This window comes from Pseudophryne corroboree, unplaced genomic scaffold (genome assembly GCF_028390025.1).
Source record: "Pseudophryne corroboree isolate aPseCor3 unplaced genomic scaffold, aPseCor3.hap2 scaffold_1417, whole genome shotgun sequence".
Lineage (NCBI taxonomy): Eukaryota > Metazoa > Chordata > Amphibia > Anura > Myobatrachidae > Pseudophryne > Pseudophryne corroboree.
In genome coordinates this window covers 47,158-116,815 of record NW_026968043.1, presented here as the reverse complement: position 1 = coordinate 116,815, position 69,658 = coordinate 47,158, and the positions used below count along the sequence as shown (strand labels likewise).

At 41.1% G+C, this 69,658-nt stretch overlaps 1 protein-coding gene, 21 non-coding genes and 2 pseudogenes across 22 annotated transcripts; 13 read left to right on the top strand and 11 right to left on the bottom strand.

Moving 5' to 3' along the window:
* The first annotated feature begins 20,415 nt into the window (after window positions 1-20,415).
* LOC134995884 (U1 spliceosomal RNA) lies at window positions 20,416-20,578 on the top strand. Its single transcript, XR_010198613.1, has one exon. It is a non-coding gene; the product is annotated as a U1 spliceosomal RNA (small nuclear RNA).
* A 7,254-nt stretch (window positions 20,579-27,832) lies between these two features.
* On the bottom strand, window positions 27,833-29,021 carry LOC134995862 (uncharacterized). The gene is made up of 3 exons (XM_063951145.1): window positions 28,910-29,021; window positions 28,694-28,819; window positions 27,833-28,618 (listed from the first exon to the last, which is right to left on the bottom strand). The coding sequence occupies exon 3, from the start codon at window positions 28,608-28,610 to the stop codon at window positions 27,933-27,935; it is 678 nt and encodes a 225-aa protein (XP_063807215.1). The 5' UTR covers window positions 28,611-28,618; window positions 28,694-28,819; window positions 28,910-29,021; the 3' UTR covers window positions 27,833-27,932.
* A 6,442-nt stretch (window positions 29,022-35,463) lies between these two features.
* On the bottom strand, window positions 35,464-35,596 carry LOC134995871 (U1 spliceosomal RNA; annotated as a pseudogene).
* An 8,212-nt stretch (window positions 35,597-43,808) lies between these two features.
* On the top strand, window positions 43,809-43,882 carry TRNAN-AUU (transfer RNA asparagine (anticodon AUU)). The gene has a single exon. It is a non-coding gene; the product is annotated as a tRNA-Asn (tRNA).
* A 5,360-nt stretch (window positions 43,883-49,242) lies between these two features.
* On the bottom strand, window positions 49,243-49,358 carry LOC134995881 (U5 spliceosomal RNA). The gene has a single exon (XR_010198610.1). It is a non-coding gene; the product is annotated as a U5 spliceosomal RNA (small nuclear RNA).
* A 275-nt stretch (window positions 49,359-49,633) lies between these two features.
* Window positions 49,634-49,749, bottom strand: LOC134995880 (U5 spliceosomal RNA). The gene has a single exon (XR_010198609.1). It is a non-coding gene; the product is annotated as a U5 spliceosomal RNA (small nuclear RNA).
* Window positions 49,750-50,023: 274 nt separating this feature from the next.
* On the bottom strand, window positions 50,024-50,139 carry LOC134995877 (U5 spliceosomal RNA). The gene has a single exon (XR_010198606.1). It is a non-coding gene; the product is annotated as a U5 spliceosomal RNA (small nuclear RNA).
* A 286-nt stretch (window positions 50,140-50,425) lies between these two features.
* Window positions 50,426-50,541, bottom strand: LOC134995873 (U5 spliceosomal RNA). Its single transcript, XR_010198602.1, has one exon. It is a non-coding gene; the product is annotated as a U5 spliceosomal RNA (small nuclear RNA).
* A 270-nt stretch (window positions 50,542-50,811) lies between these two features.
* Window positions 50,812-50,927, bottom strand: LOC134995878 (U5 spliceosomal RNA). Its single transcript, XR_010198607.1, has one exon. It is a non-coding gene; the product is annotated as a U5 spliceosomal RNA (small nuclear RNA).
* Window positions 50,928-51,202: 275 nt separating this feature from the next.
* Window positions 51,203-51,318, bottom strand: LOC134995879 (U5 spliceosomal RNA). Its single transcript, XR_010198608.1, has one exon. It is a non-coding gene; the product is annotated as a U5 spliceosomal RNA (small nuclear RNA).
* A 274-nt stretch (window positions 51,319-51,592) lies between these two features.
* LOC134995876 (U5 spliceosomal RNA) lies at window positions 51,593-51,708 on the bottom strand. Its single transcript, XR_010198605.1, has one exon. It is a non-coding gene; the product is annotated as a U5 spliceosomal RNA (small nuclear RNA).
* A 286-nt stretch (window positions 51,709-51,994) lies between these two features.
* Window positions 51,995-52,110, bottom strand: LOC134995872 (U5 spliceosomal RNA). The gene has a single exon (XR_010198601.1). It is a non-coding gene; the product is annotated as a U5 spliceosomal RNA (small nuclear RNA).
* A 270-nt stretch (window positions 52,111-52,380) lies between these two features.
* LOC134995875 (U5 spliceosomal RNA) lies at window positions 52,381-52,496 on the bottom strand. The gene has a single exon (XR_010198604.1). It is a non-coding gene; the product is annotated as a U5 spliceosomal RNA (small nuclear RNA).
* Window positions 52,497-52,640: 144 nt separating this feature from the next.
* On the top strand, window positions 52,641-52,803 carry LOC134995865 (U1 spliceosomal RNA). The gene has a single exon (XR_010198596.1). It is a non-coding gene; the product is annotated as a U1 spliceosomal RNA (small nuclear RNA).
* Window positions 52,804-53,474: 671 nt separating this feature from the next.
* LOC134995874 (U1 spliceosomal RNA) lies at window positions 53,475-53,638 on the top strand. The gene has a single exon (XR_010198603.1). It is a non-coding gene; the product is annotated as a U1 spliceosomal RNA (small nuclear RNA).
* A 153-nt stretch (window positions 53,639-53,791) lies between these two features.
* LOC134995867 (U1 spliceosomal RNA) lies at window positions 53,792-53,954 on the top strand. The gene has a single exon (XR_010198598.1). It is a non-coding gene; the product is annotated as a U1 spliceosomal RNA (small nuclear RNA).
* Window positions 53,955-54,625: 671 nt separating this feature from the next.
* Window positions 54,626-54,789, top strand: LOC134995883 (U1 spliceosomal RNA). Its single transcript, XR_010198612.1, has one exon. It is a non-coding gene; the product is annotated as a U1 spliceosomal RNA (small nuclear RNA).
* A 152-nt stretch (window positions 54,790-54,941) lies between these two features.
* Window positions 54,942-55,104, top strand: LOC134995870 (U1 spliceosomal RNA). The gene has a single exon (XR_010198600.1). It is a non-coding gene; the product is annotated as a U1 spliceosomal RNA (small nuclear RNA).
* Window positions 55,105-55,775: 671 nt separating this feature from the next.
* Window positions 55,776-55,939, top strand: LOC134995882 (U1 spliceosomal RNA). The gene has a single exon (XR_010198611.1). It is a non-coding gene; the product is annotated as a U1 spliceosomal RNA (small nuclear RNA).
* Window positions 55,940-56,091: 152 nt separating this feature from the next.
* LOC134995869 (U1 spliceosomal RNA) lies at window positions 56,092-56,254 on the top strand. The gene has a single exon (XR_010198599.1). It is a non-coding gene; the product is annotated as a U1 spliceosomal RNA (small nuclear RNA).
* Window positions 56,255-56,925: 671 nt separating this feature from the next.
* Window positions 56,926-57,089, top strand: LOC134995864 (U1 spliceosomal RNA). The gene has a single exon (XR_010198595.1). It is a non-coding gene; the product is annotated as a U1 spliceosomal RNA (small nuclear RNA).
* Window positions 57,090-57,241: 152 nt separating this feature from the next.
* LOC134995866 (U1 spliceosomal RNA) lies at window positions 57,242-57,404 on the top strand. Its single transcript, XR_010198597.1, has one exon. It is a non-coding gene; the product is annotated as a U1 spliceosomal RNA (small nuclear RNA).
* A 615-nt stretch (window positions 57,405-58,019) lies between these two features.
* LOC134995863 (U1 spliceosomal RNA) lies at window positions 58,020-58,183 on the top strand. The gene has a single exon (XR_010198594.1). It is a non-coding gene; the product is annotated as a U1 spliceosomal RNA (small nuclear RNA).
* Window positions 58,184-58,335: 152 nt separating this feature from the next.
* LOC134995868 (U1 spliceosomal RNA) lies at window positions 58,336-58,477 on the top strand (annotated as a pseudogene).
* The last annotated feature ends 11,181 nt before the right edge of the window (window positions 58,478-69,658 follow it).

Here is a 69,658-nt window from a genome sequence, read left to right as displayed (position 1 = left end):
AAAACTAACTCTGATTACACCAGAGAAGGCCAGGTACCCTACACCATAACAGGGGGTTTGAAATTTTGACTTGTCTACTTAAAGATCACCGAAATCTGATAACAAGGTCAATTACGTCCCTGGGTGGGATTGAACAACCAACCTTTTGGTTAATAACCATACACACTAACTGATTGCGCCACAGCGACACTTTGCAAAAGTATATACTGACAAAGGCTAATAAGCATTCATCTAGAACGTTTCCTAGAAACATTTTAAAAAGTCAATAATGTGGAGAGTTTTTGTAAGATGTTTCTTCCATCAACCAATGAAGAAACACATTGGTACTTTCCCATGATAAGTGAGTGCTTCAGGACCTCTTGCACTTACATGTGCAGCAGAGTACTGTAATGGAAGCATGCTGGGTCCATAACCCAGAGGTAGGCAGATTGAAACTATCCTCTGCTATATGCATTTTTTTTTGTTAATTAAAGTAATCCAAAACTGGGATTGATATTTTTGCTCTTTTATTTTTACTTAAAGTACAATAACTTTTACCATTTTAATTTGTTTTAATAGTATATTGACAGTATTGTTTTCTTTCAAAAATCCAATTAATTTTCTTTACCCGATTATTAAAATGGTAATTGACAAAAGCAAACTACATTGTCACCAGAAGAGCAATACAAAATGTACAAGTGATATATTAAAATCATCTTTCCAGCTTGAATTTCAATGATGCATTGGGGCAACGATTTTGTGAGAAACATCTTCACCCTTAAATAAAGATTTTCTTAATTCCTTACCTGTGTGCTAATTAGATATCACCTTGTTTTCACATTAAACAGATTTCCACATGAGAAAGCAGCAAGGATGCAGTGGCGTTAATGTTTCCTGGTGTCAACCTGTATTATTTCAGTAGACATTGAAATGAAGATGCATCTTGCTGCCTTTCCAATGAAGCAAGTTTAATTTAGTAATAGGTGAAAAACCATCCCTACAAAGGTGTTAATCAGAGACTTGGCTTTGTGGACACTTTTCAGAGAACAAATTTGTTAGCATAAAAATAAAGCCAGAAAATGAAGAGCTGTTTAATCACTCAATTGGATTTTTTTACCAGCATATTTCTTTTTCTCTGCAACCCACTGCTAAATTGTGCTTCCTAGCTGTTTTTATAAAATCACTGAATCAAATCTAACTCTGATTACATCAGAGAAGGCCAGGTACCCTACACCATAACAGGGGGTTTGAAATTTTGACTTGTCTACTTAAAGATCACCAAAATCTGATAACAAGGTCAATTAAGTCCCTGGGTGGGATTGAACCACCAACCTTTTGGTTAACAGCCTTACACACTAACTGTTTGCGCCACAGCGACACTTTGCAGAAGTATTTACTGACAAAGGCTAATAAGCATTCATCTAGAACGATTCCTAGAAACATTTTAAAAAGTCAATAATGTGGAGAGTTTTTGTAAGATGTTTCTTCCATCAACCAATGAAGAAACACATTGGTACTTTCCCATGATGAGTGAGTGCTTCAGGATCTCTTGCAATTACATGTGCAGCAGAGTACTGTAATGGAAGCATGCTGGGTCCATAACTCAGAGGTAGGCAGATTGAAACTATCCTCTGCTATATGCATTTTTTTTTGTTAATTAAAGTAATCCAAAACTGGGATTGATATTTTTGCTCTTTTATTTTTACTTAAAGTACAATAACTTTTACCATTTTAATTTGTTTTAATAGTATATTGACAGTATTGTTTTCTTTCAAAAATCCAATTAATTTTCTTTACCCGATTATTAAAATGGTAATTGACAAAAGCAAACTACATTGTCACCAGAAGAGCAATACAAAATGTACAAGTGATATATTAAAATCATCTTTCCAGCTTGAATTTCAATGATGCATTGGGGCAACGATTTTGTGAGAAACATCTTCACCCTTAAATAAAGATTTTCTTAATTCCTTACCTGTGTGCTAATTAGATATCACCTTGTTTTCACATTAAACAGACTATTACATGCGAAAGCAGCAAGGATGCAGTGGCGTTAATGTTTCCTGGTGTCAACCTGTATTATTACAGTAGACATTGAAATGAAGATGCATCTTGCTGCCTTTCCAATGAAGCAAGTTTAATATAGTAATAGGTGAAAAACCATCCCTACAAAGGTGTTAATCAGAGACTTGGCTTTGTGGACACTTTTCAGAGAACAAATTTGTTAGCATAAAAATAAAACCAGAAAATGAAGAGCTGTTTAATCACTCAATTGGATTTTTTTGCCAGCATATTTCTTTTTCTCTGCAACCCACTGCTAAATTGTGCTTCCTAGCTGTTTTTATAAAATCACTTAATCAAATCTAACTCTGATTACATCAGAGAAGGCCAGGTACCCTACACCATAACAGGGGGTTTGAAATGTTGACTTGTCTACTTAAAGATCACCAAAATCTGATAACAAGGTCCATTAAGTCCCTGGGTGGGATTGAACCACCAACCTTTTGGTTAATAGCCTTACACACTAACTGATTGCGCCACAGCGACACTTTGCAAAAGTCCTTACTGACAAAGGCTAATAAGCATTCATCTAGAACGATTCCTAGAAACATTTTAAAAAGTCAATAATGTGGAGAGTTTTTGTAAGATGTTTCTTCCATCAACCAATGAAGAAACACACTGGTACTTTCCCATGATGAGTGAGTGCTTCGGGATCTCTGGCACTTACATGTGCAGCAGAGTACTGTAATGGAAGCATGCTGGGTCCATAACCCAGAGGTAGGCAGATTGAAACTATCCTCTGCTATATGCATTTTTTTTTGTTAATTAAAGTAATCCAAAACTGGGATTGATATTTTTGCTCTTTTATTTTTACTTAAAGTACAATAACTTTTACCATTTTAATTTGTTTTAATAGTATATTGACAGTATTGTTTTCTTTCAAAAATCCAATTAATTTTCTTTACCCGATTATTAAAATGGTAATTGACAAAAGCAAACTACATTGTCACCAGAAGAGCAATACAAAATGTACAAGTGATATATTAAAATCATCTTTCCAGCTTGAATTTCAATGATGCATTGGGGCAACGATTTTGTGAGAAACATCTTCACCCTTAAATAAAGATTTTCTTAATTCCTTACCTGTGTGCTAATTAGATATCACCTTGTTTTCACATTAAACAGACTTCTACATGAGAAAGCAGCAAGAATGCAGTGGCGTTAATGTTTCCTGGTGTCAACCTGTATTATTTCAGTAGATATTGAAATGAGGATGCATCTTGCTGCCTTTCCAATGAAGCAAGTTTAATTTAGTAATAGGTGAAAAACCATCCCTACAAAGATGTTAATCAGATACTTGGCTTTGTGGACACTTTTCAGAGAACAAATTTGTTAGCATAAAAATAAAGCCAGAAAATGAAGAGCTGTTTAATCACTCAATTGGATTTTTTTGCCAGCATATTTCTTTTTCTCTGCAACCCACTGCTAAATTGTGCTTCCTAGCTGTTTTTATAAAATCACTGAATCAAATCTAACTCTGATTACATCAGAGAAGGCCAGGTACCCTACACCATAACAGGGGTTTTCGAAATTTTGACTTGTCTACTTAAAGATCAACAAAATCTGATAACAAGGTCAATTACGTCCCTGGGTGGGATTGAACCACCAACCTTTTGGTTAATAGCCGTACACACTAACTGATTGCGCCACAGCGACACTTTGCAAAAGAACATACTGACAAAGGCTAATAAGCATTCATCTAGAACGTTTCCTATAAAAACTTTAAATAGTCAATAATCTGGAGAGTTTTTGTGAGATGTTTCTTCCATCAACCAATGAAGAAACACATTGGTACATTCCCATGATAAGTGAGTGCTTCAGGACCTCTTGCACTTACATGTGCAGCAGAGTACTGTAATGGAAGCATGCTGGGTCCATAACCCAGAGGTAGGCAGATTGAAACTATCCTCTGCTATATGCATTTTTTTTTGTTAATTAAAGTAATCCAAAACTGGGATTGATATTTTTGCTTTTATTTTTACTTAAAGTACAATAACTTTTACCATTTTAATTTGCTTTAATAGTATATTGACAGTATTGTTTTCTTTCAAAAATCCAATTAATTTTCTTTACCCGATTATTAAAATGGTAATTGACAAAAGCAAACTACATTGTCACCAGAAGAGCAATACAAAATGTACAAGTGATATATTAAAATCATCTTTCCAGCTTGAATTTCAATGATGCATTGGGGCAACGATTTTGTGAGAAACATCTTCACCCTTAAATAAAGATTTTCTTAATTCCTTACCTGTGTGCTAATTAGATATCACCTTGTTTTCACATTAAACAGATTTCCACATGAGAAAGCAGCAAGGATGCAGTGGCGTTAATGTTTCCTGGTGTCAACCTGTATTATTTCAGTAGACATTGAAATGAAGATGCATCTTGCTGCCTTTCCAATGAAGCAAGTTTAATTTAGTAATAGGTGAAAAACCATCCCTACAAAGGTGTTAATCAGAGACTTGGCTTTGTGGACACTTTTCAGAGAACAAATTTGTTAGCATAAAAATAAAGCCAGAAAATGAAGAGCTGTTTAATCACTCAATTGGATTTTTTTACCAGCATATTTCTTTTTCTCTGCAACCCACTGCTAAATTGTGCTTCCTAGCTGTTTTTATAAAATCACTGAATCAAATCTAACTCTGATTACATCAGAGAAGGCCAGGTACCCTACACCATAACAGGGGGTTTGAAATGTTGACTTGTCTACTTAAAGATCACCAAAATCTGATAACAAGGTCCATTAAGTCCCTGGGTGGGATTGAACCACCAACCTTTTGGTTAATAGCCTTACACACTAACTGATTGCGCCACAGCGACACTTTGCAAAAGTCCTTACTGACAAAGGCTAATAAGCATTCATCTAGAACGATTCCTAGAAACATTTTAAAAAGTCAATAATGTGGAGAGTTTTTGTAAGATGTTTCTTCCATCAACCAATGAAGAAACACACTGGTACTTTCCCATGATGAGTGAGTGCTTCGGGATCTCTGGCACTTACATGTGCAGCAGAGTACTGTAATGGAAGCATGCTGGGTCCATAACCCAGAGGTAGGCAGATTGAAACTATCCTCTGCTATATGCATTTTTTTTTGTTCATTAAAGTAATCCAAAACTGGGATTGATATTTTTGCTCTTTTATTTTTACTTAAAGTACAATAACTTTTACCATTTTAATTTGTTTTAATAGTATATTGACAGTATTGTTTTCTTTCAAAAATCCAATTAATTTTCTTTACCCGATTATTAAAATGGTAATTGACAAAAGCAAACTACATTGTCACCAGAAGAGCAATACAAAATGTACAAGTGATATATTAAAATCATCTTTCCAGCTTGAATTTCAATGATGCATTGGGGCAACGATTTTGTGAGAAACATCTTCACCCTTAAATAAAGATTTTCTTAATTCCTTACCTGTGTGCTAATTAGATATCACCTTGTTTTCACATTAAACAGACTTCTACATGAGAAAGCAGCAAGGATGCAGTGGCGTTAATGTTTCCTGGTGTCAACCTGTATTATTTCAGTAGATATTGAAATGAGGATGCATCTTGCTGCCTTTCCAATGAAGCAAGTTTAATTTAGTAATAGGTGAAAAACCATCCCTACAAAGATGTTAATCAGATACTTGGCTTTGTGGACACTTTTCAGAGAACAAATTTGTTAGCATAAAAATAAAGCCAGAAAATGAAGAGCTGTTTAATCACTCAATTGGATTTTTTTGCCAGCATATTTCTTTTTCTCTGCAACCCACTGCTAAATTGTGCTTCCTAGCTGTTTTTATAAAATCACTGAATCAAATCTAACTCAGATTACATCAGAGAAGGCCAGGTACCCTACACCATAACAGGGGTTTTCGAAATTTTGACTTGTCTACTTAAAGATCAACAAAATCTGATAACAAGGTCAATTACGTCCCTGGGTGGGATTGAACCACCAACCTTTTGGTTAATAGCCGTACACACTAACTGATTGCGCCACAGCGACACTTTGCAAAAGAACATACTGACAAAGGCTAATAAGCATTCATCTAGAACGTTTCCTATAAAAACTTTAAATAGTCAATAATCTGGAGAGTTTTTGTAAGATGTTTCTTCCATCAACCAATGAAGAAACACATTGGTACTTTCCCATGATAAGTGAGTGCTTCAGGACCTCTTGCACTTACATGTGCAGCAGAGTACTGTAATGGAAGCATGCTGGGTCCATAACCCAGAGGTAGGCAGATTGAAACTATCCTCTGCTATATGCATTTTTTTTTTGTTAATTAAAGTAATCCAAAACTGGGATTGATATTTTTGCTCTTTTATTTTTACTTAAAGTACAATAACTTTTACCATTTTAATTTGCTTTAATAGTATATTGACAGTATTGTTTTCTTTCAAAAATCCAATTAATTTTCTTTACCCGATTATTAAAATGGTAATTGACAAAAACAAACTACATTGTCACCAGAAGAGCAATACAAAATGTACAAGTGATATATTAAAATCATCTTTCCAGCTTGAATTTCAATGATGCATTGGGGCAACGATTTTGTGAGAAACATCTTCACCCTTAAATAAAGATTTTCTTAATTCCTTACCTGTGTGCTAATTAGATATCACCTTGTTTTCACATTAAACAAACTTCCACATGAGAAAGCAGCAAGGATGCAGTGGCGTTAATGTTTCCTGGTGTCAACCTGTATTATTTCTGTAGATATTGAAATGAGGATGCATCTTGCTGCCTTTCCAATGAAGCAAGTTTAATTTAGTAATAGGTGAAAAACCATCCCTACAAAGGTGTTAATCAGAGACTTGGCTTTGTGGACACTTTTCAGAGAACAAATTTGTTAGCGTAAAAATAAAGCCAGAAAATGAAGAGCTGTTTAATCACTCAATTGGATTTTTTTGCCAGCATATTTCTTTTTCTCTGCAACCCACTGCTAAATTGTGCTTCCTAGCTGTTTTTATAAAATCACTGAATCAAATCTAACTCTGATTACATCAGAGAAGGCCAGGTACCCTACACCATAAGAGGGGGTTTGAAATTTTGACTTGTCTACATAAAGATCACCAAAATCTGATAACAAGGTCAATTACGTCCCTCGGTGGGATTGAACCACCAACCTTTTGGTTAATAGCCTTACACACTAACTGATTGCGCCACAGCGACACTTTGCAAAAGCATATACTGAAAAACGCTAATAAGCATTCATCTAGAACGTTTCCTAGAAACATTTTAAAAAGTCAATAAAGTGGAGAGTTTTTGTAAGATGTTTCTTCCATCAACCAATGAAGAAACACATTGGTACTTTCCCATGATGAGTGAGTGCTTCAGGATCTCTTGCACTTACATGTGCAGCAGAGTACTGTAATGGAAGCATGCTGGGTCCATAACCCAGAGGTAGGCAGATTGAAACTATCCTCTGCTATATGCATTTTTTTTGTTAATTAAAGTAATCCAAAACTGGGATTGACATTTTTGCTCTTTTATTTTTACTTAAAGTACAATAACTTTTACCATTTTAATTTGTTTTACTAGTATATTGACAGTATTGTTTTCTTTCAAAAATCCACTTAATTTTCTTTACCCGATTATTAAAATGGTAATTGACAAAAACAAACTACATTGTCACCAGAAGAGCAATACAAAATGTACAAGTGATATATTAAAATCATCTTTCCAGCTTGAATTTCAATGATGCATTGGGGCAACGATTTTGTGAGAAACATCTTCACCCTTAAATAAAGATTTTCTTAATTCCTTACCTGTGTGCTAATTAGATATCACCTTGTTTTCACATTAAACAGACTTCCACATGACAAAGCAGCAAGGATGCAGTGGCGTTAATGTTTCCTGGTGTCAACCTGTATTATTTCAGTAGATATTGAAATGAGGATGCATCTTGCTGCCTTTCCAATGAAGCGAGTTTAATTTAGTAATAGGTGAAAAACCATCCAAGAGCTGTTTAATCACTCAATTGGATTTTTTTGCCAGCATATTTCTTTTTCTCTGCAACCCACTGCTAAATTGTGCTTCCTAGCTGTTTTTTTATAAAATCACTGATTCAAATCTAACTCTGATTACATCAGAGTAGGCCAGGTACCCTACACCATAAGAAGGGGGTTTGAAATTTTGACTTGTCTACTTAAAGATCACCAAAATCTGATAACAAGGTCAATTACATCCCCTGGTGGGATTGAACCACCAACCCTTTGATTAATAACCAAACACACTAACCGATTGCGCCACAGAGACACTTTGCAAACGTACATACTGACAAAGGCTAATAAGCATTCATCTAGAACGTTTCCTAGAAAAACTTTAAAAAGTCAATAATCTGGAGAGTTTTTGTAAGATGTTTCTTCCATCAACCAACGAAGAAACACATTGGTACTTTCCCATGATGAGTGAGTGCTTCAGGATCTCTTGCACTTACATGTGCAGCAGAGTACTGCAATGGAAACATGCTGGGCCCATAACCCAGAGGTAGGCAGATTGAAACTATCCTCTGCTATATGCATTTTTTTTTGTTAATTAAAGTAATCCAAAACTGGGATTGATATTTTTGCTCTTTTATTTTTACTTAAAGTACAATAACTTTTACCATTTTAATTTGTTTTAATAGTATATTGACAGTATTGTTTTCTTTCAAAAATCCACTTAATTTTCTTTACCCTATTATTAAAATGGTAATTGACAAAAACAAACACATTGTCACCAGAAGAGCAATACAAAATGTACAAGTGATATATTAAAATCATCTTTCCAGCTTGAATTTCAATGATGCATTGGGGCAACGATTTTGTGAGAAACACCTTCACCCTTAAATAAAGATTTTTTTAATTCCTTACCTGTGTGCTAATTAGATATCACCTTGTTTTCACATTAAACAGACTTCCACATGCGAAAGCAGCAAGGATGCAGTGGCGTTAATGTTTCCTGGTGTCAACCTGTATTATTTCAGTAGACATTGAAATGAGGATGCATCTTGCTGCCTTTCCAATGAAGCAAGTTTAATTTAGTAATAGGTGAAAAACCATCCCTACAAAGGTGTTAATCAGAGACTTGGCTTTGTGGACACTTTTCAGAGAACAAATTTGTTAGCATAAAAATAAAGCCAGAAAATGAAGAGCTGTTTAATCACTCAATTGGATTTTTTTGCCTGCATATTTCTTTTTCTCTGCAACCCACTGCTAAATTGTGCTTCCTAGCTGTTTTTATAAAATCACTGAATCAAATCTAACTCTGATTACATCAGAGAAGGCCAGGTACCCTACACCATAACAGGGGGTTTGAAATTTTGACTTGTCTACTTAAAGATCACCGAAATCTGATAACAAGGTCAATTACGTCCCTGGGTGGGATTGAACAACCAACCTTTTGGTTAATAACCATACACACTAACTGATTGCGCCACAGCGACACTTTGCAGAAGTACATACTGACAAAGGCTAATAAGCATTCATCTAGAACGTCTCCTAGAAACATTTTAAAAAGTCAATAATGTGGAGAGTTTTTGTAAGATGTTTCTTCCATCAACCAATGAAGAAACACATTGGTACTTTCCCATGATAAGTGAGTGCTTCAGGACCTCTTGCACTTACATGTGCAGCAGAGTACTGTAATGGAAGCATGCTGGGTCCATAACCCAGAGGTAGGCAGATTGAAACTATCCTCTGCTATATGCATTTTTTTTTGTTAATTAAAGTAATCCAAAACTGGGATTGATATTTTTGCTCTTTTATTTTTACTTAAAGTACAATAACTTTTACCATTTTAATTTGTTTTAATAGTATATTGACAGTATTGTTTTCTTTCAAAAATCCAATTAATTTTCTTTACCCGATTATTAAAATGGTAATTGACAAAAACAAACTACATTGTCACCAGAAGAGCAATGCAAAATGTACAAGTGATATATTAAAATCATCTTTCCAGCTTGAATTTCAATGATGCATTGGGGCAACGATTTTGTGAGAAACATCTTCACCCTTAAATAAAGATTTTTTTTAATTCCTTACCTGTGTGCTAATTAGATATCACCTTGTTTTCACATTAAACAGACTATTACATGCGAAAGCAGCAAGGATGCAGTGGCGTTAATGTTTCCTGGTGTCAACCTGTATTATTTCAGTAGACATTGAAATGAAGATGCATCTTGCTGCCTTTCCAATGAAGCAAGTTTAATTTAGTAATAGGTGAAAAACCATCCCTACAAAGGTGTTAATCAGAGACTTGGCTTTGTGGACACTTTTCAGAGAACAAATTTGTTAGCATAAAAATAAAGCCAGAAAATGAAGAGCTGTTTAATCACTCAATTGGATTTTTTTACCAGCATATTTCTTTTTCTCTGCAACCCACTGCTAAATTGTGCTTCCTAGCTGTTTTTATAAAATCACTGAATCAAATCTAACTCTGATTACATCAGAGAAGGCCAGGTACCCTACACCATAACAGGGGGTTTGAAATTTTGACTTGTCTACTTAAAGATCACCAAAATCTGATAACAAGGTCAATTAAGTCCCTGGGTGGGATTGAACCACCAACCTTTTGGTTAATAGCCTTACACACTAACTGATTGCGCCACAGCGACACTTTGCAGAAGTACTTACTGACAAAGGCTAATAAGCATTCATCTAGAACGATTCCTAGAAACATTTTAAAAAGTCAATAATGTGGAGAGTTTTTGTAAGATGTTTCTTCCATCAACCAATGAAGAAACACATTGGTACTTTCCCATGATGAGTGAGTGCTTCAGGATCTCTTGCACTTACATGTGCAGCAGAGTACTGTAATGGAAGCATGCTGGGTCCATAACCCAGAGGTAGGCAGATTGAAACTATTCTCTGCTATATGCATTTTTTTTTGTTAATTAAAGTAATCCAAAACTGGGATTGATATTTTTGCTCTTTTATTTTTACTTAAAGTACAATAACTTTTACCATTTTAATTTGTTTTAATAGTATATTGACAGTATTGTTTTCTTTCAAAAATCCAATTATTTTCTTTACCCGATTATTAAAATGGTAATTGACAAAAACAAACTACATTGTCACCAGAAGAGCAATACAAAATGTACAAGTGATATATTAAAATCATCTTTCCAGCTTGAATTTCAATGATGCATTGGGGCAACGATTTTGTGAGAAACATCTTCACCCTTAAATAAAGATTTTCTTAATTCCTTACCTGTGTGCTAATTCGATATCACCTTGTTTTCACATTAAACAGACTATTACATGCGAAAGCAGCAAGGATGCAGTGGCGTTAATGTTTCCTGGTGTCAACCTGTATTATTTCAGTAGACATTGAAATGAAGATGCATCTTGCTGCCTTTCCAATGAAGCAAGTTTAATTTAGTAATAGGTGAAAAACCATCCCTACAAAGGTGTTAATCAGAGACTTGGCTTTGTGGACACTTTTCAGAGAACAAATTTGTTAGCATAAAAATAAAGCCAGAAAATGAAGAGCTGTTTAATCACTCAATTGGATTTTTTTACCAGCATATTTCTTTTTCTCTGCAACCCACTGCTAAATTGTGCTTCCTAGCTGTTTTTCTAAAATCACTGAATCAAATCTAACTCTGATTACATCAGAGAAGGCCAGGTACCCTACACCATAACAGTGGGTTTGAAATTTTGACTTGTCTACTTAAAGATCACCAAAATCTGATAACAAGGTCAATTAAGTACCTGTGTGGGATTGAACCACCAACCTTTTGGTTAATAGCCTTACACACTAACTGATTGCGCCACAGCGACACTTTGCAAAAGTACTTACTGACAAAGGCTAATAAGCATTCATCTAGAACGATTCCTAGAAACATTTTAAAAAGTCAATAATGTGGAGAGTTTTTGTAAGATGTTTCTTCCATCAACCAATGAAGAAACACACTGGTACTTTCCCATGATGAGTGAGTGCTTCGGGATCTCTGGCACTTACATGTGCAGCAGAGTACTGTAATGGAAGCATGCTGGGTCCATAACCCAGAGGTAGGCAGATTGAAACTATCCTCTGCTATATGCATTTTTTTTTGTTAATTAAAGTAATCCAAAACTGGGATTGATATTTTTGCTCTTTTATTTTTACTTAAAGTACAATAACTTTTACCATTTTAATTTGTTTTAATAGTATATTGACAGTATTGTTTTCTTTCAAAAATCCAATTAATTTTCTTTACCCGATTATTAAAATGGTAATTGACAAAAGCAAACTACATTGTCACCAGAAGAGCAATACAAAATGTACAAGTGATATATTAAAATCATCTTTCCAGCTTGAATTTCAATGATGCATTGGGGCAACGATTTTGTGAGAAACATCTTCACCCTTAAATAAAGATTTTCTTAATTCCTTACCTGTGTGCTAATTAGATATCACCTTGTTTTCACATTAAACAGACTTCCACATGAGAAAGCAGCAAGGATGCAGTGGCGTTAATGTTTCCTGGTGTCAACCTGTATTATTTCAGTAGATATTGAAATGAGGATGCATCTTGCTGCCTTTCCAATGAAGCAAGTTTAATTTAGTAATAGGTGAAAAACCATCCCTACAAAGATGTTAATCAGATACTTGGCTTTGTGGACACTTTTCAGAGAACAAATTTGTTAGCATAAAAATAAAGCCAGAAAATGAAGAGCTGTTTAATCACTCAATTGGATTTTTTTGCCAGCATATTTCTTTTTCTCTGCAACCCACTGCTAAATTGTGCTTCCTAGCTGTTTTTATAAAATCACTGAATCAAATCTAACTCTGATTACATCAGAGAAGGCCAGGTACCCTACACCATAAGAGGGGGTTTGAAATTTTGACTTGTCTACATAAAGATCACCAAAATCTGATAACAAGGTCAATTACGTCCCTAGGTGGGATTGAACCACCAACCTTTTGGTTAATAGCCTTACACACTAACTGATTGCGCCACAGCGACACTTTGCAAAATCATATACTGAAAAACGCTAATAAGCATTCATCTAGAACGTTTCCTAGAAACATTTTAAAAAGTCAATAAAGTGGAGAGTTTTTGTAAGATGTTTCTTCCATCAACCAATGAAGAAACACATTGGTACTTTCCCATGATGAGTGAGTGCTTCAGGATCTCTTGCACTTACATGTGCAGCAGAGTACTGTAATGGAAGCATGCTGGGTCCATAACCCAGAGGTAGGCAGATTGAAACTATCCTCTGCTATATGCATTTTTTTTTGTTAATTAAAGTAATCCAAAACTGGGATTGACATTTTTGCTCTTTTATTTTTACTTAAAGTACAATAACTTTTACCATTTTAATTTGTTTTACTAGTATATTGACAGTATTGTTTTCTTTCAAAAATCCACTTAATTTTCTTTACCCGATTATTAAAATGGTAATTGACAAAAACAAACTACATTGTCACCAGAAGAGCAATACAAAATGTACAAGTGATATATTAAAATCATCTTTCCAGCTTGAATTTCAATGATGCATTGGGGCAACGATTTTGTGAGAAACATCTTCACCCTTAAATAAAGATTTTCTTAATTCCTTACCTGTGTGCTAATTAGATATCACCTTGTTTTCACATTAAACAGACTTCCACATGAGAAAGCAGCAAGGATGCAGTGGCGTTAATGTTTCCTGGTGTCAACCTGTATTATTTCAGTAGATATTGAAATGAGGATGCATCTTGCTGCCTTTCCAATGAAGCGAGTTTAATTTAGTAATAGGTGAAAAACCATCCAAGAGCTGTTTAATCACTCAATTGGATTTTTTGCCAGCATATTTCTTTTTCTCTGCAACCCACTGCTAAATTGTGCTTCCTAGCTGTTTTTATAAAATCACTGAATCAAATCTAACTCTGATTACATCAGAGAAGGCCAGGTACCCTACACCATAACAGGGGTTTTTCGAAATTTTGACTTGTCTACTTAAAGATCAACAAAATCTGATAACAAGGTCAATTACGTCCCTGGGTGGGATTGAACCACCAACCTTTTGGTTAATAGCCGTACACACTAACTGATTGCGCCACAGCGACACTTTGCAAAAGTACATACTGACAAAGGCTAATAAGCATTCATCTAGAACGTTTCCTATAAAAACTTTAAAAAGTCAATAATCTGGAGAGTTTTTGTAAGATGTTTCTTCCAGCAACCAATGAAGAAACACATTGGTACTTTCCCATGATAAGTGAGTGCTTCAGGTTCTCTTGCACTTACATGTGCAGCAGAGTACTGTAATGGAAGCATGCTGGGTCCATAACCCAGAGGTAGGCAGATTGAAACTATCCTCTGCTATATGCATTTTTTTTTGTTAATTAAAGTAATCCAAAACTGGGATTGACATTTTTGCTCTTTTATTTTTACTTAAAGTACAATAACTTTTACCATTTTAATTTGTTTTACTAGTATATTGACAGTATTGTTTTCTTTCAAAAATCCACTTAATTTTCTTTACCCGATTATTAAAATGGTAATTGACAAAAACAAACTACATTGTCACCAGAAGAGCAATACAAAATGTACAAGTGATATATTAAAATCATCTTTCCAGCTTGAATTTCAATGATGCATTGGGGCAACGATTTTGTGAGAAACATCTTCACCCTTAAATAAAGATTTTCTTAATTCCTTACCTGTGTGCTAATTAGATATCACCTTGTTTTCACATTAAACAGACTATTACATGCGAAAGCAGCAAGGATGCAGTGGCGTTAATGTTTCCTGGTGTCAACCTGTATTATTTCAGTAGACATTGAAATGAAGATGCATCTTGCTGCCTTTCCAATGAAGCAAGTTTAATTTAGTAATAGGTGAAAAACCATCCCTACAAAGGTGTTAATCAGAGACTTGGCTTTGTGGATACTTTTCAGAGAACAAATTTGTTAGCATAAAAATAAAGCCAGAAAATGAAGAGCTGTTTAATCACTCAATTGGATTTTTTTACCAGCATATTTCTTTTTCTCTGCAACCCACTGCTAAATTGTGCTTCCTAGCTGTTTTTATAAAATCACTGAATCAAATCTAACTCTGATTACATCAGAGAAGGCCTGGTACCCTACACCATAACAGGGGGTTTGAAATTTTGACTTGTCTACTTAAAGATCACCAAAATCTGATAACAAGGTCAATTAAGTCCCTGGGTGGGATTGAACCACCAACCTTTTGGTTAATAGCCTTACACACTAACTGATTGCGCCACAGCGACACTTTGCAGAAGTACTTACTGACAAAGGCTAATAAGCATTCATCTAGAACGATTCCTAGAAACATTTTAAAAAGTCAATAATGTGGAGAGTTTTTGTAAGATGTTTCTTCCATCAACCAATGAAGAAACACATTGGTACTTTCCCATGATGAGTGAGTGCTTCAGGATCTCTTGCACTTACATGTGCAGCAGAGTACTGTAATGGAAGCATGCTGGGTCCATAACCCAGAGGTAGGCAGATTGAAACTATCCTCTGCTATATGCATTTTTTTTTGTTAATTAAAGTAATCCAAAACTGAAATTGATATTTTTGCTCTTTTATTTTTACTTAAAGTACAATAACTTTTACCATTTTAATTTGTTTTAATAGTATATTGACAGTATTGTTTTCTTTCAAAAATCCAATTATTTTCTTTACCCGATTATTAAAATGGTAATTGACAAAAACAAACTACATTGTCACCAGAAGAGCAATACAAAATGTACAAGTGATATATTAAAATCATCTTTCCAGCTTGAATTTCAATGATGCATTGGGGCAACGATTTTGTGAGAAACATCTTCACCCTTAAATAAAGATTTTCTTAATTCCTTACCTGTGTGCTAATTAGATATCACCTTGTTTTCACATTAAACAGACTATTACATGCGAAAGCAGCAAGGATGCAGTGGCGTTAATGTTTCCTGGTGTCAACCTGTATTATTTCAGTAGACATTGAAATGAAGATGCATCTTGCTGCCTTTCCAATGAAGCAAGTTTAATTTAGTAATAGGTGAAAAACCATCCCTACAAAGGTGTTAATCAGAGACTTGGCTTTGTGGACACTTTTCAGAGAACAAATTTGTTAGCATAAAAATAAAGCCAGAAAATGAAGAGCTGTTTAATCACTCAATTGGATTTTTTTACCAGCATATTTCTTTTTCTCTGCAACCCACTGCTAAATTGTGCTTCCTAGCTGTTTTTCTAAAATCACTGAATCAAATCTAACTCTGATTACATCAGAGAAGGCCAGGTACCCTACACCATAACAGTGGGTTTGAAATTTTGACTTGTCTACTTAAAGATCACCAAAATCTGATAACAAGGTCAATTAAGTCCCTGTGTGGGATTGAACCACCAACCTTTTGGTTAATAGCCTTACACACTAACTGATTGCGCCACAGCGACACTTAGCAAAAGTACTTACTGACAAAGGCTAATAAGCATTCATCTAGAACGATTCCTAGAAACATTTTAAAAATTCAATAATGTGGAGAGTTTTTGTAAGATGTTTCTTCCATCAACCAATGAAGAAACACACTGGAACTTTCCCATGATGAGTGAGTGCTTCGGGATCTCTGGCACTTACATGTGCAGCAGAGTACTGTAATGGAAGCATGCTGGGTCCATAACCCAGAGGTAGGCAGATTGAAACTATCCTCTGCTATATGCATTTTTTTTTGTTAATTAAAGTAATCCAAAACTGAAATTGATATTTTTGCTCTTTTATTTTTACTTAAAGTACAATAACTTTTACCATTTTAATTTGTTTTAATAGTATATTGACAGTATTGTTTTCTTTCAAAAATCCAATTAATTTTCTTTACCCGATTATTAAAATGGTAATTGACAAAAGCAAACTACATTGTCACCAGAAGAGCAATACAAAATGTACAAGTGATATATTAAAATCATCTTTCCAGCTTGAATTTCAATGATGCATTGGGGCAACGATTTTGTGAGAAACATCTTCACCCTTAAATAAAGATTTTCTTAATTCCTTACCTGTGTGCTAATTAGATATCACCTTGTTTTCACATTAAACAGACTTCCACATGAGAAAGCAGCAAGGATGCAGTGGCGTTAATGTTTCCTGGTGTCAACCTGTATTATTTCAGTAGATATTGAAATGAGGATGCATCTTGCTGCCTTTCCAATGAAGCAAGTTTAATTTAGTAATAGGTGAAAAACCATCCCTACAAAGATGTTAATCAGATACTTGGCTTTGTGGACACTTTTCAGAGAACAAATTTGTTAGCATAAAAATAAAGCCAGAAAATGAAGAGCTGTTTAATCACTCAATTGGATTTTTTTGCCAGCATATTTCTTTTTCTCTGCAACCCACTGCTAAATTGTGCTTCCTAGCTGTTTTTATAAAATCACTGAATCAAATCTAACTCTGATTACAACAGAGAAGGCCAGGTACCCTACACCATAACAGGGGTTTTCGAAATTTTGACTTGTCTACTTAAAGATCAACAAAATCTGATAACAAGGTCAATTACGTCCCTGGGTGGGATTGAACCACCAACCTTTTGGTTAATAGCCGTACACACTAACTGATTGCGCCACAGCGACACTTTGCAAAAGTACATACTGACAAAGGCTAATAAGCATTCATCTAGAACGTTTCCTATAAAAACTTTAAATAGTCAATAATCTGGAGAGTTTTTGTAAGATGTTTCTTCCATCAACCAATGAAGAAACACATTGGTACTTTCCCATGATAAGTGAGTGCTTCAGGATCTCTTGCACTTACATGTGCAGCAGAGTACTGTAATGGAAGCATGCTGGGTCCATAACCCAGAGGTAGGCAGATTGAAACTATCCTCTGCTATATGCATTTTTTTTGGTTAATTAAAGTAATCCAAAACTGGGATTGACATTTTTGCTCTTTTATTTTTACTTAAAGTACAATAACTTTTACCATTTTAATTTGTTTTTTTAGTATATTGACAGTATTGTTTTCTTTCAAAAATCCACTTAATTTTCTTTACCCGATTATTAAAATGGTAATTGACAAAAACAAACTACATTGTCACCAGAAGAGCAATACAAAATGTACAAGTGATATATTAAAATCATCTTTCCAGCTTGAATTTCAATGATGCATTGGGGCAACGATTTTGTGAGAAACATCTTCACCCTTAAATAAAGATTTTCTTAATTCCTTACCTGTGTGCTAATTAGATATCACCTTGTTTTCACATTAAACAGACTTCCACATGAGAAAGCAGCAAGGATGCAGTGGCGTTAATGTTTCCTGGTGTCAACCTGTATTATTTCAGTAGATATTGAAATGAGGATGCATCTTGCTGCCTTTCCAATGTAGCAAGTTTAATTTAGTAATAGGTGAAAAACCATCCAAGAGCTGTTTAATCACTCAATTGGATTTTTTTGCCAGCATATTTCTTTTTCTCTGCAACCCACTGCTAAATTGTGCTTCCTAGCTGTTTTTATAAAATCACTGAATCAAATCTAACTCTGATTACATCAGAGAAGGCCAGGTACCCTACACCATAAGAGGGGGTTTGAAATTTTGACTTGTCTACATAAAGATCACCAAAATCTAATAACAAGGTCAATTACGTCCCTGGGTGGGATTGAACCACCAACCTTTTGGTTAATAGCCTTACACACTAACTGATTGCGGCACAGCGACACTTTGCAAAAGCATATACTGAAAAACGCTAATATGCATTCATCTAGAACGTTTCCTAGAAACATTTTAAAAAGTCAATAAAGTGGAGAGTTTTTGTAAGATGTTTCTTCCATCAACCAATGAAGAAACACATTGGTACTTTCCCATGATGAGTGAGTGCTTCAGGATCTCTTGCACTTACATGTGCAGCAGAGTACTGTAATGGAAGCATGCTGGGTCCATAACCCAGAGGTAGGCAGATTGAAACTATCCTCTGCTATATGCATTTTTTTTTGTTAATTAAAGTAATCCAAAACTGGGATTGACATTTTTGCTCTTTTATTTTTACTTAAAGTACAATAACTTTTACCATTTTAATTTGTTTTTTTAGTATATTGACAGTATTGTTTTCTTTCAAAAATCCACTTAATTTTCTTTACCCGATTATTAAAATGGTAATTGACAAAAACAAACTACATTGTCACCAGAAGAGCAATACAAAATGTACAAGTGATATATTAAAATCATCTTTCCAGCTTGAATTTCAATGATGCATTGGGGCAACGATTTTGTGAGAAACATCTTCACCCTTAAATAAAGATTTTCTTAATTCCTTACCTGTGTGCTAATTAGATATCACCTTGTTTTCACATTAAACAGACTTCCACATGAGAAAGCAGCAAGGATGCAGTGGCGTTAATGTTTCCTGGTGTCAACCTGTATTATTTCAGTAGATATTGAAATGAGGATGCATCTTGCTGCCTTTCCAATGTAGCAAGTTTAATTTAGTAATAGGTGAAAAACCATCCAAGAGCTGTTTAATCACTCAATTGGATTTTTTTGCCAGCATATTTCTTTTTCTCTGCAACCCACTGCTAAATTGTGCTTCCTAGCTGTTTTTATAAAATCACTGAATCAAATCTAACTCTGATTACATCAGAGAAGTCTAAATACCTAACACCATAACAGGGGGTTTGAAATTTTGACTTGTCTACTTAAAGATCACCAAAATCTGATAACAAGGTCAATTACATCCCTGGGTGGGATTGAACCACCAACCTTTTGGTTAATAGCCATACACACTAACTGATTGCGCCACAGCGACACTTTGTAAAAGTACATACTGACAAAGGCTAATAAACAATCATCTAGAACGTTTCCTAGAAAAACTTTAAAAAGTCAATAATCTGGAGTGTTTTTGTAAGATGTTTCTGCCATCAACCAATGAAGAAACATATTGGTACTTTCCCATGATGAGTGAATGCTTCAGGATCTCTTGCACTTACATGTGCAGCAGAGTACTGCAATGGAAGCATGCTGGCCCCATAACCCAGAGGTAGACAGATTGAAACTATCCTCTGCTATATGCATTTTTTTTGTTAAAGTAATCCAAAACTGGGATTGATATTTTTGCTCTTTTATTTTTACTTAAAGAACAATAACTTTTACCATTTTAATTTGTTTTAATAGTATATTGACAGTATTGTTTTCTTTCAAAAATTCACTTAATTTTCTTTTCTTTGTGCTAATTAGATATCACCTTGTTTTCACATTAAATAGACTTCCACATGAGAAAGCAGCAAGGATGCAGTGGCGTTAATGTTTCCTGGTGGTAGTGGGGGACTGTGTTTGTGCTTTCCTCTGGTCAGCTCTGGTAAAAGTCAGATTTCTTTGTCTCAGATCTTCCTCTAGCCTTGTTCTTATTTCGAGAGTTCCCTTGTGCTGCCTCAGTTGGATCTCCTTCACTTGACAGGGGGGTACCCGAGCAGCGACCCTCCCCAGCACTAGCCCAACTCCTACTTACCTGCCAGGTGAGATACTATGATCATGAAGGTGCTTCTCCCAGGGCAAGGCTCACCCATTGCACTCTGGGTGTGCTGCTCCTGCGATTTCCCCAAATGTGGGAAACTTGACTGCATAATTTGTGTTTCCCCTGGTCGGCTCTCGTATAATTCAGATCTCTTTGTCTCAGGTCTCTCTTTAGCCTAGTTTGCTGTCTGTTTCCACTTCTCTTTTCTTAAACCGCTCCCTTCTATGCCCTTGCGCACCTTAATTAAATCTAACTCTGATTACGTCAGAGAAGGCCAGGTACCCTACACCATAAGAGGGGGTTTGAAATTTTGACTTGTCTGCTTAAAGATCACCAAAATATGATCACAAGGTCAATTACATCACTGGGTGGGAACCTTTTGGTTAATAGCCCATGTAAGTGCAAGAGATCCTGAAGCACTCACTCATCATGGGAAAGTACCAATGTGTTTCTTACAAAAATTCTCCAGATTATTGACTTTTTAAAGTTTTTCTAGGAAACGTTCTAGATGAATGCTTATTAGCCTTTGTCAGTATGTACTTTTGCAAAGTGTCGCTGTGCCGCAATCAGTTAGTGTGTATGGCTATTAACCTAAAGGTTGGTGATTCAATCCCACCCAGGGACGTAATTGACCTTGTTATCAGATTTTGGTGATCTTTAAGTAGACAAGTCAAAATTTCAAACCCCCTCTTATGGTGTAGGGTACCCGGCCTTCTCTGATGTAATCAGAGTTAGATTTGATTAAGTGATTTTATAAAAAAACAGCTAGGAAGCACAATTTAGCAGTGGGTTGCATAGAAAAAAAATTATGCTGGCAGAGAAGTCCAATTGAGTGATTAAACAGCTCTTCATTTTCTGATTTTATGTTTATGCTAACAAATTTGCTCTCTGAAAAGTGTCCACAAAGCCAAGTCTCTGATTAACACCTTTGTAGGAATGGTTTTTCACCTATTACTGAATTAAACTTGCTTCATTGGAAAGGCAGCAAGATGCATCCTCATTTCAATGTCTACTGAAATAATACAGGTTGACACCAGGAAACATAAACGTCACTGCATCCTTGCTGCTTCCTCATGGGGAAGTCTGTTTAATGTGAAAACAAGGTGATATCTAATCAGCACACAGGTAAGGAATTAAGAAAATCTTTCTTTATGGGTGAAGATGTTTCTCACAAAATTGTTGCACCAAGGCATCATTGAAATTCAAGCTGGAAAGATGATTTTAATATATCACTTGTACATTTTGTACTGCTCTTCTGGTGACAATGTAGTTTGTTTTTGTCAATTACCATTTTAATAATAGGGTAAAGAAAATTAAGTGGATTTTTGAAAGAAAACAATACTGTCAATATACTATTAAAACAAATTAAAATGGTAAAAGTTATTGTACTTTAAGTAAAAATAAAAGAGCAAAAATATCAATCCCAGTTTTGGATTACTTTAATTAACAAAAAACAATGCATATAGCAGAGGATAGTTTCAATCTGCCTACCTCTGGGTTATGGACCCAGCATGCTTCCATTACAGTACTCTGCTGCACATGTAAGTGCAAGAGATCCTGAAGCACTCACTCATCATGGGAAAGTACCAATGTGTTTCTTCATTGGTTGATGGAAGAAACATCTTACAAAAACTCTCCACATTATTGACTTTTTAAAATGTTTCTAGGAAACATTCTAGATGAATGCTTATTAGCCTTTGTCAGTATGTACTTTTGAAAAGTGTCGCTGTGGCGCAATCAGTTAGTGTATAAGGCTATTAACCAAAAGGTTGGCGGTTCAATCCCACCCAGGGACGTAATTGACCTTGTTATCAGATTTTGGTGATCTTTAAGTAGACAAGTCAAAATTTCAAACCCCCTCTTATGGTGTAGGATACCTGGCCTTCTCTGATGTAATCAGAGTTAGATTTGATTAAGTGATTTTATAAAAAAACAGCTAGGAAGCACAATTTAGCAGTGGGTTGCAGAGAAAAAGAAAAATGCTGGCAGAAAAATCAAATTGAGTGATTAAACAGCTCTTCATTTTCTGGCTTTATTTTTATGCTAACAAATTTGTTCTCTGAAAAGTGTCCACAAAGCCAAGTCTCTGATTAACACCTTTGTAGGGATGGTTTTTAACCTATTACTTAATTAAACTTGCTTCATTGGAAAGGCAGCAAGATGCATCCTCATTTCAATGTCTACTGAAATAATACAGGTTGACACCAGGAAACATTAACGCCACTGCATCCTTGCTGCTTTCTCATGTGGAAGTCTGTTAAATGTGAAAACAAGGTGATATCTAATTAGCACACAGGTAGGGAATTAAGAAAATCTTTATTTAAGGGTGAAGATGTTTCTCACAAAATCGTTACCTCAATGCATCATTGAAATTCAAGCTGAAAAGATGATTTTAATATATCACTTGTACATATAGGGGTATATGCAATAGCGGGCGAATTTCAGAAAAAGGCGAATTCCGGAACGTTTTCGCCTCAAAAAATGAATTCGCCTATGCAGTGCAGTACTTTTTCGCAAAAAAACGGACCGTCAAAATTCGCCTTTTCTCAATTCGCCTTTTTCCGCATTCGCCTTTTCTGCAATGGTACAGATGCTGCAATTCGCCTCCAGCATATTCAATTCAAGTTTGGAAATTCGCCTGCAGTGCTTTTAGACAGCAAATTCGCGATTTTCAATCCGCCACACTTTGGAGGGTGAAAACAAATAAAAAAATTTTAAACATGGTTTTTTTTGTGTTTTTTTTTTGGGAATAGCAGATCTATTTATATTAGAAGGGATTAGGTTTTTTTTTTTTTTTTGGGGGAGGCACAAATATTATTTATATATTTTTTAAAATATTATTATTTTTTTATTATTTTTTTTTTATTGCTGGAACGGTAAAATCAGAAAAAAAAATGGCGTGGGGTCCCCCCTCCAAAGCATAACCAGCCTCGGGCTCATTGAGCTGGTCCTGGTTCTAAAAATGCGGGGAAAAAATTGACAGGGGATCCCCCGTATTTTTAAAACCAGCACCGGGCTCTGCGCCTGATGCTGGTGCCAAAAATACGGGGGACAAAACGAGTAGGGGTCCCCCGTATTTTTAACACCAGCATCGGGCTCCACTAGCTGGACAGATAATGCCACAGCCGGGGGTCACTTTTATGCCGTGCCCTGCGGCCGTGGCATCAAATATCCAACTAGTCACCCCTGGCCGGGGTACCCTGGGGGAGTGGGGACCCCTTCAATCAAGGGGTCCCCCCCCCCAGCCACCCAAGGGCCAGGGGTGAAGCCCGAGGCTGTCCCCCCCCATCCAATGGGCTGCGGATGGGGGGGCTGATAGCCTTTGTTGTAAAAGAAAGATATTGTTTTTTCCAGTAGTACTACAAGTCCCAGCAAGCCTCCCCCGCAAGCTGGTACTTGGAGAACCACAAGTACCAGCATGCGGGAGAAAAACGGGCCCGCTGGTACCTGTAGTTCTAATGGAAAAAAAATACCCAAATAAAAACAGGACACAGACACCGTCGACAGTAAAACTTTATTACACACTGCCGACACACACATACTTACCTATGTTCACACGCCGACATCGGTCCTCTTCTCCATGTAGAATCCCGGGGTACCTGAAAATAAAAGATCAATATACTCACCTCAACCAGGCTCCAGAGATAAATCCACGTACTTGGCAAAAAAAGAAAACGAACAACCGGACCTGCGGACCGAAAGGGGTCCCATGCTGACACATGGGACCCCTCTCCCCGAATGCCGGGACATCACGTGACTCCTGTCACTGATGTCCCTTCAGCCAATCAGGAAGCGCTACTGCCGTGGCGCTCACCTGATTGGCTGGACGCCGTCTGTACTCTGACAGCGCCTCGCAAAGCCGCTCCATTACTTTCAATGGTGGGAACTTAGCGGTTAGCGGTGGGGTCACCCGCCGGTCAGCCGCTGACCGGCGGGTGACCTCACCGCTAGCCGCTAAGTTCCCACCATTGAATATAATGGAGGGAGCTGTGCGATGCGCTGTCACAGCGATCAGCCAATCAGGTGAGCGCAACGAAGTTGCGCTTCCTGATTGGCTTAGAGACCTGTCAGTAACAGCTGTCACTGACAGATCTTAATCGTGGAAAGGTGTCCCATGTGTCAGTATGGGACCCCTTTCAGTCCGTTTTTGGTGCGGGTAAATGCGTTTTCTTTTTTTGCCAAGTACGTGGATTTATCTCTGGACCCTGGTTAAGGTGAGTATATTGAACTTTGCTTTTCAGGTACCCCGGGATTCTACATGGAGAAGAGGACCGATGTCGGCGTGTGAACATAGGTAAGTATGTGTGTGTCGGCAGTGTGTAATAAAGTTTTACTGTCGACGGTGTCTGTGTCCTGTTTTTATTTGGGTATTTTTTTTCCATTAGAACTACAGGTACCAGCGGGCCCGTTTTTCTCCCGCATGCTGGTACTTGTGGTTCTCCAAGTACCAGCTTGCGGGGGAGGCTTGCTGGGACTTGTAGTACTACTGGAAAAAACAATATCTTTCTTTTACAACAAAGGCTATCAGCCCCCCCATCCGCAGCCCATTGGATGGGGGGGGGACAGCCTCGGGCTTCACCCCTGGCCCTTGGGTGGCTGGGGGGGGGACCCCTTGATTGAAGGGGTCCCCACTCCCCCAGGGTACCCCGGCCAGGGGTGACTAGTTGGATATTTGATGCCACGGCCGCAGGGCACGGCATAAAAGTGACCCCCGGCTGTGGCATTATCTGTCCAGCTAGTGGAGCCCGATGCTGGTGTTAAAAATACGGGGGACCCCTACTCGTTTTGTCCCCCGTATTTTTGGCACCAGCATCAGGCGCAGAGCCCGGTGCTGGTTTTAAAAATACGGGGGATCCCCTGTCAATTTTTTCCCCGCATTTTTAGAACCAGGACCAGCTCAATGAGCCCGAGGCTGGTTATGCTTTGGAGGGGGGACCCCACGCCATTTTTTTTTCTGATTTTACCGTTCCAGCAATAAAATAAAAAAAATTATTTTAAAAAATATATAAATAATATTTGTGCCTCCCCCCCCCAAAAAAAAAGTACCTAATCCCTTCTAATATAAATAGATCTGCTATTCCCAAAAAAAAAAAACACCAATAAAAACATTTTTAAAATTTGTCCCGGCATTTGGGACAAAGGGGTTTGATGTGAAAACATTGGACCCCTTTCATTAGTCCGCTGGATCGGTGTGCGTTTTTTTGTTTTGCCAAGTACGTGGATTATCTCTCTGGACGTGGATGTACCTCTGGACGCTGGAAGGTGAGTATGATTTTTTGACAGGTACCCTCGGTTCGTCGGAGATCGTTGCAGTCGGCGTGTCAACATAGGTGAGATGGATTGCCCAGAACTCCCTTTGACCAAAATCACCCTGGCATGTCCAAAGTGCAGCCCTCCGGCACTTGCGTCACTACACATCCAAACATTCCATGAAACAGCAATGCTGGTCAGGGAATGTTTGGATGTGTAGTGACGCAAGTGCTGGAGGTTTGCATTTGGACCCATTGTTCCCCGCTTGTGTTGTGTGGACTGTATGTACCTCTTCCTTCCAGTCCCAGGGTGACACTATTACCCACATCTGGTAGCTCATACTGTTCTCTTCCACAGGTCCTGCGTTGTATCTTCCCAAGTGGCGTGGATGTGAGGAGACACGGCATTTCACCTGATGTTCCATGGGAGACCCTACTGGTGATGTGGACCTGACCCTCCGCCATGTAGCAGACAACCCCCTCAGGTGAGATGTATTGCCCAAAACTCCCTTATCCAAAATCACCCTGGCATGCCCAAAGTGCAGCCCTCCGGCACTTGCGTCACTACACATCCAAACATTCCATGAAACAGCAATGCTGGTCAGGGAATGTTTGGATGTGTAGTGACGCAAGTGCTGGAGGTTTGCATTTGGACCCATTGTTCCCCGCTTGTGTTGTGTGGACTGTATGTACCTCTTCCTTCCAGTCCCAGGGTGACACTATTACCCACATCTGGTAGCTCATACTGTTCTCTTCCACAGGTCCTGCGTTGTATCTTCCCAAGTGGCGTGGATGTGAGGAGACAGATCCCCTGATGTTCCCTGGGAAATCTACTTACATACAATTCAACTGCATTACAAATTTTAATAAAAACCACAGGAAACTTCTATTTTTAAAAGTTTATTGAAGAAATTTTTTTTTTAATAAAGTTTGAAAGTTAATTAAAACAAAAAAGTAGTTTGTTCTTCTTTACATTCTTTTCTTGTGTATATAGATATCTGTGGGGAAAAGAAAAAAAAAGTATATTAAAGTAAAAACACACTAAATTCATGTTCATTTTTTCCAATGAAAATTTGTGGAACAACACAGCCCAGCATGAGCCATTGATGGGCGGTGTTGTTCTACAAAGGCATGCGGTTCAAAGTGAAAGAGTGTCGTCAGTGGTCAGTACTTTGACATGCTAACATTTGTGGAACAACACAGCCCAGCATGAGCCATTGCTGGGCGGTGTTGTTCTACAAAGGCATGCGGTTCAAAGTGAAAGAGTGTCGTCAGTGGTCAGTACTTTGACATGCTAACATTTGTGGAACAACACAGCCCAGCATGAGCCATTGCTGGGCGGTGTTGTTCTACAAAGGCATGCGGTTCAAAGTGAAAGAGTGTCGTCAGTGGTCAGTACTTTGACATGCTAACATTTGTGGAACAACACAGCCCAGCATGAGCCATTGCTGGGCGGTGTTGTTCTACAAAGGCATGCGGTTCAAAGTGAAAGAGTGTCGTCAGTGGTCAGTACTTTGACATGCTAACATTTGTGGAACAACACAGCCCAGCATGAGCCATTGCTGGGCGGTGTTGTTCTACAAAGGCATGCGGTTCAAAGTGAAAGAGTGTCGTCAGTGGTCAGTACTTTGACATGCTAACATTTGTGGAACAACACAGCCCAGCATGAGCCATTGCTGGGCGGTGTTGTTCTACAAAGGCATGCGGTTCAAAGTGAAAGAGTGTCGTCAGTGGTCAGTACTTTGACATGCTAACATTTGTGGAACAACACAGCCCAGCATGAGCCATTGCTGGGCGGTGTTGTTCTACAAAGGCATGCGGTTCAAAGTTTCTTGAATTAAACATGGTTCTACTCACCTTGGTACGCTCAACACAATCTTATGCCGTCCACTTCATTTTTCCTCAACAATCCTATGAATAAGTCAAAAACACAGACTAGTGAATAGTAAATTCACACAATGAAAGTCTACTGTACATCATTACAAAAAGGATTTTTTGAAGAAAAAGGGGGTATCAGAATAGCTCTTTGGCCCATCATACATGTAGCCGCAAGGAGCTTTCATCCGTTACCACACGCGCCCGCATACATGCCCGCGCATGTATGCCTACACAAAGCTCCTTGGTAGTACCCGGTCACGGGTGGGGGAAGCCCAACAAATAATAAACAATAGTAAGAAAAACAACAAACTAATGGGAGGGGAAGACAGGGATACATGAAAAACATTTAAAATAAAATAAAATAATACGACCGGGTTTATGGTGGAAGTCTGTCCGGATCCTCTTCTTCCCCCTGATAGGGCGTGGATGTCCTGGGATGCTGGGGAGTATGTCGACTGGCCCTCGGTGCCCATGCTGTTGAAGAATGTGCGGCTGGTGGTGGAGGCATCTGGGGGGTGGGGTACATCCCTGTATATCCCTGGTACATCTGTGACTGACTGTACTGGGATGGGACTTGAGGAAGGGTACGATGCGTCCTTGTGGCTTGAGACGGCGGATATGGTGGATCACCAGCGTGTTGATGAGCTGGTACTGGGAGCTTATCATAGATCATCTGCAGTGTGGTTGCCATGACCTGTTGGCTGGAAGCGGAGTGTCGATGACTATCCGACATGTTCTTATTGCTTTCTGCCAAACATGTGTTTTTTTCCACAAGCTTGACCAAGGAATCGGACATGATGTTAAGTATGTTCCTATTCTCCCTACGATCTTCAATTATGATCTGTAGTATTGTGGCCGTGCTGTCGGAAATAGTCTTCTGCAGTTCATGCAGATTGTTGGACATTTTCTCCATTGTCCTCTCAATGTTGTCCAGTCTGCTTCCCACAACATTTGTGTATGTATCCTGGCGTGTCCCAATCTCTGATGCCAGGGTGTGAACCCTCTGAACAGTTGAGGGATTCTGCCCTTCCTGGATGTCTGCCACCACATTCATTTGGGCAGCTGAAAAGAAAATTAGACAATATTATCCACATTCATCATACATTTTTTGGAAGGTTCACAATTCAATTTACTCACGCAGGGATGTAGCAACTGGATCATCCTGCACTTCCACCTCGTCATCCTCTGACGACCCCTGTAGGAGATCCGGCCTGAAGTACGAACCAATCCCCGAAGCTAGTCCGCTGCTGGTTCGTGGCACCACTGTTTGCAAAATAAATTTTGGAAAAGTTGATAAACTTTACACAACTACTGCCCCCCCCCCCCCCCCCCCCACAAAAAAAACAAACAAACCTTCTCCATCCTGTGATGCCGCTGCTCCAGGAGCTCCACTTGTCCTCGTTTCGGAAGACTTTTCAAGGGTCTGGCTGGATACATCTGCACGGCTGTCCTCAAACCCAAGAAAAGTTTAACCCTGTAGACTCAAACAGATCGAGTGATGGGTCCACAAGGGTTGTGTCTTGAGGCTCTTCAGTCACAGTCCCAGAGCTCCTGGAGAGACGACGATCTGGTGATGGCCTGCGCGCAGGAGCTGTAGTTTGGCGCCCATCTTGTGGTGTGGTCGCCGACGGTGTCTGGTGCACAGGTGATAGTCTGTGCACTGATGTCGTCTGGTGCACAGGTGACCAACTGCGCGATGACGAACTGTGGCGCACAGGTGACGATCTGTGTGCTCGCGATGCTTGCGGCGCAGTTGATGGTCCACGCGCTGCTGCCGATGCCTGCTGCACAGGTAACGGTCCGTGCGCTGGCGATGTCCTGTGCGCAGGTGATGTCCTCTGGGCAGGTCTGTCTGAAAAAAAAAAAAAAACATTAGCACATACAAAAAATTTAAAAGGAAATACAGCTCATGTGAATGTATTCTTACCATCAGACCTCCTTTTGGACGGCTGGTCTCCCGCCTTCCTCCGTCTTCTGGGCGGTTCTTCCTCCTCGAGAAAGCCAGCAGGACGGCTGGAGTCCACACCTCCGCGAACTCCTTCGACCATGACAGGGTTCAAGCGCCTTCTAATAACGTTCTCCCAGGATAGCCACTTCAAATTGAGAGCCGGGCCACCTCCCGTAGCTGTCTCATGTCGGCGCTGAATCCCCATCTTCTTCTTGGTCTGTCTGCGGCAATCACTGTACCGCTTCAAGCAATTTCGGGTGCTCCGACGGTTTCCAGAAATTGCAGTTACTTGACTGGCGATGGATTCCCAGATGTTCCGCTTTACCTTAAATGCTGTTTTCTGTGCCCTTGATCCATACAAAACGTCGTAGGACCTGTCGACGCAATCCACTAGGACACAGTTTTCCGCCTCAGTGTATCTGGGTCCACGCGGCTTTTTCTGTCCTGCTTCTTCACCAGAGGCTTCCTCCTCCGACTGCTCCTCTGGCTGGCTTCTTGCCTTTAGGGATTAAAAAAAAAAAAAAAAAATTTTTATTAAGATCGGTATGTACCTGTGAGTGTCAGTATCCCTGGCATTGCGCACCTATTACAGTAGGTGTGCATGGCATTGCACAAACTACAGTGGGTAAAGTTTGATGCTATTTGTGTCTGCATGTGTGGTTAAGTACCTTTTTACTAGGCTTTTTCTTGGACTTCTCATGGGCCCTTGACGACCGCGGCTGGTCACTAGATGCCTGGTCGGTCGCATCCGCCTCCTGGGTTGGCTCCCACTCCTCATTGCTTTGCAGGGATAGATCCGAGGGGGTGGGGGAAGGGGCGGATCGGGTTGGTTTGTCCCTTGACATCTCTGTTATAAAAAAAAAAAAACATACATGTATAAATGGCTGACCCTCACAAAATGGCTGCCCCTTACAAAATGGCTGCCCCTTACAAAATGTCGACCAGGCTGTCGACTAAACTTGCTCCAAATCACCCCAAAATGGCCAGAAAGCATCCCTGCACACTCAGGAGGCACCCCACAGCAAAATTAGGTGGGAAAACACATGTTTGAAAAACAATCAGCAGCACATGTCAACCTGGCTGTCGACTCAACTTGCTCCAAATCACCCCAAAATGGCCAGAAAGCATCCCTGCACACTCAGGAGGCACCCCACAGCAAAATTAGGTGGGAAAACACATGTTTGAAAAACAATCAGCAGCACATGTCAACCTGGCTGTCGACTAAACTTGCTCCAAATCACCCCAAAATGGCCAGAAAGCATCCCTGCACACTCAGGAGGCACCCCACAGCAAAATTAGGCGGGAAAACACATGTTTGAAAAACAATCAGCAGCACATGTCAACCTGGCTGTCGACTCAACTTGCTCCAAATCACCCCAAAATGGCCAGAAAGCATCCCTGCACACTCAGGAGGCACCCCACAGCAAAATTAGGCGGGAAAACACATGTTTGAAAAACAATCAGCAGCACATGTCAACCAGGCTGTCGACTCAACTTGCTCCAAATCACCCCAAAATGGCCATAAAGCATCCCTGCACACTCAGGAGGCACCCCACAGCAAAATTAGGCGGGAAAACACATGTTTGAAAAACAATCAGCAGCACATGTCAACCTGGCTGTCGACTCAACTTGCTCCAAATCACCCCAAAATGGCCAGAAAGCATCCCTGCACACTCAGGAGGCACCCCACAGCAAAATTAGGCGGGAAAACACATGTTTGAAAAACAATCAGCATCACATGTCAACCTGGCTGTCGACTCAACTTGCTCCAAATCACCCCAAAATGACCAGAAAGCATCCCTGCACACTCAGGAGGCACCCCACATCAAAATTAGGCAGGAAAACACATGTTTGAAAAACAATCAGCAGCACATGTCAACCTGGCTGTCGACTAAACTTGCTCCAAATCACCCCAAAATGGCCAGAAAGCATCCCAACACACTCAGGGGGTACACCAATGCTAATAGAAGACCCAAAAAAGTCAATTAAAGAAAAAAAAAAACGTGAAAAACTACCCCAAAACACAAGTCTCCCCCCAAAAATGCAGCAACACAAGCAAGGGGCTATACACATACCTGCACACATGCACACATGCACAAACACCCCATGTACACCTCATGGCAACCCCCACTACACAAACACATACATGCAACACCAGACACACATGTGGTACTTACCTACAACTGTAGTAAAAGCTCCTAAAATGGCTCTGCTCCGGGGTAACAGGAATCCTCCTGACTGTCCTGGAATAAAGCCTGCTGGGGTGTCCAAAGATATCCACAGCAAACAACCAAATTGCTAGCTCTGCACCTCCTCACACCTCTCTGCAGGTTCACAAAATGGCTGCAGAGCACATGCAACAAACAAGCCCTAATATAGTGCTGCTTTGGGCGGGAAGGCGAATTCAGTACGCCCACTGATCGCCGATTGGCCGGAATCCTCCTGCAGGAGGGGCGAATCATTTTTTCATTGCATATTGCGAATCCAGGGTCCCGGCGACAGGGCTGCGGCTGGCGATAGCGGGCGAATCATACAGAGGCGGATCTAATGACGCGATTCGCCCGCTATTGCATATACCCCTTTGTATTGCTCTTCTGGTGACAATGTAGTTTGTTTTTGTCAATTACCATTTTAATAATAGGGTCAAGAAAATTAAGTGGATTTTTGAAAGAAAACAATACTGTCAATATACTATTAAAACAAATTAAAACAGTAAAAGTTATTGTACTTTAAGTAAAAATAAAAGAGCCAAAATATCAATCCCAGTTTTGGATTACTTTAATTAACAAAAAAAATGCATATAGCAGAGGACAGTTGCAATCTGCCTACCTCTGGGTTATAGGCCCAGCATGCTTCCATTGTAGTCCTCTGCTGCACATGTAAGTGCAAGAGATCCTGAAGCACTCACTCATCATGGGAAAGTACCAATGTGTTTCTTCATTGGTTGATGGAAGGAACATCTTACAAAAACTCTCCAGATTATTGACTTTTTAAAGTTTTTCTAGGAAACGTTCTAGATGAATGCTTATTAGCCTTTGTCAGTATGTACTTTCGCAAAGTGTCTCTGAGGCGCAAATAGTTAGCGTGTTCAGTTGTTAACCAAAAGGTTGGTGGTTCAATCCCACCTAGGGACGTAATTGACCTTGTTATCAGATTTTGGTGATCTTTAAGTAGACAAGTAAAGATTTCAAACCACATCTTATGGTGTAGGGTACCTGGCCTTCTCTGATGTAATCAGAGTTAGATTTGATTAAGTGATTTTATAAAAAAAACAGCCACGAAGCACAATTTAGCAGTGGGTTGCAGAGAAAAAGAAATATGCTGGCAGAAAAATCCAATTGAGTGATTAAACAGCTCTTCATTTTCTGGCTTTATTTTTATGCTAACAAATTTGTGCTCTGAAAAGTGTCCACAAAGCCAAGTATCTGATTAACAGCTTTGTAGGGATGGTTTTTCACCTATTATTAAATTAAACTTGCTTCATTGGAAAGGCAGCAAGATGCATCCTCATTTCAATGTCTACTGAAATAATACAGGTTGACACCAGGAAACATAAACGTCACTGCATCCTTGCTGCTTCCTCATGGGGAAGTCTGTTTAATGTGAAAACAAGGTGATATCTAATCAGCACACAGGTAAGGAATTAAGAAAATCTTTCTTTATGGGTGAAGATGTTTCTCACAAAATTGTTGCACCAAGGCATCATTGAAATTCAAGCTGGAAAGATGATTTTAATATATCACTTGTACATTTTGTACTGCTCTTCTGGTGACAATGTAGTTTGTTTTTGTCAATTACCATTTTAATAATAGGGTAAAGAAAATTAAGTGGATTTTTGAAAGAAAACAATACTGTCAATATACTATTAAAACAAATTAAAATGGTAAAAGTTATTGTACTTTAAGTAAAAATAAAAGAGCAAAAATATCAATCCCAGTTTTGGATTACTTTAATTAACAAAAAACAATGCATATAGCAGAGGATAGTTTCAATCTGCCTACCTCTGGGTTATGGACCCAGCATGCTTCCATTACAGTACTCTGCTGCACATGTAAGTGCAAGAGATCCTGAAGCACTCACTCATCATGGGAAAGTACCAATGTGTTTCTTCATTGGTTGATGGAAGAAACATCTTACAAAAACTCTCCACATTATTGACTTTTTAAAATGTTACTAGGAAACATTCTAGATGAATGCTTATTAGCCTTTGTCAGTATGTACTTTTGAAAAGTGTCGCTGTGGCGCAATCAGTTAGTGTATAAGGCTATTAACCAAAAGGTTGGTGGTTCAATCCCACCCAGGGACGTAATTGACCTTGTTATCAGATTTTGGTGATCTTTAAGTAGACAAGTCAAAATTTCAAACCCCATCTTATGGTGTAGGATACATGGCCTTCTCTGATGTAATCAGAGTTAGATTTGATTAAGTGATTTTATAAAAAAAACAGCTAGGAAGCACAATTTAGCAGTGGGTTGCAGAGAAAAAGAAAAATGCTGGCAGAAAAATCCAATTGAGTGATTAAACAGCTCTTCATTTTCTGGCTTTATTTTTATGCTAACAAATTTGTTCTCTGAAAAGTGTCCACGAAGCCAAGTCTCTGATTAACACCTTTGTAGGGATGGTTTTTAACCTATTACTAAATTAAACTTGCTTCATTGGAAAGGCAGCAAGATGCATCCTCATTTCAATGTCTACTGAAATAATACAGGTTGACACCAGGAAACATTAACGCCACTGCATCTTTGCTGCTTTCTCATGTGGAAGTCTGTTAAATGTGAAAACAAGGTGATATCTAATTAGCACACAGGTAGGGAATTAAGAAAATCTTTATTTAAGGGTGAAGATGTTTCTCACAAAATCGTTACCTCAATGCATCATTGAAATTCAAGCTGAAAAGATGATTTTAATATATCACTTGTACATTTTGTATTGCTCTTCTGGTGACAATGTAGTTTGTTTTTGTCACTTACCATTTTAATAATAGGGTAAAGAAAATTAAGTGGATTTTTGAAAGAAAACAATACTGTCAATATACTATTAAAACAAATTAAAACGGTAAAAGTTATTGTACTTTAAGTAAAAATAAAAGAGCCAAAATATCAATCCCAGTTTTGGATTACTTTAATTAACAAAAAAAATGCATATAGCAGAGGACAGTTGCAATCTGCCTACCTCTGGGTTATAGGCCCAGCATGCTTCCATTGTAGTCCTCTGCTGCACATGTAAGTGCAAGAGATCCTGAAGTACTCACTCATCATGGGAAAGTACCAATGTGTTTCTTCATTGGTTGATGGAAGGAACATCTTACAAAAACTCTCCAGATTATTGACTTTTTAAAGTTTTTCTAGGAAACGTTCTAGATGAATGCTTATTAGCCTTTGTCAGTATGTACTTTCGCAAAGTGTCTCTGAGGCGCAAATAGTTAGCGTGTTCAGTTGTTAACCAAAAGGTTGGTGGTTCAATCCCACCTAGGGACGTAATTGACCTTGTTATCAGATTTTGGTGATCTTTAAGTAGACAAGTAAAAATTTCAAACCACATCTTATGGTGTAGGGTACCTGGCCTTCTCTGATGTAATCAGAGTTAGATTTGATTAAGTGATTTTATAAAAAAAACTGCCACGAAGCACAATTTAGCAGTGGGTTGCAGAGAAAAAGAAATATGCTGGCAGAAAAATCCAATTGAGTGATTAAACAGCTCTTCATTTTCTGGCTTTATTTTTATGCTAACAAATTTGTGCTCTGAAAAGTGTCCACAAAGCCAAGTATCTGATTAATACCTTTGTAGGGATGGTTTTTCACCTATTATTAAATTAAACTTGCTTCATTGGAAAGGCAGCAAGTGATGTCATCCAAGCAGTGGGTCAAAGTTGGCTTCAAACCTCGTCTGCTTATGAAAAGAGAAAAGGGGTATGCAGGGCATGGCGGCCTTTTGCGGTGCTTGGATGACCCCTAGTTCGGATTAAATAATGCAGTCGAGTTTCCCACATTTGGGAAAATCACAGGGGTCAGCATACCCAGAATGCAATGAATGAACCGCACCCTGGGAGAACAGTCTTCATGACCATGGTATCTCCTATGCAAAATAAGTATGATTTGGGATAGGGCTGGGGAGGGCCGCTGCTCAGGCACATCTCTGTCAAGTAAAGGAGATTCAACTGAGGCAGCACAAGGGAACTCTTATCTGGGGACAACAACTGCAGGGAGAACACATATTTTCAGATGAACATGGGAGGGCAGAAGGCTGCCTAATACTGAAGCACCCCCAAACAACAAACCAAATGCAACAACTAGTGCAAGCATTCCTGGGGGAAGGCCTGCAGCAGATGGATTTGCATATGGCGATGTCATCCAAGCAGAGGGTCAAAGTTGGCTTCAACCCTCGTCTGCATATGAAAAGAGAAAAGATGCGTGCAGGGCATGGCGGCCTTTTGCGGCACTTGGATGACCCCTAGTTCGCATTAAACACCTCCACCCTCCGTCGGTGTGGGGCTCATGTTGGCTATGCCCCAGCCCCTGAAGCATTCAAGCTGATTTCTTGCAGCAGCTGGGCACTGTAACAGCTCCAGAGCTGCTCTGTAAGGCAAGTAAAAGGGTGTGGGCCCTGCAGCACTACCTGTAGTTCGCATTGTGCGAGACCCCTAGTTCGCATTAAACACCCCCACCCTCCTTCAGTGTGGGGCTCATGTTGGCCATGCCCCAGCCCCTGAAGCATTCACGCTGATTTCTTGCAGCAGCTGGGCACTGTAACAGCTCAAGAGCTGCTCTGTAAGGCAAGTAAAAGGGTGTGGGCCCTGCAGCACTACTTGTAGTTTGCATTGTGCATTGGAAGGCACAAAGTAAGCAGACGGGAGGAGAAGTCAGGATAGTGCACAAGGGTATAGATGGGAGGGGCTCAAGAAAAAAGAAGTGGAAACAGACAGCAAACTAGGCTTCCAATGCACAATGCAAACTACAGGTAGTGCTGCAGGGCCCACACCCTTTTACTTGCCTTACAGAGCAGCTCTGGAGCTGTTTAATCACTCAATTGGATTTTTCTGCCAGCATAATTTTTCTCTTACGTCCTAGAGGATGCTGGGGACTCCGTAAGGACCATGGGGGATAGACGGGCTCCGCAGGAGACATGGGCACTTTAAGAAAGACTTTAGATCTGGGTGTGCACTGGCTCCTCCCTCTATGCCCCTCCTCCAGACCTCAGTTTACTACTGTGCCCAGAGGAGACTGGGTGCTTTTCAGGGAGCTCTCCTGAGTTTCCTGATAGAAAGTATATTTGTTAGATTTTTTTATTTTCAGGGAGCCTGCTGGCAACAGACTCCCTGCATCGAGGGGCGGAGGGGAGAGATGCACACCTACTTCTGTGAGTTGATAGGCTCTGCTTCTTAGGCTACTGTACAGCATTAGCTCCAGAGGGATCGGTACGCAGGTCTCACCCTCGCCGTCCGTCCCAGAGCCGCGCCGCCGTCCCCCTCGCAGAGCCGGAAGATAGAAGCCGGGTGAGTATGAGAAGAAAAGAAGACTTCAGAGGCGGCGGAAGACTTCATGATCTTCACTGAGGTAACGCACAGCAGTAAAGCTGTGCTCCATTGCTCCCATACACCTCACACACGGCAGTCAGTGTAAGGGTGAAGGGCGCAGGGGGGACGCCCTGGGCAGCAATATAGACCTCTCTTTGGCAAAATAAATATATATGCAGCTAGGCACTGTATATATATATAAGAGCCCCCGCCATTTTTTTACTATATTTGAGCGGGACAGAAGCCCGTCGCTGAGGGGGTGGGGCTTCTCCCTCAGCACTCACCAGCGCCATTTTCTCCACAGCACCGCTGAGGGGAAGCTCCACGGACTCTCCCCTGCTTATACCACGGTAGAAAGAGGGTCTTAAAGAAGAGGGGGGCACATAATTAGGCGCATATATATATGGAAATACAGCGCTACTGGGTAAACATAAAATTATTGTGTTTTTTTCCTGGGTCATATAGCGCTGGGGTGTGTGCTGGCATACTCTCTCTCTCTGTCTCTCCAAAGGGCCTTGTTGGGGAACTGTCCTCAGATAAGAGGATTCCCTGAGTGTATGGTGTGTCGGTACACGTGTGTCGACATGTCTGAGGTAGAAGGCTCTCCTAGAGAGGAGCAGGAGCAAATTAATGTGGTGTCTCCATCGACAACGCCGACACCTGACTGGATGGATATGTGGAATGTTTTAAGTGCTAATGTAAACTTATTACACAAGAGATTAGACAAAGCTGAAGCTAGGGAACAGTCAGGGAGTCAACCCATGCCTGTCCCTATGTCGCAGGGACCTTCGGGGTCTCAAAAGCGCCCACTATCCCAAATAGTTGACACAGATACCGACACGGATTCTGACTCCAGTGTCGACTACGATGATGCAAAGTTACAGCCAAAATTGGCTAAATGTATTCGATATATGATTATTGCAATAAAAGATGTTTTGCACATCACAGAGTCCCCTGTCCCTGACACGAGGGTACACATGTATAAGGGAAAGAAACCTGAGATAACCTTTCCCCCCTCACATGAGTTGAACGAATTATGTGAAAAAGCTTGGGAATCTCCAGACAAAAAGCTGCAGATTCCCAAAAGGATTCTTATGGCGTATCCTTTCCCGCCAATGGACAGGATACGGTGGGAATCCTCCCCTAGGGTGGATAAAGCATTGACACGCTTATCCAAAAAGGTAGCGCTGCCATCCCAGGATACGGCTACCATCAGGGACCCTGCTGACCGCAAGCAGGAGGTTACCCTAAAGTCCATTTACACACATTCTGGTACCTTACTCAGACCGGCGATTGCGTCGGCCGGGGTTGTAGCGCGGTGGCAGCATGGACAGATACCTTATCAGCAGAGATTGAGACCCTAGATAAGGATGCTATGTTATTGACCATAGGGCATATAAAAGATGCTGTCCTATATATGAGAGATGCTCAAAGTGACATTAGTCTACTGGGTTCTAGAATAAACGCTATGTCGATTTCTGCTAGACGAGTCCTATGGACCCGGCAATGGACAGGTGATGCCGACTCAAAAAGGCATATGGAGGTTTTACCTTACAGGGGTGAGGAATTGTTTGGGGAAGGTCTCTCGGACCTAGTCTCCACAGCTACAGCTGGTAAATCAAATTTTTTGCCTTATATTCCCTCACAGCCTAAGAAAGCACCACATTATCAAATGCAGTCCTTTCGATCACAGAGAAACAAGAAAGTACGAGGTGCGTCCTTTCTTGCCAGAGGTAAGGGCAGAGGGAAGAAGCTGCACAACACAGCTAGTTCCCAGGAACAGAAGTCCTCCCTGGCCTCTACAAAATCCACCGCATGACGCTGGGGCTCCGCTAAAGGAGTCCGCCCAGTTGGGGGCACGTCTTCGAGTTTTCAGCCACATCTGGGTTCATTCGCAGGTGGATACCTAGGCAATAGAAATTGTTTCTCAGGGTTACAAGCTGAAATTCGAAGAAGTGCCTCCTCGCCGGTTTTTCAAATCGGCCCTACCATCTTCTCCCCAGGAAAGGGAGATAGTGTTAAATGCAATTCACAAATTGTATCTTCAACAGGTGGTGGTCAAGGTTCCCCTGCTTCAACAAGGAAAGGGAAATTATTCGACCCTGTTTGTAGTCCCAAAACCGGACGGTTTGGTCAGACCCATATTAAATTTAAAATCCCTGAACCTATACTTGAAAAGGTTCAAGTTCAAGATGGAATCGCTAAGAGCGGTCATCGCCAGCCTAGAAGGGGGGGATTTTATGATATCTCTGGACATAAAGGATGCATACCTTCATGTACTCATTTATCCACCTCATCAGGCGTACCTAAGATTTGCGGTACAGTATTGTCATTACCAATTTCAGACGTTGCCGTTTGGTCTCTCCAGAATTTTCTCCGAGAATTTTCACCAAGGTAATGACGGAAATTATGGTGCTCCTGCGAAAGCAAGGTGTCACAATTATCCCGTACTTGAACGATCTCCTCATAAAAGCGAGATCAAGAGAGCAGTTGCTGAACAGCGTATAACTTTCACTGAAGGTGTTACAGCAACACGGCTGGATTCTCAATATCCCGAAGTCGCAGTTGGTTCCTACGACTCGTCTGACTTTGCTTGGGCATTATTCTGGATACGGACCAGAAAAGGGTTTATCTTCCGATAGAAAAGGCCCAGGAACTCATGACTCTGGTCAGGAACCTATTGAAACCAAAACAGGTGTCAGTGCATCACTGCACTCGAGTCCTGGGAATGATGGTGGCATCATACGAGGCCATTCCCTTCGGCAGGTTCCATGCGAGGATCTTGCAATGGGACCTACTGGACAAATGGTCTGGGTCACATCTACAGATTCATCAGTTGATCACCCTGTCCCCCAGGGCCAGGGTATCTCTCCTGTGGTGGCTGCAGAGTGCTCACCTTCTAGAGGGCCGCAGGTTCGGCATTCAGGACTGGATCCTGGTGACCACGAACGCGAGCCTCCGAGGTTGGGGAGCAGCCACACAGGGAAGAAATTTCCAAGGTCTTTGGTCAAGTCAGGAGACTTGTCTTCACATCAACATCCTGGAGCTAAGGGCCATATACAACGCCCTATGTCAAGCGGAGACCTTACTTCGCGACCAACCAGTTCTGATCCAGTCAGACAACGTCACCGCAGTAGTTCATGTAAACCGCCAAGGCGGCACAAGGAGCAGAGTGGCGATGGCGGAAGCAACCAGAATTCTTCGCTGGGCGGAGAATCATGTAAGCGCACTGTCAGCAGTGTTCATTCCGGGAGTGGACAACTGGGAAGCAGACTTCCTCAGCAGACACGACCTACATCCAGGAGAGTGGGGACTCCATCAGGAAGTCTTCGCACAGATTGCAAGTCGGTGGGGACTGTTCCAGATAGACATGATGGCGTCCCGCCTCAACAAAAAGCTACAGAGGTATTGCACCAGGTCAAGAGACCCTCAGGCAGTAGCTGTAGACGCCCTAGTGACACCGTGGGTGTTCCGGTCGGTCTATGTATTTCCTCCTCTACCTCTCATACCCAAGGTGTTGATAATAGTAAGAAAAAGAGGAGTAAGAACAATTCTCATTGTTCCAGATTGGCCGCGAAGGACCTGGTATCCAGATCTGCAGGAAATGCTCACAGAAGATCCGTGGCCACTTCCTCTAAGACAGGACCTGTTGCAACAGGGGCCCTGTCTGTTCCAAGACTTACCGCAGCTGCGTTTGACGGCATGGCGGTTGAACGCCGGATCCTAGCGGAAATGGGTATTCCAGATGAGGTCATTCCTACGCTAATAAAGGCTAGGAAGGACGTGACATCTAAACATTATCACTGTATATGGCGAAAATATGTTTCTTGGTGTGAGGCCAGGAATGCTCATACGGAAGAATTCCACCTGGGCCACTTCCTTCACTTCCTACAAACTGGAGTGAATTTGGGCCTAAAATTAGGCTCTATTAAGGTTCAGATTTTGGCCTTATCCATTTTCTTTCAAAAGGAATTGGCCTCTCTTCCTGAAGTAAGTACAAACTTTTGTGAAGGGAGTACTGCATATTCAGCCTCCTTTTGTACCTCCGGTGGTCCCTTGGGACCTTAACGTGGTGTTAAGGTTATGGTTTGAACCACTTAAAATGGTGGAGTTTAAATATCTCACTTGGAAGGTGGTCATGTTATTAGCCTTGGCTTCCGCTAGGCGAGTGTCGGAATTAGCAGCTTTATCACATAAAATCCCCTATCTGGTTTTCCATATGGATAGAGCGGAATTGCAGACCCGTCCTCAATTCCTGCTAAAAGTGGACTCATCCTTTCATATGAACCAACCTATTGTGGTGCCTGTGGCTACGCGTGACTTGGAGGATTCCGAGTCCCTTGATGTGGTCAGGGCTTTGAAAATTTACGTGGCCAGAACGGCTAGAGTCAGAAAAACAGAAGCACTGTTTGTCCTGTATGCAGCCAACAAGATTGGCACCCCTGCTTCAAAGCAGACTATTGCTCTCTGGATCTGTAACACGATTCAGCAGGCGCATTCTATGGCGGGATTGCCGTTGCTTAATTCAGTCAAGGCCCATTCCACTAGGAAGGTGGGCTCTTCTTGGGCAGCTGCCCGAGGGGTCTCGGCACTACAGCTGTGCCGAGCTGCTACTTGGTCGGGTTCAAACACCTTTGCAAAGTTCTATAAGTTTGATACCCTGGCTGAGGAGGACCTCCTGTTTGCTCAATCGGTGCTGCAGAGTCATCCGCAGGAGCCCGTTTGGGAGCTTTGGTATAATCCCCATGGTCCTTACGGAATCCCCAGCATCCTCTAGGACGTAAGAGAAAATAAGATTTTAAACCTACCGGTAAATCTTTTTCTCGTAGTCCGTAGAGGATGCTGGGTGCCCGTCCCAAGTGCGGACTACTTCTGCAAGACTTGTATATAGTTATTGCTTACATAAGGGTTATATGTTAGTTTTCATCGGTCTTGGACTGATGCTATGTTGTTTTCATACTGTTAACTGGGTAGTATATCACAAGTTATACGGTGTGATTGGTGTGGCTGGTATGAATCTTGACCTTGGATTAACAAAAATCCTTTCCTCGTACTGTCCGTCTCCTCTGGGCACAGTTTCTCTAACTGAGGTATGGAGGAGGGGCATAGAGGGAGGAGCCAGTGCACACCCAGATCTAAAGTCTTTCTTAAAGTGCCCATGTCTGCTGCGGAGCCCGTCTATCCCCCATGGTCCTTACGGAGTCCCCATCATCCTCTACGGACTACGAGAGAAAAAAATTTACCGGTAGGTTTAAAATGTTATTTTTTTCTCTGCAACCCACTGCTAAATTGTGCTTCCTAGCTGTTTTTTATAAAATCACTTAATTAAATCTAACTCTGATTACGTCAGAGAAGGCCAGGTACCCTACACCATAAAAGGGGGTTTGAAATTTTGACTTGTCTACTTAAAGATCACCAAAATCTGATCACAAGGTCAATTACATCCCTGGGTGGGATTGAACCACCAACCTTTTGATTAATAGCCCATGTAAGTGAAAGAGATCCTGAAGCACTCACTCATCATGGGAAAGTACCAATGTGTTTCTTACAAAAATTCTCCAGATTATTGACTTTTTAAAGTTTTTCTAGGAAACGTTCTAGATGAATGCTTATTAGCCTTTGTCAGTATTTACTTTTGCAAGGTGTCTATGTGGCGCAATCGGTTAGCATGTTTGGCTATTAACCAAAAGGTTGGTGGTTCAATCCCACCCAGGGATGTAATTGACCTTGTAATCAGATTTTGGTGATCTTTAAGTAGACAAGTCAAAATTTCAAACCCCCTCTTATGGTGTAGGGTACCTGGCCTTCTCTGATGTAATCAGAGTTAGATTTAATTAAGTGATTTTATAAAAAAAACAGCTAGGAAGCACAATTTAGCAGTGGGTTGCAGAGAAAAAAAATTATGCTGGCAGAAAAGTCCAATTGAGTGACGAAACAGCTCTTCATTTTCTGATTTTATGTTTATGCTAACAAATTTGCTCTCTGAAAAGTGTCCACAAAGCCAAGTCTCTGATTAACACCTTTGTAGGAATGGTTTTTCACCTATTACTGAATTAAACTTGCTTCATTGGAAAGGCAGCAAGATGCATCCTCATTTCAATGTCTACTGAAATAATACAGGTTGACACCAGGAAACATAAACGTCACTGCATCCTTGCTGCTTCCTCATGGGGAAGTCTGTTTAATGTGAAAACAAGGTGATATCTAATCAGCACACAGGTAAGGAATTAAGAAAATCTTTCTTTATGGGTGAAGATGTTTCTCACAAAATTGTTGCACCAAAGCATCATTGAAATTCAAGCTGGAAAGATGATTTTAATATATCACTTGTACATTTTGTACTGCTCTTCTGGTGACAATGTAGTTTGTTTTTGTCAATTACCATTTTAATAATAGGGTAAAGAAAATTAAGTGGATTTTTGATAGAAAACAATACTGTCAATATACTATTAAAACAAATTAAAATGGTAAAAGTTATTTTACTTTAAGTAAAAATAAAAGAGCCAAAATATCAATCCCAGTTTTGGATTACTTTAATTAACAAAAAACAATGCATATAGCAGAAGATAGTTTCAATCTGCCTACCTCTGGGTTATGGGCCCAGCATGCTTCCGTTGCAGTACTTTGCTGCTCATGTAAGTGCAAGAGATCCTGAAGCACTCACTCATCATGGGAAAGTAGCAATGTGTTTCTTACCAAAACTCTCCAGATTATTGACTTTTTAAAGTTTTGTTAGGGAACGTTCTAGATGAATGCTTATTAGCCTTTGTCAGAATGGACTTTTACGAGGTGTCTCTGTGGTGCAATCGGTTAGCATGTTTGGCTATTAACCAAAAGGTTGGTGGTTCAATTCCACCCAGGGATGTAATTAACCTTGTGATCAGATTTTGGTGATCTTTAAGTAGACAAGTCAAAATTTCAAACCCCCTCTTATGGTGTAGGGTACCTGGCCTTCTCTGATGTAATCAGAGTTAGATTTAATTAAGTGATTTTATAAAAAACAGCTAGGAAGCACAATTTAGCAGTGGATTGCAGAGAAAAAAAAATTATGCTGGCAGAAAAGTCCAATTGAGTGATTAAACAGCTCTTCATTTTCTGACTTTATTTTTATGCTAACAAATTTGCTCTCTGAAAAGTGTCCACAAAGCCAAGTCTCTGATTAACACCTTTGTAGGAATGTTTTTTCACCTATTACTGAATTAAACTTGCTTCATTGGAAAGGCAGCAAGATGCATCCTCATTTCAATGTCTACTGAAATAATACAGGAAACCAGGAAACATAAACGTTACTGCATCCTTGCTGCTTTCTCATGTGGAAGTCTGTTTAATGTGAAAACAAGGTAATATCTAATCAGCACACAGGTAAGGAATTAAGAAAATCTTTCTTTATGGGTGAAGATGTTTCTCACAAAATTGTTGTCCGAATGCATCATTGAAATTCAAGATGGAAGATGATTTTAATATATCACTTGTACATTTTGCATTGCTCTTCTGATGACAATGTAGTTTGTTTTTGTCAATTACCATTTCAGTAATAGGGTAAAGAAAATTAAGTGGATTTTTTAAAGAAAACAATGCTGTCAATATACTATTAAAACAAATTAAAATGATAAAAGTTATTGTACTTTAAGTAAAAATAAAAGAGCCAAAATATCAATCCCAGTTTTTGATTACTTTAATTATAAAAAAAAAATGCACATAGCAGAGGATAGTTTCGATCAATCGACCTCTGGGTTATGGGCCCAGCATCCTTCCATTGCACTACTCTGCTGCTCATGGAAGTCTGAGAGATCCTGAAGACTAAATTGATTAAAGGCCTAAAAGTACTGGACTATAAGGAAAGACTTACTAGGCTGAATATGTATACACTAGAAAAGAGGTGCCTAAGAGGAGATATTATTAATATCTTCAAATATGTAAAGATACATAACAAAGAGTTATCAGAGGAATTATTTATTAAAAGAACACGTGGTCACTCGCTGCGACTGGAGGAAAGTTCAGAACGCAATGGAGGAAAGGGTTCTTCACTGTTAGGGCAATCAGGATGTGGAATTCCCTGCCAGGGAAGGTGGTAATGGCGGACTCTGTAATTGGATTTAAAAAAGGAATGGATACATTTCTGAATGAAAAAGCTATCCAAGGTTATAATACTTAAAATATCAACATGGTTAATCCGGGGGTAACATGAGTTTTAGTAGCTAACTAGTCATAAAACATTATTCAGCAAGTATGTAGAATCATCACAACTTAAAACAGGTTGAACACGATGGGCAATTTGCCTCTATTCAACCTCAAAAACTATGTTACTATATGTTACTATATTACTGTAGTATATAGAACACCACAATGCAATGAGCAGTGATAGTGAGCACTGATGAGGATACTAGAACTGACACTGAGCAGCAAGATGCAGCACTGGACTATTAGTAATGTACTGTAGTATGCTGAGCACCACAATGCAGCACAAGACAATGAGCAGTGATACTGAGCACTGATGAGGATACTACTGAGAACTGACACTGAGCAAGAGAGACACACTACTAGTATTACTGAGCAGCAATAGGTAACCACTGATACTGAGCACTGATATTGAGATTTCCACTGAGAGAACATAGCCACGTCCTCTCCGCTCTCTCTTCAATGCACGAGTAAAAATGGCGGCAACGCGCAGCTCTATATATAATATCCGAATCTCGCGAGAATCCGACAGCGGGATGATGACATTTTCCCTTGTTCAGGTTTTCCGAGTCAGGCGGGAACAACCGAGCCTGCCTCAGACCAGTGTAAACCACGTGGAGTTCGTGGGGAATTCGGTTCTCGGAGAACCGAACCCGCTCCTCTCTACCTTATACCCATCAATTTTTTTTATTTTCAATCTAAGCCCCTGCAGTTTTCTGTAAGCATCTGCTTCGCTATGATGATCAACAAGTCACAAGGGCCAAACACTCAGGGCTTGAGGCATAGATCTTTGGACCAGCTGCTACAAGCATGGCAGAGGTGTCACTATCACTGGTGACACCCAGAGAGGTGGCGAGGGAGATTGTAATGCAGTACGTGCAAATAAGCAGCGCAATGGTAAAAAGGAGGCATGATTTCATAGGTAGGGGCGTGGCCTGGTGGCCTGAATCTACATTTTATTGCTCCGGGTGTCCCGGGGGTTGGGGGCTGCACCCGGGGACTAGTGTGTAAGCGGTGCTGGCTCCTGCACAGTGACAGGGCATGGCCACCCAGTATGACACCTCCCTTCTTGACCATGCTGTAATTGCAGTCGCACTGCAGTTCAGCGTGATCATAAACAATGGTGTAGCCTCCTGCTGGTGCAGACTGTATGTGCGCGCAGGAAGCCGCCACCATTTTTGTGATCACAGCGGCTGAATGTGATGTCATACAGCCGCTGTGACCACGCCCCCTGTGTCTCCTCCATTGCAGACCCCATTTTGAAGCCTTGCCCCCGCACTGCTCCATCCCTGACTTGGAAATGGAGTGTTGCTGACCCCACTCTCCCCCCCTGCCCCGATTGACAGGCAGAGGCGATCGCATGCAGGCACATGCGTATGATCTTAGCAATTTTTGCAGTTGGATCGCTTATTGTGATTGCAATCCAACCTGAATCAGGCCCTATTACCAATCACAATGCGCTGCGGGCAGTACAAAATTGGGTTAATATAGGAGAAAAACCCCCAGACCTGTGCTCCTTAACTGTACCTGGTGGCTAGTGGAGCGGCTGCCCAGTAATCAGTGTCCACCCCAGTGCGCACACGGCCCACCCCCTACGGCCACGCTCCCCTTAATCAGCGGCCTCGTGATCCGGAAGGGCGGTGTGTGTGTGACTGACCTTAGGAAGAAACCGGAGCCTCCGCTGCAGTGACCCAGCAACCAGGGCACGGGAGTATACAGCGCCGCTGGGAGTGATGAAGCTGCAGTAAAGATGTCTATTAGACCTAGCCTGCTGCAGCCCTTGTAGATTCTCATAAAACAAGTTCTTCTTTTCTTGTCAAAATTAATAGCTAAGAATAGGCTGCCTGAGGCAGGCCCCTGTTAAGTGGCCTGCTACTGAAGGCACCAACTACAAACTGAGCTCCCTGTTCATGGAAGCGGGGTTATAGAGGAGGATGCGCTGAGCATCTTGGGAACAGTCAAAAGCTTTGAGCCGGTTGGTGCCTCAGATCAAGATCCTACTCTACACCCCAATGTGAATCCTTGTGGAGTCCAGTGTACCCCACAGAAGAAATTAATGTGTCACACCCATTGGCAGCAACCTTAGAATAGCTGCTGACGGGCACAATTGAGAAAGGAAGGGGGGGGGGGCATTTGAATCCAGCACATAGATGCAATTCAAATGTGTAATTTGTACCTTCCTATTTTAAAATATAATGGATGAACCTCACCCTGTGAGAACAATCTTCATGATCAAGAGATCTAATATGTAAAATAAGTATGAATTGGGATAGGGCTGGGGAGGGTGGCAGCTCGGGCAGCCCCTCCCCCGTCAAGTTAAGGAGATTCAACTGAGGAAGCACAAGGGAACTCTCGTCTGGGGACAACAACTGCAGGGAGACCACATCTTTTCAGATGAACATGGGAGGGCGGAAGGCTGCCTAATACTGAAGCACCATCAAATATCAAACCATATCCAACAACTAGTACAAGCATTCCTGGGGGAAGGTCTGCAGCAGACGGATTTGCATACGGTGATGTCATCCAAGCAGTGGGCCAAAGTTGGCTGGAACCCTCATCTGCATATAAAAAGAGAAAAGGGGCATGCAGGGCATGGCGGCCTTTTGCAGTGCTTGGATGACCCCTAGTTCGCATTAAACACCCCCACCCTCCTTTGGTGTGGGGCTCATGTTGGCCATGCCCCATCCCCTGAAGCATTCATGCTGATTTCTTGCAGCAGCTGGGCACTGTAACAGCTCCAGAGCTGCTCTGTAAGGCAAGTAAAAGGGTGTGGGCCCTGCAGCACCACATGTAGTTCGCATTGTGCGTTGGAAGGCACAAAGTAAGCAGACGGGAGGAGAAGTCAGGATAGTACACAAGGGCATCCTTTTCTCTTAGTCCGTAGAGGATGCTGGGGTCACATTAAGAACCATGGGGTATAGACGGGATCCGCAAGAGACATGGGCACTTTAAGACTTTCAAAGGGTGTGAACTGGCTCCTCCCTCTATGCCCCTCCTCCAGACTCTAGTTATAGGAACTGTGCCCAGGGAGACGGACATTTCGAGGAAAGGATTTATTGTTAAACTAAGGTGAGCATCTTACCAGCTCACACCTTAAGCATGCCGCAGAACGTGGCATTCAACAGAACACAAGCCAACGGCATGAACAATTGCAGCAAAAAGCTGAGCAGAACCGTAACACAACATGTGTATAACCACAAGTAATAACTGCAGACACAGTATGGACTGGGACGGGTGCCCAGCATCCTCTACGTACTAAGAGAAAAGGATTTACCGGTAGGTATTAAAATCCTATTTTCTCATATGACCTAGAGGATGCTGGGGTCACATTAAGAACCATGGGGTTATACCAAAGCTCTTGAACGGGTGGGAGAGTGCGAACGACTCTGCAGCACCGAATGACCCAACTTGAGGTTATCATCAGCCAAGGTATCAAACTTGTAAAACTTAGCAAAAGTGTTTACTAAATAGCTGCTCGGCAAAGTTGCAATGCCGAGACTCCCCGACCAGCTGCCCAGGATGAACCCACCTTTCTAGTAGAATGGGTCTTCACCTAATTCAGTAACGGCAATCCTGCCGTGGAATGAGCATGCTGAATCTTACCACAGATCCAGCGCATAATGGTCTGCATGGAAGCAGGACACCCAATCCTGTTGGGAGCATACAGGACAAACAGAGCCTCTGTTTTCCTAATCTGTACCGTTCTGGTGACATAAATTTTCAAAGTTCTGACCACAGCCAGAGACTTTGACTCAACGAAGGTGTCAGTGGCCAAAGGCACCATGTGGAAAGATGAACCACCTTTGGCAGAAATTGTTGACGTGTCCTCAATTCTGCTCTATCTTCATGAAAGATCAAATAAAGGCTCTTGTGATACTGCATGGTTTGTACTGTTTTCCATGTGCTCCCAGATCTTTCAAGCAAGTAGCATGGTCAAGAAAGTTCTGTTTGAAAAGAAACAAACATTTACTGTCATTGTTATGCAAATAAACTTACATTAAAGCTAACAAGAAAGCACACTCGTTCTGTCTTTAAACTGATAAAAGAAACCCCAATAATATGGGGCATGCAAAAATTGAGATAAAACTCAGTTTTGCTCCTCTCCACGGAAATCTTTAATAAAAGGCGAAATATTTGTTAGTTCTGAAGAGAAACCAGAGCATGACCAAGATTCCACCTGTCGCCTGAGTGCCATGCCAGCAGTTCTCATTCTGCTCAAAGTAAGCACCCAATTTGAATGAAAGAAAGCAGATTTCTCACCAGGCTTCCCCTTGCTATAAACATCGTTTGTACTCTTTTCCATGTGCTCCCAGATCTTTCAAACAATTAGTGTGGTCAAGAAAGTTCTGTTTGAAAAGAAACAAACATTTACTGTCATTTCTATGCAAATGAGCTTACATTAAAGCACACTCGTTCTATCTTTAAACCGATAAAATAAAACCCCAATAAGATGGGGCATGCAAAAATTGAGATAAAACTCCGTTTTGTTCCTCTCCACGGAAATCTTTAGTAAAAGGCGAAAGATTTGTTCGTTCTGAAGAGAAACCACAGCATGACCAAGATTCTACCTGTCGCCTGAGTGCCATGCCAGCAGTCCTCATTCAGATCAAAGTGAGCACCCAATTTGAAAGAAAGAAAGCAGATTTCTCACCAGGCTTCCCCTTGCTATAAACATGGTTTGTACTCTTTTCCATGTGCTCCCAGATCTTTCAAGCAATTAGTATAGTCAAGAAAGTTCTGTTTGAAAAGAAACTAACATTTACTGTCATTTCTATGCAAATGAGCTTACATTAAAGCACACTCGTTCTATCTTTAAACTGATAAAAGAAACCCCAATAAGACGGGGCATGCAAAAATTGAGATAAAACTCAGTTTTGCTCCTCTCCACGGAAATCTTTAGTAAAAGGCGAAAGATTTGTTCGTTCTGAAGAGAAACCAGAGCATGACCAAGATTCCACCTGTCGCCTGAGTGCCATGCCAGCAGTCCTCATTCAGCTCAAAGTGAGCACCCAATTTGAAAGAAAGAAAGCAGATTTCTCACCAGGCTTCCCCTTGCTATAAGCATGGTTTGTACTCTTTTCCACGTGCTCCCAGATCTTTCAAGCAATTAGTATGGTCAAGAAAGTTCTGCTTGAAAAGAAACAGACATTTATTGTCATTGTTATGCAAATAAACTTACATTAAAGCTAACAAGAAAGCACACTCGTTCTGTCTTTAATCCGATAAAAGAAACCCCAATAATATGGGGCATGCAAAAATTGAGATAAAACTCAGTTTTGCTCCTCTCCACGGAAATCTTTAGTAAAAGGCGAAAGATTTGTTCGTTCTGAAGAGAAACCAGAGCATGACCAAGATTCCACCTGTCGCCTGAGTGCCGTGCCAGCAGTCCTCATTCAGATCAAAGTGAGCGCCCAATTTGAAAGAACGCAGATTTCTCACCTGTCTTCTCCTTGCTATAAGCATGGTTTGTACTGTATTCCATGTGCTCCCAGATCTTTCAAGCAAGTAGCATGCTCAAGAAAGTTCTGTTTGAAAAGAAACAAACATTTACTGTCATTTCTATGCAAATGAGCTTACATTAAAGCACACTCATTCTATCTTTAAACCGATAAAAGAAACCCCAAAAAGATGGGGCATGCAAAAATTGAGATAAAACTCGGTTTTGTTCCTCTCCACGGAAATCTTTAGTAAAAGGCGAAAGATTTGTTCGTTCTGAAGAGAAACCACAGCATGACCAAGATTCCACCTGTCGCCTGAGTGCCATGCCAGCAGTTCTCATTCAGCTCAAAGTAAGCACCCAATTTGAATGAAAGAAAGCAGATTTCTCACCAGGCTTCCCCTTGCTATAAACATCGTTTGTACTCTTTTCCATGTGCTCCCAGATCTTTCAAACAATTAGTGTGCTCAAGAAAGTTCTGTTTGAAAAGAAACAAACATTTACTGTCATTTCTATGCAAATGAGCTTACATTAAAGCACACTCGTTCTATCTTTAAACCGATAAAATAAAACCCCAATAAGATGGGGCATGCAAAAATTGAGATAAAACTCCGTTTTGTTCCTCTCCACGGAAATCTTTAGTAAAAGGCGAAAGATTTGTTCGTTCTGAAGAGAAACCACAGCATGACCAAGATTCTACCTGTCGCCTGAGTGCCATGCCAGCAGTCCTCATTCAGCTCAAAGTGAGCACCCAATTTGAAAGAAAGAAAGCAGATTTCTCACCAGGCTTCCCCTTGCTATAAACATGGTTTGTACTCTTTTCCATGTGCTCCCAGATCTTTCAAGCAATTAGTATAGTCAAGAAAGTTCTGTTTGAAAAGAAACTAACATTTACTGTCATTTCTATGCAAATGAGCTTACATTAAAGCACACTCGTTCTATCTTTAAACTGATAAAAGAAACCCCAATAAGACGGGGCATGCAAAAATTGAGATAAAACTCAGTTTTGCTCCTCTCCACGGAAATCTTTAGTAAAAGGCGAAAGATTTGTTCGTTCTGAAGAGAAACCAGAGCATGACCAAGATTCCACCTGTCGCCTGAGTGCCATGCCAGCAGTCCTCATTCAGCTCAAAGTGAGCACCCAATTTGAAAGAAAGAAAGCAGATTTCTCACCAGGCTTCCCCTTGCTATAAGCATGGTTTGTACTCTTTTCCACGTGCTCCCAGATCTTTCAAGCAATTAGTATGGTCAAGAAAGTTCTGCTTGAAAAGAAACAGACATTTATTGTCATTGTTATGCAAATAAACTTACATTAAAGCTAACAAGAAAGCACACTCGTTCTGTCTTTAATCCGATAAAAGAAACCCCAATAATATGGGGCATGCAAAAATTGAGATAAAACTCAGTTTTGCTCCTCTCCACGGAAATCTTTAGTAAAAGGCGAAAGATTTGTTCGTTCTGAAGAGAAACCAGAGCATGACCAAGATTCCACCTGTCGCCTGAGTGCCGTGCCAGCAGTCCTCATTCAGATCAAAGTGAGCGCCCAATTTGAAAGAAAGCAGATTTCTCACCTGTCTTCTCCTTGCTATAAGCATGGTTTGTACTGTATTCCATGTGCTCCCAGATCTTTCAAGCAAGTAGCATGCTCAAGAAAGTTCTGTTTGAAAAGAAACAAACATTTACTGTCATTTCTATGCAAATGAGCTTACATTAAAGCACACTCATTCTATCTTTAAACCGATAAAAGAAACCCCAAAAAGATGGGGCATGCAAAAATTGAGATAAAACTCGGTTTTGCTCCTCTCCACGGAAATCTTTAGTAAAAGGCGAAAGATTTGTTCGTTCTGAAGAGAAACCAGAGCATGACCAAGATTTTTATCTGAAAATATGTGTTCTCCCTGCAGTTGTTGTCCCCAGATGAGAGTTCCCTTGTGCTGCCTCAGTTGAATCTCCTTTACTTGACAGGGGGATGCTCGAGCAGCGACCCTCCCCAGCTCTAGCCCAACTCCTACTTACCTGCCAGGTGAGATACTATGATCATGAAGGTGCTTCTCCCAGGGCAAGGCTCACCCATTGCACTCTGGGTGTGCTGCTTCTGCAATTTCCCCAAATGTGGGAAACTTGACTGCATAATTTGTGTTTCCCCTGGTCGGCTCTTGTATAATTCAGATCTCTTTGTCTCAGGTCTCTCTCCAGCCTAGTTTGCTGTCTGTTTCCACTTCTCTTTTCTTGAGCCGCTCCCTTCTATGCCCTTGCGCACTATCCTGACTTCTCCCGTCTGCTTACTTCGTGCCTTCCAACGCACAATGCAAACTACAGGTAGTGCTGCAGGACCCACACCCTTTTACTTGCCTTACAGAGCGTCTCTGGAGCAGTTACAGTGCCCAGCTGCTGCAAGAAATCAGCTTGAATGCTTCAGGGGCTGGGGAATAGCCAACATGAGCCCCACACCGAAGGAGGGTGGAGGTGTGTAATGCGAACTAGGGGTCATCCAAGCGCCGCAAAAGGCCGCCATGCCCTGCACGCCCCTTGTCTCTTTTCATATGCAGACGAGGGTTGAAGCCATTTTTGACCCACTGTTTGGATGACATCACCATATGCAAATCCATCTGCTGCAGGCCTTCCCCCAGGAATGCTTGCACTAGTTGTTGCATTTGGTTTGTTGTTTGGGGGTGCTTCAGTATTAGGCAGCCTTCTGCCCTCCCATGTTCATCTGAAAATATGTGTTCTCCCTGCAGTTGTTGTCCCCAGATGAGAGTTCCCTTGTGCTGCCTCAGTTGAATCTCCTTTACTTGACAGAGATGTGCCTGAGCAGCGGCCCTCCCCTGCCCTGTCCCAAATCATACTTATTTTGCATAGGCGATACCATGGTCATGAAGATTGTTCTCCCAGGGTGAGGTTCATTCATTGCATTCTGGGTATGCTGACCCCTGTGATTTCCCCAAATGTGGGAAACTCGACTGCATTATTTGTGGTAGTGGGGGACTGTGTTTGTGCTTTCCTCTGGTCAGCTCTGGTAAAAATCAGATTTCTTTATCTCAGATCTTCCTCTAGCCTTGTTCTTCTTTCGAGAGTTCCCTTGTGCTGCCTCAGTTGGATCTCTTTCACTTAACAGGGGGGGTGCCCGAGCAGCGACCCTCCCCAGCTCTAGCCCAACTCCTACTTACCTGCCAGGTGAGATACTATGATCATGAAGGTGCTTCTCCCAGGGCAAGGCTCACCCATTGCACTCTGGTTGTGCTGCCCCTGCGATTTCCCCAAATGTGGGAAACTTGACTGCATAATTTGTGTTTCCCTTGGTCGGCTCTCGTATAATTCAGATCTCTTTGTCTCAGGTCTCTCTCCAGCCTAGTTTGCCGTCTGTTTCCACTTCTCTTTTCTTGAGCCGCTCCCTTCTATGCCCTTGCGCACTATCCTGACTTCTCCCGTCTGCTTACTTCGTGCCTTCCAACGCACAATGCAAACTACAGGTAGTGCTGCAGGGCCCACACCCTTTTACTTGCCTTACAGAGCAGCTCTGGAGCAGTTACAGTGCCCAGCTGCTGCAAGAAATCAGCTTGAATGCTTCAGGGGCTGGGGCATAGCCAACATGAGCCCCACACCGAAGGAGGGTGGAAGTGTGTAATGCGAACTAGGGGTCATCCAAGCGCCGCAAAAGGCCGCCATGCCCTGCACGCCCCTTTTCTCTTTTCATATGCAGACGAGGGTTGAAGCCAACTTTGACCCACTGCTTGGATGGCATCACCATATGCAAATCCATCTGCTGCAGGCCTTCCCCCAGGAATGCTTGCACTAGTTGTTGCATTTGGTTTGTTGTTTGGGGGTGCTTCAGTATTAGGCAGCCTTCTGCCCTCCCATGTTCATCTGAAAATATGTGTTCTCCCTGCAGTTGTTGTCCCCAGATGAGAGTTCCCTTGTGCTGCCTCAGTTGAATCTCCTTTACTTGACAGAGATGTGCCTGAGCAGCGGCCCTCCCCAGCCCTATCCCAAATCATACTTATTTTGCATAGGAGAGACCATGGTGTTGAAGATTGTTCTCCCAGGGTGAGTTTCATTCATTGCATTCTGGGTATGCTGACCCCTGTGATTTCCCCAAATGTGGGAAACTCAACTGCATTATTTGTGGTAGTGGGGGACTGTGTTTGTGCTTTCCTCTGGTCAGCTCTGGTAAAAGTCAGATTTCTTTGTTTCAGTTCTTCCTCTAGCCTTGTTCTTCTTTCGAGAGTTCCCTTGTGCTGCCTCAGTTGGATCTCCTTCACTTGACAGGGGGGTGCCCGAGCAGCGACCCTCCCCAGCTCTAGCCCAACTTCTACTTACCTGCCAGGTGAGATACTATAATCATGAAGGTGCTTCTCCCAGGGCAAGGCTCACCCATTGCACTCTGGATGTGCTGCCCCTGCGATTTCCCCAAATGTGGGAAACTTGACTGCATAATTTGTGTTTCCCCTGGTCGGCTCTCGTATAATTCAGATCTCTTTGTCTCAGGTCTCTCTCCAGCCTAGTTTGCTGTCTGTTTCCACTTCTCTTTTCTTAAGCCGCTCCATTCTATGGCCTTGCGCACTATCCTTACTTCTCCCGTCTGCTTACTTTGTGCCTTCCAATGCACAATGCAAACTACAGGTAGTGCTGCAGGGCCCACACCCTTTTACTTGCCGTACAGAGCAGCTCTGGAGCTGTTACAGTGCCCAGCTACTGCAAGAAATCAGCTTGAATGCTTCAGGGGCTGGGGCATAGCCAACATGAGCCCCACACCGAAGGAGGGTGGAGGTGTTTAATGCGAACTAGGGGTCATCCAAGGGCCGCAAAAGGCCGCCATGCCCTGCACGCCCCTTTTCTCTTTTCATATGCAGACGAGGGTTGAAGCCAACTTTGACCCACTGCTTGGATGACATCACCATATGCAAATCCATCTGCTGCAGGCCTTCCCCCAGGAATGCTTGCACTAGTTGTTGCATTTGGTTTGTTGTTTGGGGGTGCTTCAGTATTAGGCAGCCTTCTGCCCTCCCATGTTCATCTGAAAATATGTGTTCTCCCTGCAGTTGTTGTCCCCAGATGAGAGTTCCCTTATGCTGCCTCAGTTGAATCTCCTTTACTTGACAGAGATGTGCCTGAGCAACGGCCCTCCCCAGCCCTATCCCAAATCATACTTATTTTGCATAGGAGAGACCATGGTGTTGAAGATTGTTCTCCCAGGGTGAGTTTCATTCATTGCATTCTGGGTATGCTGACCCCTGTGATTTCCCCAAATGTGGGAAACTCAACTGCATTATTTGTGGTAGTGGGGGACTGTGTTTGTGCTTTCCTCTGGTCAGCTCTGGTAAAAGTCAGATTTCTTTGTTTCAGTTCTTCCTCTAGCCTTGTTCTTCTTTCGAGAGTTCCCTTGTGCTGCCTCAGTTGGATCTCCTTCACTTGACAGGGGGGTGCCCGAGCAGCGACCCTCCCCAGCTCTAGCCCAACTTCTACTTACCTGCCAGGTGAGATACTATAATCATGAAGGTGCTTCTCCCAGGGCAAGGCTCACCCATTGCACTCTGGATGTGCTGCCCCTGCGATTTCCCCAAATGTGGGAAACTTGACTGCATAATTTGTGTTTCCCCTGGTCGGCTCTCGTATAATTCAGATCTCTTTGTCTCAGGTCTCTCTCCAGCCTAGTTTGCTGTCTGTTTCCACTTCTCTTTTCTTAAGCCGCTCCATTCTATGGCCTTGCGCACTATCCTTACTTCTCCCGTCTGCTTACTTTGTGCCTTCCAATGCACAATGCAAACTACAGGTAGTGCTGCAGGGCCCACACCCTTTTACTTGCCGTACAGAGCAGCTCTGGAGCTGTTACAGTGCCCAGCTACTGCAAGAAATCAGCTTGAATGCTTCAGGGGCTGGGGCATAGCCAACATGAGCCCCACACCGAAGGAGGGTGGAGGTGTTTAATGCGAACTAGGGGTCATCCAAGGGCCGCAAAAGGCCGCCATGCCCTGCACGCCCCTTTTCTCTTTTCATATGCAGACGAGGGTTGAAGCCAACTTTGACCCACTGCTTGGATGACATCACCATATGCAAATCCATCTGCTGCAGGCCTTCCCCCAGGAATGCTTGCACTAGTTGTTGCATTTGGTTTGTTGTTTGGGGGTGCTTCAGTATTAGGCAGCCTTCTGCCCTCCCATGTTCATCTGAAAATATGTGTTCTCCCTGCAGTTGTTGTCCCCAGATGAGAGTTCCCTTATGCTGCCTCAGTTGAATCTCCTTTACTTGACAGAGATGTGCCTGAGCAACGGCCCTCCCCAGCCCTATCCCAAATCATACTTATTTTGCATAGGAGATACCATGGTCATGAAGATTATTCTCCCAGTGTGAGGTTCATTCATTGCATTCTGGGTATGCTGACCCCTGTGATTTCCCCAAATGTGTGAAACTTGACAGCATTATTTGTGGTAGTGGGGGACTGTGTTTGTGTTTTCCTCTGGTCAGCTCTGGTAAAAGTCAGATTTCTTTGTCTCAGATCTTCCTCTAGCCTTGTTCTTCTTTCGAGAATTCCCTTGTGCTGCCTCAGTTGGATCTCCTTCACTTGACAGGGGGGTACTCGAGCAGCGACCCTCCCCAGCTCTAGCCCAACTCCTACTTACCTGCCAGGTGAGAAACTATGATCACGTAGGTGCTTCTCCCAGGGCAAGGCTCACCCATTGCACTCTGGGTGTGCTGCTCCTGCGATTTCCCCAAATGTGGGAAACTTGACTGCATAATTTGTGTTTCCCCTGGTCGGCTCTCGTATAATTCAGATCTCTTTGTCTCAGGTCTCTCTCCAGCCTAGTTTGCTGTCTGTTTCCACTTCTCTTTTCTTAAGTGCCTTCCAATGCACAATGCAAACTACAGGTAGTGCTGCAGGGCCCACACCCTTTTACTTGCCGTACAGAGCAGCTCTGGAGCTGTTACAGTGCCCAGCTGCTGCAAGAAATCAGCTTGAATGCTTCAGGGGCTGGGGCATAGCCAACATGAGCCCCACACCGAAGGAGGGTGGGGGTGTTTAATGCGAACTAAGGGTCATCCAAGCGCCGCAAAAGGCCGCCATGCCCTGCATACCCCTTTTCTCTTTTCATATGCAGATGAGGGTTCCAGCAAACTTTGGCCCACTGCTTGGATGACATCACCGTATGCAAATCCGTCTTCTGCAGAACTTCCCCCAGGAATGCTTGTACTAGTTGTTGCATTTGGTTTGTTGTTTGGGGGTGCTTCAGTATTAGGCAGCCTTCTGCCCTCCCATGTTCATCTGAAAATATGTGTTCTCCCTGCAGTTGTTGTCCCCAGATGGGAGTTCCCTTGTGCTGCCTCTGTTGAATCTCCTTTACTTGACAGAGATGTGCCTGAGCAGCGGCCCTCCCCAGCCCTATCCCAAATCATACTTATTTTGCATAGGAGATACCATGGTCATGAAGATTGTTCTCCGAGGGTGAGGTTCATTCATTGCATTTTGGGTATGCTGACCCCTGTGATTTCCCCAAATGTGGGAAACTCGACTGCATTATTTGTGGTAGTGGGGGACTGTGTTTGTGCTTTCCTCTGGTCAGCTCTGGTAAAAGTCAGATTTCTTTGTCTCAGATTTTCCTCTAGCCTTGTTCTTCTTTCGAGAGTTCCCTTGTGCTGCCTCAGTTGGATCTCCTTCACTTGACAGGGGGGTACCCGAGCAGCAACCCTCCCCAGCTCTAGCCCAACTCCTACTTACCTGCCAGGTGAGATACTATGATCATGAAGGTGCTTCTCCCAGGGCAAGGCTCACCCATTGCACTCTGGGTGTGCTGCTCCTGCGATTTCCCCAAATGTGGGACACTTGACTGCATAATTTGTGTTTCCCCTGGTCGGCTCTCGTATAATTTAGATCTCTTTGTCTCAGGTCTCTCTCCAGCCTAGTTTGCTGCCTGTTTCCACTTCTCTTTTCTTGAGCCGCTCCCTTCTATGCCCTTGCGCACTATCCTGACTTCTCCCGTCTGCTTACTTTGTGCCTTCCAACGCACAATGCGAACTACAGGTAGTGCTGCAGGGCCCACACCCTTTTACTTGCCTTACAGAGCAGCTCTGGAGCTGTTACAGTGCCCAGCTGCTGCAAGAAATCATCTTGAATACTTCAGGGGTGTGGCCATACCTGTAATCTGCAGCCAGTAAAATTGATTGCAAGCCTTGGGAGTGAACCCAAAATTGCAATCAATGTAGCTGGTAAATCATTAAACTTTCTTGTAGACACAGGGGCGGCCAAATCAGTGATAAATTCGACAGTGGGCATGAGAACCACTGGTAGGACAATTCCAGCCATAGGAGTAACAGGAGTAGTCCAGCATTACCCTGTTAGCAAACCAGCAGAGATTACAATAGGGCCGTTACATACCAAGCATTCCTTTTTGCTGGCTGCATCGGCACCGACCAATCTCCTGGGTAGAGACTTACTGTGTAAAATGGGGTGCGTCATTTATTGTACTCCTGAAGGTGTATTCTTGGACATACCTGAGAATCACGCTCAGGAAGTGCGAGACATGTTAGATTCCCCATCAAAATTAATGTCACATACCATTATGACAAATAGGACTCCATCCCAAGTAGAAGAAATGACATCTCAGATACCAGAGTCACTTTGGACAAAAGATGGACAGGACACTGGATTAATGGCAAACGTAGCTCCAGTAGTTGTACAAGTAAAAGATGGTAGGATATGCTTCATCTACACGTTATAGCCCTGAATTTTCCAATGCCTAGCTCTTTGCAAAAGAGAGATATTGGCAAGGAAAAGCTGTATTGTACCTTTGCATTTTTCTCCCAAACGAAAGACACTAGAATGAAAATTTTAAAGCCTACTGTTAGTGCTTCATCTACACGTTATAGCCCTGAATTTTCCAATGCCTAGCTCTTTGCAAAAGAGAGATATCGGCAAGGAAAAGCTGTATTGTACCTTTGCATTTTTCTCCCAAACGAAAGACACTAGAATGAAAATTTTAAAGCCTCCTGTTAGTGCTTCATCTACACGTTATAGCCCTGAATTTTCCAATGCCTATCTCTTTGCAAAAGAGAGATATCGGCAAGGAAAAGCTGTATTGTACCTTTGCATTTTTCTCCCAAACGAAGGACACTAGGATGACAATTTTAAAGCCTCCTATTAGTGCTTCATCTACACGTTATAGCCCTGAATTTTCCAATGCCTATCTCTTTGCAAAAGAGAGATATCGGCAAGGAAAAGCTGTATTGTACCTTTGCATTTTTCTCCCAAACGAAGGACATTAGAATGAAAATTTTAAAGCCTCCTGTTAGTGCTTCATCTACACGTTATAGCCCTGAATTTTCCAATGCCTATCTCTTTGCAAAAGAGAGATATCGGCAAGGAAAAGCTGTATTGTACCTTTGCATTTTTCTCCCAAACGAAAGACACTAGAATGAAAATTTTAAAGCCTCCTGTTAGTGCTTCATCTACACGTTATAGCCCTGCATTTTCCAATGCCTATCTCTTTGCAAAAGAGAGATATCGGCAAGGAAATGCTGTATTGTACCTTTGCATTTTTCTCCCAAACGAAAGACACTAGAATGAAAATTTTAAAGCCTCCTGTTAGTGCTTCATCTACACGTTATAGCCCTGCATTTTCCAATGCCTATCTCTTTGCAAAAGAGAGATATCGGCAAGGAAAAGCTGCATTGTACCTTTGCATTTTTCTCCCAAACGAAAGACACTAGAATGAAAATTGTAAAGCCTCCTGTTAGTGCTTCATCTACACGTTATAGCCCTGCATTTTCCAATGCCTAGCTCTTTGCAAAAGAGAGATATTGGCAAGGAAAAGCTGTATTTTAAAGCCTCCTGTTAGTGCTTCATCTACACGTTATAGCCCTGAATTTTCCAATGCCTATCTCTTTGCAAAAGAGAGATATCGGCAAGGAAAAGCTGTATTGTACCTTTGCATTTTTCTCCCAAACGAAGGACACTAGAATAAAAATTTTAAAGCCTCCTGTTAGTGCTTCATCTACACGTTATAGCCCTGAATTTTCCAATGCCTATCTCTTTGCAAAAGAGAGATATCGGCAAGGAAAAGCTGTATTGTACCTTTGCATTTTTCTCCCAAACGAAGGACCCTAGAATGAAAATTTTAAAGCCTCCTGTTAGTGCTTCATCTACACGTTATAGCCCTGAATTTTCCAATGCCTATCTCTTTGCAAAAGAGAGATATCGGCAAGGAAAAGCTGTATTGTACCTTTGCATTTTTCTCCCAAACGAAGGACACTAGAATAAAAATTTTAAAGCCTCCTGTTAGTGCTTCATCTACACGTTATAGCCCTGAATTTTCCAATGCCTATCTCTTTGCAAAAGAGAGATATCGGCAAGGAAAAGCTGTATTGTACCTTTGCATTTTTCTCCCAAACGAAGGACACTAGAATGAAAATTTTAAAGCCTCCTGTTAGTGCTTCATCTACACGTTATAGCCCTGAATTTTCCAATGGCTATCTCTTTGCAAAAGAGAGATATCGGCAAGGAAAAGCTGTATTGTACCTTTACATTTTTCTCCCAAACGAAGGTCACTAGAATGAAAATTTTAAAGCCTCCTGTTAGTGCTTCATCTACACGTTATAGCCCTGAATTTTCCAATGCCTATCTCTTTGCAAAAGAGAGATATCGGCAAGGAAAAGCTGTATTGTACCTTTGCATTTTTCTCCCAAACGAAAGACACTAGAATGAAAATTTTAAAGCCTCCTGTTAGTGCTTCATCTACACGTTATAGCCCTGAATTTTCCAATGCCTATCTCTTTGCAAAAGAGAGATATCGGCAAGGAAAAGCTGTATTGTACCTTTGCATTTTTCTCCCGAACGAAGGACACTAGAATGAAAATTTCAAAGCCTCCTGTTAGTGCTTCATCTACACGTTATAGCCCTGAATTTTCCAATGCCTATCTCTTTGCAAAAGAGAGATATCGGCAAGGAAAAGCTGTATTGTACCTTTGCATTTTTCTCCCAAACGAAGGACACTAGAATGAAAATTTTAAAGCCTCCTATTAGTGCTTCATCTACACGTTATAGCCCTGAATTTTCCAATGGCTATCTCTTTGCAAAAGAGAGATATCGGCAAGGAAAAGCTGTATTGTACCTTTACATTTTTCTCCCAAACGAAGGTCACTAGAATGAAAATTTAAAAGCCTCCTGTTAGTGCTTCATCTACACGTTATAGCCCTGAATTTTCCAATGCCTATCTCTTTGCAAAAGAGAGATATCGGCAAGGAAAAGCTGTATTGTACCTTTGCATTTTTCTCCCAAACGAAGGACACTAGAATGAAAATTTTAAAGCCTCCTGTTAGTGCTTCATCTACACGTTATAGCCCTGAATTTTCCAATGCCTATCTCTTTGCAAAAGAGAGATATCGGCAAGGAAAAGCTGTATTGTACCTTTGCATTTTTCTCCCAAACGAAGGACACTAGAATAAAAATTTTAAAGCCTCCTGTTAGTGCTTCATCTACACGGTATAGCCTTGAATTTTCCAATGCCTAGCTCTTTGCAAAAGAGAGATATCGGCAAGGAAAAGCTGTATTGTACCTTTGCATTTTTCTCCCAAACGAAAGACACTAGAATGAAAATTTTAAAGCCTCCTGTTAGTGCTTCATCTACACGTTATAGCCCTGAATTTTCCAATGCCTAGCTCTTTGCAAAAGAGAGATATCGGCAAGGAAAAGCTGTATTGTACCTTTGCATTTTTCTCCCAAACGAAAGACACTAGAATGAAAATTTTAAAGCCTCCTGTTAGTGCTTCATCTACACGTTATAGCCCTGAATTTTCCAATGCCTATCTCTTTGCAAAAGAGAGATATCGGCAAGGAAAAGCTGTATTGTACCTTTGCATTTTTCTCCCAAACGAAGGACACTAGGATGACAATTTTAAAGCCTCCTATTAGTGCTTCATCTACACGTTATAGCCCTGAATTTTCCAATGCCTATCTCTTTGCAAAAGAGAGATATCGGCAAGGAAAAGCTGTATTGTACCTTTGCATTTTTCTCCCAAACGAAAGACACTAGAATGAAAATTTTAAAGCCTCCTGTTAGTGCTTCATCTACACGTTATAGCCCTGAATTTTCCAATGCCTAGCTCTTTGCAAAAGAGAGATATTGGCAAGGAAAAGCTGTATTGTACCTTTGCATTTTTCTCCCAAACGAAAGACACTAGAATGAAAATTTTAAAGCCTACTGTTAGTGCTTCATCTACACGTTATAGCCCTGAATTTTCCAATGCCTAGCTCTTTGCAAAAGAGAGATATCGGCAAGGAAAAGCTGTATTGTACCTTTGCATTTTTCTCCCAAACGAAAGACACTAGAATGAAAATTTTAAAGCCTCCTGTTAGTGCTTCATCTACACGTTATAGCCCTGAATTTTCCAATGCCTATCTCTTTGCAAAAGAGAGATATCGGCAAGGAAAAGCTGTATTGTACCTTTGCATTTTTCTCCCAAACGAAGGACACTAGGATGACAATTTTAAAGCCTCCTATTAGTGCTTCATCTACACGTTATAGCCCTGAATTTTCCAATGCCTATCTCTTTGCAAAAGAGAGATATCGGCAAGGAAAAGCTGTATTGTACCTTTGCATTTTTCTCCCAAACGAAGGACATTAGAATGAAAATTTTAAAGCCTCCTGTTAGTGCTTCATCTACACGTTATAGCCCTGAATTTTCCAATGCCTATCTCTTTGCAAAAGAGAGATATCGGCAAGGAAAAGCTGTATTGTACCTTTGCATTTTTCTCCCAAACGAAAGACACTAGAATGAAAATTTTAAAGCCTCCTGTTAGTGCTTCATCTACACGTTATAGCCCTGCATTTTCCAATGCCTATCTCTTTGCAAAAGAGAGATATCGGCAAGGAAATGCTGTATTGTACCTTTGCATTTTTCTCCCAAACGAAAGACACTAGAATGAAAATTTTAAAGCCTCCTGTTAGTGCTTCATCTACACGTTATAGCCCTGCATTTTCCAATGCCTATCTCTTTGCAAAAGAGAGATATCGGCAAGGAAAAGCTGCATTGTACCTTTGCATTTTTCTCCCAAACGAAAGACACTAGAATGAAAATTGTAAAGCCTCCTGTTAGTGCTTCATCTACACGTTATAGCCCTGCATTTTCCAATGCCTAGCTCTTTGCAAAAGAGAGATATTGGCAAGGAAAAGCTGTATTTTAAAGCCTCCTGTTAGTGCTTCATCTACACGTTATAGCCCTGAATTTTCCAATGCCTATCTCTTTGCAAAAGAGAGATATCGGCAAGGAAAAGCTGTATTGTACCTTTGCATTTTTCTCCCAAACGAAGGACACTAGAATAAAAATTTTAAAGCCTCCTGTTAGTGCTTCATCTACACGTTATAGCCCTGAATTTTCCAATGCCTATCTCTTTGCAAAAGAGAGATATCGGCAAGGAAAAGCTGTATTGTACCTTTGCATTTTTCTCCCAAACGAAGGACCCTAGAATGAAAATTTTAAAGCCTCCTGTTAGTGCTTCATCTACACGTTATAGCCCTGAATTTTCCAATGCCTATCTCTTTGCAAAAGAGAGATATCGGCAAGGAAAAGCTGTATTGTACCTTTGCATTTTTCTCCCAAACGAAGGACACTAGAATAAAAATTTTAAAGCCTCCTGTTAGTGCTTCATCTACACGTTATAGCCCTGAATTTTCCAATGCCTATCTCTTTGCAAAAGAGAGATATCGGCAAGGAAAAGCTGTATTGTACCTTTGCATTTTTCTCCCAAACGAAGGACACTAGAATGAAAATTTTAAAGCCTCCTGTTAGTGCTTCATCTACACGTTATAGCCCTGAATTTTCCAATGGCTATCTCTTTGCAAAAGAGAGATATCGGCAAGGAAAAGCTGTATTGTACCTTTACATTTTTCTCCCAAACGAAGGTCACTAGAATGAAAATTTTAAAGCCTCCTGTTAGTGCTTCATCTACACGTTATAGCCCTGAATTTTCCAATGCCTATCTCTTTGCAAAAGAGAGATATCGGCAAGGAAAAGCTGTATTGTACCTTTGCATTTTTCTCCCAAACGAAAGACACTAGAATGAAAATTTTAAAGCCTCCTGTTAGTGCTTCATCTACACGTTATAGCCCTGAATTTTCCAATGCCTATCTCTTTGCAAAAGAGAGATATCGGCAAGGAAAAGCTGTATTGTACCTTTGCATTTTTATCCCAAACGAAGGACACTAGAATGAAAATTTCAAAGCCTCCTGTTAGTGCTTCATCTACACGTTATAGCCCTGAATTTTCCAATGCCTATCTCTTTGCAAAAGAGAGATATCGGCAAGGAAAAGCTGTATTGTACCTTTGCATTTTTCTCCCAAACGAAGGACACTAGAATGAAAATTTTAAAGCCTCCTATTAGTGCTTCATCTACACGTTATAGCCCTGAATTTTCCAATGGCTATCTCTTTGCAAAAGAGAGATATCGGCAAGGAAAAGCTGTATTGTACCTTTACATTTTTCTCCCAAACGAAGGTCACTAGAATGAAAATTTAAAAGCCTCCTGTTAGTGCTTCATCTACACGTTATAGCCCTGAATTTTCCAATGCCTATCTCTTTGCAAAAGAGAGATATCGGCAAGGAAAAGCTGTATTGTACCTTTGCATTTTTCTCCCAAACGAAGGACACTAGAATGAAAATTTTAAAGCCTCCTGTTAGTGCTTCATCTACACGTTATAGCCCTGAATTTTCCAATGCCTATCTCTTTGCAAAAGAGAGATATCGGCAAGGAAAAGCTGTATTGTACCTTTGCATTTTTCTCCCAAACGAAGGACACTAGAATAAAAATTTTAAAGCCTCCTGTTAGTGCTTCATCTACACGGTATAGCCTTGAATTTTCCAATGCCTAGCTCTTTGCAAAAGAGAGATATCGGCAAGGAAAAGCTGTATTGTACCTTTGCATTTTTCTCCCAAACGAAAGACACTAGAATGAAAATTTTAAAGCCTCCTGTTAGTGCTTCATCTACACGTTATAGCCCTGATTTTTCCAATGCCTATCTCTTTGCAAAAGAGAGATATCGGCAAGGAAAAGCTGTATTGTACCTTTGCATTTTTCTCCCAAACGTAAGACACTAGAATGAAAATTTTAAAGCCTCCTGTTAGTGCTTCATCTACACGTTATAGCCCTGAATTTTCCAATGCCTATCTCTTTGCAAAAGAGAGATATCGGCAAGGAAAAGCTGTATTGTACCTTTGCATTTTTCTCCCAAACGAAGGACACTAGAATGAAAATTTTAAAGCCTCCTGTTAGTGCTTCATCTACACGTTATAGCCCTGAATTTTCCAATGCCTATCTCTTTGCAAAAGAGAGATATCGGCAAGGAAAAGCTGTATTGTACCTTTGCATTTTTCTCCCAAACGAAGGACACTAGAATAAAAATTTTAAAGCCTCCTGTTAGTGCTTCATCTACACGTTATAGACCTGAATTTTCCAATGCCTATCTCTTTGCAAAAGAGAGATATCGGCAAGGAAAAGCTGTATTGTACCTTTGCATTTTTCTCCCAAACGAAAGACACTAGAATGAAAATTTTAAAGCCTCCTGTTAGTGCTTCATCTACACGTTATAGCCCTGAATTTTCCAATGCCTATCTCTTTGCAAAAGTGGGATATCGGCAAGGAAAAGCTGTATTGTACCTTTGCATTTTTCTCCCAAACGAAGGACACTAGAATGAAAATTTTAAAGCCTCCTGTTAGTGCTTCATCTACACGTTATAGCCCTGAATTTTCCAATGCCTATCTCTTTGCAAAAGAGAGATATCGGCAAGGAAAAGCTGTATTGTACCTTTACATTTTTCTCCCAAACGAAGGTCACTAGAATGAAAATTTAAAAGCCTCCTGTTAGTGCTTCATCTACACGGTATAGCCTTGAATTTTCCAATGCCTAGCTCTTTGCAAAAGAGAGATATCGGCAAGGAAAAGCTGTATTGTACCTTTGCATTTTTCTCCCAAACGAAAGACACTAGAATGAAAATTTTAAAGCCTCCTGTTAGTGCTTCATCTACACGTTATAGCCCTGAATTTTCCAATGCCTATCTCTTTGTAAATGAGAGATATCGGCAAGGAAAAGCTGTATTGTACCTTTGCATTTTTCTCCCAAACGAAAGACACTAGAATGAAAATTTTAAAGCCTCCTGTTAGTGCTTCATCTTCACGTTATAGCCCTGAATTTTCCAATGCCTATCTCTTTGCAAAAGAGAGATATCGGCAAGGAAAAGCTGTATTGTACCTTTGCATTTTTCTCCCAAACGAAGGACACTAGAATGAAAATTTTAAAGCCTCCTGTTAGTGCTTCATCTACACGTTATAGCCCTGAATTTTCCAATGCCTATCTCTTTGCAAAATAGAGATATCGGCAAGGAAAAGCTGTATTGTACCTTTGCATTTTTCTCCCAAACGAAGGACACTAGAATAAAAATTTTAAAGCCTCCTGTTAGTGCTTCATCTACACGTTATAGACCTGAATTTTCCAATGCCTATCTCTTTGCAAAAGAGAGATATCGGCAAGGAAAAGCTGTATTGTACCTTTGCATTTTTCTCCCAAACGAAAGACACTAGAATGAAAATTTTAAAGCCTCCTGTTAGTGCTTCATCTACACGTTATAGCCCTGAATTTTCCAATGCCTATCTCTTTGCAAAAGAGAGATATCGGCAAGGAAAAGCTGTATTGTACCTTTGCATTTTTCTCCCAAACGAAGGACACTAGAATGAAAATTTTAAAGCCTCCTGTTAGTGCTTCATCTACACGTTATAGCCCTGAATTTTCCAATGCCTATCTCTTTGCAAAAGAGAGATATCGGCAAGGAAAAGCTGTATTGTACCTTTGCATTTTTCTCCCAAACGAAGGACACTAGAATAAAAATTTTAAAGCCTCCTGTTAGTGCTTCATCTACACGTTATAGACCTGAATTTTCCAATGCCTATCTCTTTGCAAAAGAGAGATATCGGCAAGGAAAAGCTGTATTGTACCTTTGCATTTTTCTCCCAAACGAAAGACACTAGAATGAAAATTTTAAAGCCTCCTGTTAGTGCTTCATCTACACGTTATAGCCTTAATTTTCCAATGCCTATCTCTTTGCAAAAGAGAGATATCGGCAAGGAAAAGCTGTATTGTACCTTTGCATTTTTCTCCCAAACGAAGGACACTAGAATGAAAATTTTAAAGCCACCTGTTAGTGCTTCATCTACACGGTATAGCCTTGAATTTTCCAATGCCTAGCTCTTTGCAAAAGAGAGTTATCGGCAAGGAAAAGCTGTATTGTACCTTTGCATTTTTCTCCCAAACGAAAGACACTAGAATGAAAATTTTAAAGCCTCCTGTTAGTGCTTCATCTACACGTTATAGCCCTGAATTTTCCAATGCCTATCTCTTTGTAAATGAGAGATATCGGCAAGGAAAAGCTGTATTGTACCTTTGCATTTTTCTCCCAAACGAAAGACACTAGAATGAAAATTTTAAAGCCTCCTGTTAGTGCTTCATCTACACGTTATAGCCCTGAATTTTCCAATGCCTATCTCTTTGCAAAAGAGAGATATCGGCAAGGAAAAGCTGTATTGTACCTTTGCATTTTTCTCCCAAACGAAGGACACTAGAATGAAAATTTTAAAGCCTCCTGTTAGTGCTTCATCTACACGTTATAGACCTGAATTTTCCAATGCCTATCTCTTTGCAAAAGAGAGATATCGGCAAGGAAAAGCTGTATTGTACCTTTGCATTTTTCTCCCAAACGAAGGACACTAGAATGAAAATTTTAAAGCCTCCTGTTAGTGCTTCATCTACACGTTATAGCCCTGAATTTTCCAATGCCTATCTCTTTGTAAAAGAGAGATATCGGCAAGGAAAAGCTGTATTGTACCTTTGCATTTTTTATCCCAAACGAAGGACACTAGAATAAAAATTTTAAAGCCTCCTGTTAGTGCTTCATCTACACGTTATAGACCTGAATTTTCCAATGCCTATCTCTTTGCAAAAGAGAGATATCGGCAAGGAAAAGCTGTATTGTACCTTTGCATTTTTCTCCCAAACGAAAGACACTAGAATGAAAATTTTAAAGCCTCCTGTTAGTGCTTCATCTACACGTTATAGCCCTGAATTTTCCAATGCCTATCTCTTTGCAAAAGAGAGATATCGGCAAGGAAAAGCTGTATTGTACCTTTACATTTTTCTCCCAAACGAAGGTCACTAGAATGAAAATTTAAAAGCCTCCTGTTAGTGCTTCATCTACACGTTATAGACCTGAATTTTCCAATGCCTATCTCTTTGCAAAAGAGAGATATCGGCAAGGAAAAGCTGTATTGTACCTTTGCATTTTTCTCCCAAACGAAGGACACTAGAATAAAAATTTTAAAGCCTCCTGTTAGTGCTTCATCTACACGTTATAGCCCTGAATTTTCCAATGCCTATCTCTTTGCAAAAGAGAGATATCGGCAAGGAAAAGCTGTATTGTACCTTTGCATTTTTCTCCCAAACGAAGGACACTAGAATGAAAATTTTAAAGCCTCCTATTAGTGCTTCATCTACACGTTATAGCCCTGTATTTTCCAATGGCTATCTCTTTGCAAAAGAGAGATATCGGCAAGGAAAAGCTGTATTGTACCTTTACATTTTTCTCCCAAACGAAGGTCACTAGAATGAAAATTTAAAAGCCTCCTGTTAGTGCTTCATCTACACGGTATAGCCTTGAATTTTCCAATGCCTAGCTCTTTGCAAAAGAGAGATATCGGCAAGGAAAAGCTGTATTGTACCTTTGCATTTTTCTCCCAAACGAAAGACACTAGAATGAAAATTTTAAAGCCTCCTGTTAGTGCTTCATCTACACGTTATAGCCATGAATTTTCCAATGCCTATCTCTTTGCAAAAGAGAGATATCGGCAAGGAAAAGCTGTATTGTACCTTTGCATTTTTCTCCCAAACGAAAGACACTAGAATGAAAATTTTAAAGCCTCCTGTTAGTGCTTCATCTACACGTTATAGCCCTGAATTTTCCAATGCCTATCTCTTTGCAAAAGAGAGATATCGGCAA

Coding starts and splice junctions, on each gene's coding strand:
- LOC134995862 (XM_063951145.1), bottom strand. CDS start 28,610: ATGAATGTGGTGGCAGACATCCAGGAAGGGCAGAATCCCTCAACTGTT.